Source organism: Pinus tabuliformis, chromosome 5_1 (genome assembly GCF_031772625.1).
Source record: "Pinus tabuliformis cultivar Carrire ecotype Pingquan chromosome 5_1, CPIR1, whole genome shotgun sequence".
In the NCBI taxonomy this organism is placed as follows: Eukaryota; Viridiplantae; Streptophyta; class Pinopsida; order Pinales; family Pinaceae; genus Pinus; species Pinus tabuliformis.
Window position 1 is genome coordinate 589,974,803 of NC_142305.1, and position 72,089 is coordinate 590,046,891.

General features: G+C 38.2%; 1 protein-coding gene across 1 annotated transcript; it reads left to right on the forward strand.

Annotated features, from left to right (window-relative positions):
• Window positions 1-1,076: 1,076 nt before the first annotated feature.
• On the forward strand, window positions 1,077-37,113 carry LOC149166249 (uncharacterized). Its single transcript, XM_089430115.1, is given in 3 exon segments — window positions 1,077-1,825; window positions 32,461-33,562; window positions 36,069-37,113. Coding segments are annotated over 3 exon segments (2,871 nt in total). The 5' UTR covers window positions 1,077-1,101.
• The last annotated feature ends 34,976 nt before the right edge of the window (window positions 37,114-72,089 follow it).

Here is a 72,089-nt window from a genome sequence, read left to right on the forward strand (position 1 = left end):
TTGAGAGAAAAGTTTAAAGGTTGTGATGAGGTTTCAAAATATGAGAAAAGAGTTGTAGAGATGATTGAGAAATTATGATTTGATATCATTATTATTTGTAAATGAAAAGCATATTTTTGAAATTGAGTTTGATAATTGAATTATGGAGAATTTAATTTAGAGGATTTGGATTGATCGAAGAAAAAATATTTTAAAAGTAATGAAAAAGTTATAAAAGATGATAAACAAAATAAAAAAACATCAATCAAATTTCAAAGTCTATATAGTTTGAATGGTGACAAAAGGGTTTGATTTAGAATTCAAGGTCAATTTCCTAAAAAGATAAAACATAAGTGAAAATGAGGTCCAATTTTGAGAATTAAAATCAATTATTAAAAGTTTAGAAAATAGTTATGTATGAATAGGTCAATGTAAAATTTATAAAAGGAAAATTTGAATTGAAACAAATTTAAAAAACGAGATTGGACAAGTAGGAGGAAAATTGAATTTTAAAGATATTAGAAAAGTTGCTGATTAGAGATCAAGACCCATGTCAAAATTAGGACCGTTCACAACAAATTTGATGGATGAAGGCCGAGATTGGACAAGTGGGAGGAAAATTGAATTTTAAAGATATCAGAAAAGGGGATCAAAGACCGATACACCGACAGACAGGTGGTGGTACGTAGTGAGTGGGGTCCCCACAGAATGAAGTAGGTGGGGAAAACACGGACTTTCGTCGAAGCAGAGGACGAGAACTGGAGGAGGCTGCACCCCTTAAACATGCATTGCTAAGTTTTCGATATATTTGGTATTCGGAAATGCAACGCACCAGTCAACATTCACGGTCGTATCAAACCTTTCAGCATTTTAGTCTACTTTTTTCTTATGGATAATTCCGCTGATTGGACGCATCGCCGCGTGATGCTCTTTGCCCTGATTCACTGCATCTGGTTGGAATTTTATGTTAAGTGGACTGTCGGTAATTAAATCCACTTAGCGGTCTAAAGCTGGTCTTACCTACAGTGAAGCCTTGCTTTTAGTGGTGACTCTGTTTCTATTTCCATATCAATGATGTAATTACATGAGCCCGAGAGGTGAGAGAACCATCACCCACACAAAATGACTACAATGACGAAATCAGGCAGGCAATATGGATCTTTGCGGCAAGAGAGGTGGATTATAGCGGGTGTTTTGCAAAAGGGTACACTGAGTTTTGCCATTAGGATTTTCAATTGTTGCATACTTGTTTTGTGTATTCTCTCGTTTGTTTTTGGCGTAGTCAATGGCTGTTTGAAGCAGGAGATGCAGTCTCTCTTGGTTTTTAAAGGCGGTTTACAAGATCCTGCCGGGCGTTTGGCTTCTTGGAATGTTTCTTTCAGCTGTTGCCTCTGGAATGGTATCTCCTGCAACAGTCTGGCCGGCCGTGTCGTTGCTATGGATTTGCATGAAAAGAGATTGAATGGTGTCTTGCGTCCAGCAGTACTGTTCAAGTTGAGGGCTTTGAAGTACTTGGATATTAGCTCCAACAATTTTACTGGCCTACCTATTCCTGCAGAACTGGGTCTTTTGAAAAACTTGAGATATCTCAACCTATCCACAGCAGGATTTGCAGGCTCCATTCCATGGCAACTCGGAAATTTGTCTACCTTGGAAGTACTTGATCTCTCTTCCTCAGCTTCAATGTTGACAAGTCCCAGCTTATCATGGCTCACAAATCTGACGGCCTTGAAGGATCTCTCTCTCGACGGAGTCGATCTCTCAGCAACGTCGTCCACATGGGGACAATCAGTAAGTCGTCTTTCTCACCTCAGAAACCTCACAATGTCAAATTGTGGACTTACAGGTTCAATTCCCTCTTCCCTGCAGAATCTTACATACCTTGAAATTCTCCATCTAGATGGAAATACATTCCAGTCTGAATTCCCTAGTTGGTTGGCGACTATGACTAGTTTGGTTTGTCTAAATGAGCTTTTGATTATGTTGAAAATGGGGATACCTATTATTCCTCTTTTTGTGTTGTCAATCCTTCTGATATTGAGTGCCATGAAATGGATGGACCAGCTTTGTGCATAATGGAAGAGAAGAAAACATTTGACTCTCAAAACTGTTAAGAGAGGTCGCGCTACGATTCCAATACAATTATGAAATGGAAAGAGGGTCTTCCTGAAGCTTCAAGAATACACATTCTTGAACGAGCGACCTATCATGGGTAAGACATTCAACTATCCCTCATAGTCTTAGTTAACGCATTCAACTCTTTCCCCATAATCTTGGTTAAGGCATTCATCTCTTTCCCTCATAATCTTAGTTTCTAATTTCTTTTGAGAGTGATAAGCATATCTTAATTTTGTCGCATTCTCTCGTAATTTTCCTGTGTCAAGAATCATATGCTCTTGTAATTCTCATACATCAATAATTGTATCAAACGCAAGGAGGTAACTTTGAGGAAAGATGGATAGTGATTCACACATGCCTAATCTTGTTTAGACATCCTTGAATTAATTTTATATTTCCATGTTTGATCCGAATTTAAACAGGAATGCAACAAAATACAGAGATAACCATATACACAAAGATGCAGCGGAAATAACTGAAACAGAGTTTTTTCATGCATCATGTACAATCAAAAAATGCTGCAACAGTTTCTTTTTGATCCTGTACACTCATAAAATGCTGAAACAGGTTTACTTTTTGATCCTGTACATGCTGATACAGTATTTTTGTGACTGTTTATATGTTCAGTGAAGGAGGCCACATACAGGTGGGCAGCGTTCATTATGTCATACACACAATATGCTGAAACAGAGTTTTTTCATGCATCCTGTACAATCATAAAATGCTGCAACAGTTTTCTTTTTTGATCCTATACTCTCATAAATTGCTGAAACAGGTTTACTTTTTGATCCTGTACATGCTGATACAGTATATTTGTGACTGTTTAGATGTTCAGTGAAGGAGGCCACATAGTCATGAAGAAGTTTTCTGTATGGCTTCAGAGAATCAGAACTTTTAATTTCGCTTACTAGCGACAGTTTGCAGATTCCTCTGTTTTTGTTTTTTACTCTTGGTTTGTAAGCTGGAGGTTGACTACGGGTCCCTCTTTCTCTCTGCTCTTCCGAAATATGTAACTTTTTATACCATTAATAAAAAGTTTCGATTATTTTCTCCGGAAAAAAAAAATACTGAAATATGCTTACAAACAGAAATGGAAATAAATCAGTTAGGGCGATAGTAGCTTATCTCTGAGAAAAGATGTGGTGGCTACATGTCTCTGAACTGTGTTAAATGAGGCTCGAAGGCCTATTTATTGTTGAGAAACAATGGAAAACCGTAAACATCCAAAAACCTAACCCTAGAAGATGAAACGCCAAACTGTGGGCCCCATTTCGGTAAATTGGTACATCAACTTCCTGGGGTCGTGACTTTGGCATACGATCTCCATTTGACGCGCACAGTATCTCGTTAGAAAGATCTATCCGAGAACTACAACTTTGGGAAGAACAACATGCTCCATGGACCATGTTTCTCCAAATGTTCCCAAAAAATGTCGTTTAGGGCCTCAAAACAGCTCCGGAAGTTCAAGACCCAAAAAACTGCTAAAAATAGTAAACTGTGCTACAGTTAAGGGAACTAAAAAGCTGAAAGAAACAATGGTGGGGGTCCAAGTGGACTTGGCAGGTGGCCACCAATATCCACCTAGATCATTCCTCCCACCTTAGGAAGCAATGGTCCCCATTGCGCCGAGTTCCTCCTTGAGATGAGGAAACTTCTGTTGAATTTGGTCCCTGGTGAGCCACTTGCCCTAGTGAAGGAGTTGACCTGCTTTGACAACTCGATACAATTGGAGATTCAACTGGCGAGTGTGCTTGATCTGTGTGTCCATGATCCAATCAGTTGCAGCTTGTTCCATGCAATCTAGATTTAACTCTGTGGGTGTGTGCTGTTCTGCAATGTCAGATGTTTCTAGCAATGGTGGAAAGTATGGCCAAAGGCGGTCCACATTGAACATTGGGTGCAAGCCAAGGAATGGGGGAATGCTGAGCTCAAATGCATTATCTCCCACAACCTTGGTAATGGTGTAAGGACCTATTGAAGCCCCGAAAATCGGGTCTACAACAAGGGGGATACCCGCTCGGTCCGGACCTTGGTTGGCAGCTCCTTTTCCGTTTGGTATAGCGGGTCCGACTGGGGATATGGGACCAGTTTCCCAATTTAAGTGTGTGAGTGAGAAAGATTGATATTTCTGTTTCTAACAATTTCTAAATGGAATACTTCTACTCTAATTCTAATCTAATAATAAGGAAATTATTATTCTAATAAACAGAAATATGTAAATCTATACTAACCCAGGGTGTAATCTTTCTTTTATGCGATCTAAAATGATTTCAGACAACAACTGGTAATAAAGATCATTCGGCTGCTATGAGAAAAGAATTCAATAAATATGAACTACTTCGTATAAAAAGTTAGACGAAACAGTTGTGAAAGGCATATCGCATAGTAAGCTACTCATACACTAAGCATAAATAAATAGCTATCACCGTACAAAAGTGCCAAATGATAACTCAGGCATTCATACATCAATATATAAATAACTGAACTGAAAATCACTCTAACACAAGCGCAGAAATAGTTAAGAGATAGAAATACCATTTATAACTAGTCCTACTCATGAGCTTCAAGCGATAACGATTTATTTCTTCTTAATCAAATATCCACTAAGAGTACAAAAGTGTAACATCAGTAGTAGATATCAAATGCAAACATCAATAAATCCTGTTCCATTCATTCATCAAAACCTCCTCAGAGGGTACAGAAGTGCATGTTCAGGGGATAAGTTTTTGATAAATTTCAGGACCCTTCTCTAAATGCATGAGAAGGGTTTAAATACTACTAACTAAATCTAAAAATAAATTATTACAAAAATGTAGGATGCGGTTTAAATGACCGTCCTCTTTTCAGGAAAATAAAACAAAATTAAAGCTAAAATTGAAACTAAAATTAAACTACTTCTGTATCTGGTCCTTGAAATCGCACGTATGCAGCATCTGTTTGAGAAGAGTTGGCTGGCCGACTTTCGATTTTAGCTGAGCTGAGAAAACAGAATCGACAAGAGATGGCGCCATCTTTTCGGCCAAATTGATGATACACTTAACAGTCATCCACTGGCTATGTGGCTTTACCAAGTAAGCCCATATGCAAATCAAACAGAATGGGTGGAAGGTACCCTAGTAGATCAAGACAGCACCAGAGTAGACGTAGAGAATGCTCTAATTGATTTAGAAAAGCAGCTTGATGAAAACTCTTTTTTGCAGGTATCAGAAGGACCAAAAAGAACCATGAGTACCCCTCCAGCCATGCAGACTCCTCAGAATTAGGAGAAGATCCCAAAAAGAAACAGAGAAGGGGTTTCCACTTCAGGAATGGCCACCTTCGATTTGTAGCAGGAATCAAACAAGAGGCAAAGGCTAAATCCAGTGTCTGAGCAGGAATATACTGAAGACTTAGAGGAGGTCACAAATACAAAAGCAGAGTGAAGTAGGCCTGCCACTCCATCTGGAGGCATGCAAGAGCCTTCCACATCTTAGACTTTGATGTTGGAAAGGCAGCTTAGTGTTGAAGTGTCATCCTTTATAATGCCTGGTGACAAAGATCAAGATATCAAGGAGAGATACAAAGAAATCAAAGCCAAAAATGAGAGGCTTAAGGCCTAAACATATGCACAATACCTAAAGCTGACTCCTACCAATCAAACAAGGATAATGTCAGCCTTTGACATTAAAGAGGGAATGCTGCAGATGACCTTTGTTAAGCCTACAACCCAGTAGCCAAAGACAGCATCAGATTTAAAAAGGGTATATTTTGAAGTGTTGGCAAGGGATATTCATCCCATAGACCAGATTGAACTACACAAACAGGTTGGAGAGATGATATACTCCACCCTGACAGGTAAAGCCATAGCTGCCCATCAGTTACAAAACTCTCTAAACAACATCTCAGCACAATTCCAGTCTGAGAAGGCCTCCTCACAGGCCAAAGATACAAGGATCAAGTCCTTAGAGGATTTAGTGATTGAATTGGGACACGATCCCAAGGATATAAAAGCTACAGAGCAGCTTATTAAGAAGAAAAATGATGATATTGCTACACTTAAGAGGCAATTGAAAATACCCCAGCTGCAACATCCTCAAACTCTAGAAGTCATAGAGAATCAAACCAAACATGAGGAGTTGATGGACTTGGTCTTGAAGCTGAATGATCAACTAAAGGAGACAGAAAAGGAGTTGGACGCTTTAATTCAACTGAAGCAAAGTGACATGGCCACAACTTCCAAGGATGTCATCCCAACAGTATCCACAGCAGTTCCTTCTACACTGGCAACATCACTGGCACCCACTGCTCCACCTGCCACAACATTGCCAGTAACAGCAGAATCTACAACAACAACGGATGCACAAGGAGAGAAAGCAGTAGAACTAGTCAAAGCCATGGAAGAGATGTCTATTCAGGCTACTGAAATGAACACGTTAAGAGAAAAGGTTGCAAGTTTGGAAATAGACTGCAAACTTGCCCAACTGAAACAGAAAGAAGAAGCACAAAAAGCCCAGAGAATGGGTGAGAGGATCAAAGTCTTAGAGAAAGACTTAACACTGGAGAAACCCCTTGGGAAAACCAAGGAAATGTTGTGGACCAATATCATTGACTCTGTCAATGATATTTGGCCATCAATCCAAGTTATTTTTGAACAAACAGAGTTAGTGAAGGTAGCTAGAGAAGCTATCCAGAAAGTAAAGGAGGAATTGGGAGATAAGCCTGAGGATGCAAATAGACTCATCCACTTCCTCAACAGCAAGAACAGATACGAGCTCCATGAGCTAAATATAGAAGATAGAACTGCCACCATTTTGAAAATAAGGAAGGTCCTTTCCAAAAGGAACCATATGCTCAACTTAGAAGAAAAATGCCACAATATGCAGGTAGCCATTGATAGATTCATGGCTAAATTCCATATTTTGAGGGAAAAGGGTCTGCCCAGTCCTATGGTTATAAATGACAAACTCATGACACAGTTGGACTACGATAATAGACTCAGATAGTTGGCTAAGGAACAAGCCAGCTCTTCATCCATAAAAGCCCTGCCAACAGGCAAAGTGTTATATGACACATATGAAAACTTGTTTTTTCTAGAACATGAGGTCAAACATTTATTCCTCACCAAGGCCAATTTTGCCAAATATATTGAAGATTATGAGATCTATAGGAGGATGATGAATGTGAAATTACCAGATGCAGAATGGTGGGAGACTATGACTAATTTACTGTGAAGAATTTATAGCTAAAAGTTGTAACCACACAGTAAAAATGAAGGCAGTCAGGTAAAATAGGTGAAAACAGGGCAGCATGGTCAAAGAGTATCAAGTGAAAGATGAAAGTAAAGAAGACTCCAGCGTGAAACACTACAACAACAAGCCAGCATAAAAGGCTACACTTCAACAATAAAGACCATCACAACCATAATAAAAGGGACAGCATAAAACCGTTCATTAGCTGTCTCTATATTCTTGCAAGAAGATATTTGTATTTCCTAGATTAAATCTCAAGTTGTTTTGAGATATTTTGTAATAATTTTTTGTATAAATACTTCACAAATCGAAGTATGTAGGGTGGATTCTTAGACATTTCTATAGTTTTATGCATCAAATATTGTAAGATATTGTATCACTGTTGGGACCAGCAAGCTAGATTAATGAATAAAGCAAAGACATTTCACTGGATTCATGTGTAGTGCGAAATACAAACAAGTATATTCTTTTGTGTTTTCATTTTTCTTTAAAAGTTTTTCCATAATCTTAAATGTATCTGAATTCTAAATGCTATAATATGGAATGATATCTCAGAACTTGCTTCACTACACTCTGTTTTAACTATTATGCATTTTTTATGTTTTCTGCTAAATTATCTAAGTGAAGGAATTCTTGATTATTCCTTAGTTCAGGTAGTTTCCCTCTGGTCTACAGTAAAGGATTCTTAATTGCCCTTTTCTCATGATCATCCTCTGTTCCTCATTTTAATCCTAGTTTGAGAATTCTTAATTGCTCCCTCACCCTGATTAAGACCATTTCACCCATTCCTATCTAAAGACCTGTATTTCCCTCTGCTAGCTTGCCCTTTGAACACTCCCTTTAATGAGCTAATCCCAGTTCTGCTGCCCTTATTTGACTCCATAGCCCAATAGCCAGAGACATCATTCTATCTATCTGTTCAAGGATTCCACCATCCAACCTCCAATACAAATCCAAACCCCATCGAACTTTAAAAACTAGCCTAAAATCCCAGCGAACAAAGCTAAAACATATAGAGAAAGCCCTCTCTGAGTCATAGGTTGGCTAGAGCCTATACCTAAAATATTGGTTTGTGGTTACCTCAGTCTTTTCCTTCTTCTGATAAATTCTAGGGGAAAATTCTGAGTGATAACACAATCACTATGTTAGAAGGAAACATTAAATAATTAATTAATTTATATAAAAATCCCATGTGTTAGGGGGTGGTGACTTCCTTTGAGTTTATTATCAAGATATATTTTATGCAAAGTTGGTGGGATTTTTCGTAAGAGGGAAGGAACCTCTTTGATAAAGAGAGGAACAAAATTAAGAGGAGGTTTTTGGGTTTAGAGACAGGAGATGGAAGAGAAAGAGAGTCGCGAGAGATTGTGGAGAAACTAGTCTGAGGGACAAGCCCGGGGATCTGGATTTAACTGATAGTTTAGAAACTTGAGCACTCATCTTGGATTTTTGGGCACGGGGGCCAGAAGTCTTTGATCTCGAAGTTCTTTGGCTTTGGGCAATAGAAAGGTTGATCTTAGATAGGTAGGGAGGAATCAATTGGTTTGATAACAATTATAGAGAACTCTGATTTTTCATAAAGCAACGTCAACTAGGGATCGACATCAAACGAGAGAACTAGGTATGTACTTATATTTAATTTATTAAATTTATGAAAAATGTTATTTCCCTATTTGAAATGTAATTTTAGGACCATTACACATGGTAGCAGAGCCAATTTTTAACTCTTTTGGACCTTATAGGCCCATAATTTTTCTCTTGAAAACCCTAAAACCTTTGAAATCGAGGTTTGCAAAGACACTGCTCTGACTAGGAAATTTCACTATTTATTTTTGCATTAAAAATCTCAATATTTGCAACAAACATGTAAATATGCTTCTTCCTTCCAATGTCGTCAGATGTAAAATCTCCCTGAGCCTTCTATGCTAGAATAACAATCGTTGTTTGAATACCCCATTTTACGGTTTTAGTTTCGAGGGGGAAAATTGTACTCGACATTTACTATACCTTATGCATCCTCCTTATATGCTATTTATGATACTAATCAATCAAAATTGGCATATGCATTGACCTCAACTCATAACCACGATAACCCTATTGTATTTGTGAATCCCACATGGTCTTGATGTAGGAAAGACATTTGCTATTCACCTCTCCTGCAACCTAATTTCCTATGGACTGTGACTCGACACTATCAAAACAACTTCTGTGCATATATTAATTTCCTCTAACAATTACACCAAGAACAGTTGTTGTCTAAATGAGCTTTTGATTATGCTGAAAATGGGGATACCTATTATTCCCCTCTTTGTGTTATCAATCCTTTTGATATTGAGTGCCATGAAATGGATGGACCAATTTTATTCATAATGGAAGAGAAGAAAACATTTGACTCTCAAAATTGTTAAGAGAGGCCGCGCTACGATTCCAATACAATTCCGAAATGGAGGGAGGGTCTTCCTGAAGTTTCAAGAATATACATTCTTGAACGAGTGACCTATCATGGGTAAGACATTCAACTATCCCTCATAGTCTTAGTTAAGGCATTCAACTCTTTCCCCATAATCTTGGCTAAGGAATTCATCTCTTTCCCTCATAATCTTAGTTTCTGATTTATTTTGAGAGTGATAAGCATATCTTAATTTTGTCGTATTCTCTCATCATTTTCATGTGTCAAGAATCATATGCTCTCGTAATTCTCATACATCAATAATTGTATCAAATGCAGGGAGGTAACTTTCAGGAAAGATGGATAGTGATTCACACATGCCTAATCTTGTTTAGACATCCTCAAATTAATTTTATATTTCTCAAATTAATTTTATATTTCCATGTTGAACCTAGCACATGCTAGATCCTTTACAATGGCAACCATTGCAACTTTCTCATATTCTAACCATGCTAAGAACAAATCTACAACTACCTTCATTCTTGAAAAAAAAAAAAAAAATCAATCTAGAGTTGTCAAAGAGAGGCCAGAACTTTACCTCCAAGACTCTCTCTCTCTCTCTCTCTCTCTCTCTCTCTCTCTATCTCTATTTCTCAATATTTGTGTTATTAAATTATTTAATTTTTTGTATTGTTAACACATAACACAATGGTTTTCCCCTATTCTCTTGGTAGTTTCTACATCTTCATGTGCATATGGCTCACCGATTCCCATCGTGTTAGGAATACACCATTCTATACTCCTTTGTGGTTAATTCGTGGTTATTTTTATTGACGTAGAGATCTTCATATATTTTTGTTACTTCTCTCAACCTATGTGCGATAATATTTTTCATCACAATAATTTTCATCCAAGAAATTTATGTTGTTTATGCTCGGGCATGTGATAGCCATCTCTCGGCCAACTATCTACCCATGAAAGAAATTTTCATTATTTATTTTGCCTCCACATCCGCATAGACGTTCCCCGACCATCTCTCTAGTTCTCGTGGCCTGGGACCAATTCTTGTTTATTAAACTGTGAGTTTTTCATTAAGACGCACTACCTTTAAGAAATTTGTTATGCTCACAAAAGTCAATAAGTGAGTCGAATATTAATGTCAAAAGAAAGAGAAGCCATCATATATATTATTATTGAATTATATAGATATATATACACAAACACACACACACACGAGGTTCTTGTAATAAACAAAAATACAAAGTTTTGGCTCCAGTTGTTAATTTTCCACTTTTTTATGTTGTTACAATTGCTTTTAGCCGAATTCTTAACTTAAATTAGCAATCAAATCAATTTTCCAGTAACCAATATAAATTGTAGATAGAACAATAAATTCATTAGAGAATATAATATAATCAAGAGCAATAACAAAAGACACCGGAATTGGTCAAAGATCAGGGAAAAACTCCATAAGGGGGAAACCCTTTCAAATTCTTCTTCTTATTAGATTGTCATAAAATTTTCAACAATAATGATCTAATTCACCAATCAAGAGTCAAGGTTAATCCTTTGACTATCCAAAAAAACGAACCAAACAATATCCAAGAGATGAGCCAAATAGTCAAATAAGATCAAAGTCAAAGTCTCCAAAATTGATCCAAGTTTGCAATCAACAATTAAAATATGCAGTCAATAGTCAACAATACTTTAGGTCATAGTCGTAGGGACCCAGTGACCATCAGTACAGTTGTAGCCCTCCAACCATAGGGAGCGCCTATCAAGTGAGCGGTTGTCACTGATATTTCCTTGTTCCAACCCTGCAGTTCCATAACAAATTCTTATTTTTGCACATGTGATCTCGAACCCTACAATTTCAGACCCATACTAACCAATTTCAGACCTGTACGAACCTGTTGATGCCTCGAAAATCGCTGCAACAACATCGGGGATAACCACCCGGTCCGGACCTTAGTACAACTCCTTTTCCGTTTGGAATAGTGGCTCCGACTGGGGATAATGGGACCAGTTTCCCAAAAGTAGATAAACGGGATGAATGGATGATTTATAAAACTAAGCTAGCGATGGGTGAATAACTAAATCTATTGACAAGAATAAAAAGAACTATAACCTATCCCGGGAATCTATTGAGCTTTAGAGTGTAGCGTTTGATGGTCTATGTCTAAAGACAGGCATATAGATGACTCCATTTGTCAGACATAGATGTTAATTCATTCAAGATTGCTGTGCATAAATAGTTAAGCAGAGCGATTAAAGCGATATTACCACACTTATCATTTATATTATCGACATATACATGATTAAAAGGAAAGCATTTCATAAAACATCCAATAGTGGAAGAAATATAGATCTGCTGTTACAGCGCATGCATATAATCAACAATAGCAAGGATAATCAAATAACGATTCACATAACAGGAATGGATTCAGACATAGATAAAAATACCATATGAGCTGCTTTGACACTCCCGATATCAATCGCTACTTGTAATTCTTCCTTCAATGCAGAAACATTTCCATACAAAGACAATAGTGCACAATCGCATAAAAAGCTTCCTTATCGAATTAAGAATAACTGGTCCAGTTTCATAAAAGAATATGACTGAAGCACAATAGTGCAAACTTCAGTCTTTTAGTCTGGTACAAAACTTTACGACCCTTTCCAAAACAATGAAAGGGTCTATAAATACTAAATTAATCTAAATATCTACTAAACTGAAATCCTACTAAATTGGTATCAATAAATCTTGATCCTATTCTCCTCAGCGATCTGGCAATCGGCGGCATGATTCATCAAGTAGGCTGCTTGCCTTTAAATCTTAGCTGACTTATCGCAAGCATTGGCTCTACTTCAGGAGGTTTGTTGAGGCGCGAACTGAGCTGTGCGGCATAGGTGGCATCTTGAATATCGGGAATTATATACCCGATCGCATCTGTTAGGCACTTAAGGGCGGCTCTCTGTGTGTGCGGCTTAATCAGGAAAAGCCAATATGCATCGAAGGTTAAACTGTTAATCCCGGCGATTAATCTCCCCTTTTCCTCTAAATCAGGATAACATGATTGCTCCAACATGTTTGTTGTTGTCATCTTTCCTGGTGTACATTGGGAAATCATATTTGCTAAGTAGAGAGTGTTGTTAACTAGATCAACTAGATTGCTGGAAGTTGATTTACATCTTGAAGCCGCCCTCTCCGCTTTCATCACCTGAGTGTGCCATTCTGTGAAGAGTATATCTTTATGTGTTTCTAGGATCCTGGGCAAATTTGCTGCTTTCCCTTGATCAGAATCTTGCCAGTCAAGATATGTGGTTATGATCTCTTCGGCTTGGTCTAACTCATTCCTGGCCTTCTCTACCTGCTGATTTATGGATGTCGTTAGCTCACACAATGGCTCTGCCTGAGCGATTTGTTGACACAGAATCCTAATCTGGGATATTAATGCAGTGTTTATTTGCACTGCTTCTGCTCTGAATTCATCCACTTGTGGAGCGCCCTTTATTATTTCGAGCTGCGATGACAATTGAGCGATTTGCTCATCTTTTGTTTTCATCATTTGCTCGTTTGCTGCCCTCAATTGTGCCAATGCCTCCGATAATTCCTTCTGTTTCTGGATCGCACTTTGGTCGATCCTTTGCTTTTCTGCCTGCAATTGCTGAGTCAATTGACTGTTCACTTGCTGTTGTGTCAACAATTGCTGCTCTGCCTACTCTGCCTTCTGCTTTGTCTCAGCCAACTCTGCCTGTAATGCGAAAATTTCTTGGTCCTTAGTTTTCAGTAAAATTCTTACCTCCGATGCCTTATCGATTGTTGCTGCCGAATAGGCTCCTGCATACTGCGATAGTTTTGTCAGGTCATCGGAGGGGTCGAATTCCTCCTTCCAAACCACGCTGCCCGTAACAGTTTGTTCTGGGAAAAGGGAAGGTTGATCAATCCTCCTTCTTTTCCTTTGTCGTTTTACCACTGCTTTATGCCTCGGGCTGTAGAAAACATCCAGGGGAGGAATATCTTCTACCTGAAGAATGATTTGGTCGGAGGGGTCCTTTGGTATTACTTCAACATCCTTAGAAATGGGTGGGCCGCTGGTTCCACTTAGAACCTGAGGTGAAGTGATGTCCTGTGTGTCGTTTGGCTTGGAAGTGTCTGTATCCTTGGAACATTCCAACCCACTGATGATGGAATCAAACTGTTTCCATTCCTGGATCAATATAGGGTCAACATGAGCATCACTGGTGGTTTGTTTTTCCTTTTCAGCTTGAGATTCCTTGCGTGCTTCTTCCTGCTGTTTCTTCAGTTGCTCCTCTTGTTCTTTCCTCTGTCTTTCCTCTTGCGCTCTCTGCTGCTTTTCTTCCTGTTCTTTCCTCTGCCTTTCCTCCTGTTCCTTTTTATGATCTTTTGTTATAACAGGAGGTTCCCTTGACTGTCGCCGACCAGGCTCGCTTGATGATGTCGCTGGGGTTGTTGCTAATAAATCTAGAGGCAGAGTTTGCAACCTCTGTTCTCTAAGTTTATTAAATTCAGTCAACCCTTCATCCTTATACTTTGCTAGGGCGAATTGCCTAACCTGGCTTATTGACTCAGCTGAGGAGAACAGGTCATCAAAGATATCTTCCTTATGATCAAATCTTGTCAGTTTGGCCTGTTCTAGTGCATTATAGGCAACTTTCTTTGGATCATAGTGCCTATTTGGGATAGTCGCCAGAGTTAAGGATTGAATTTTCGTGGCTTCCTTTTCTGCATGTTTGAGATCATGCAGAGTATAGACACCACACCTCAAGGGAAAAGAGGGCCAGCCCCTCTTCTTTTCTTTCTTGAGAGTCTGAGTAACACTCTCAGCCGTAATCTGGTAAGCAATTTCTCTAGCCAACAGTTTATCTGGTATATACAAAGGGAGAACATGTGGGTTGGCTTGGCTGCCGAAAACTCTTATGTAGGTAAATCTCTCCTCTCCAAACCAACTCCCTACCGATGTTAAATCAAACGAAGCTTGGTAGGAAATCTTGGGAATGGGTTTATCAAAAATAGAATAATAAATAGGCACCATAAAGCCATTACAGACTTGGTACAAATGTTGCTTGTAAAAAGACTTCCACAATTTCTGGTGATATATATGAATGGGCGAGGGGTCTTGTGCAGTCCACCTCCAGCCAAGTACGAGGAATTCAGAGTTAAAACAGAGGGTATTTAGAATATAGGCACTGTAGTAAAATGGGGGAATTACCCTTTCAGAAATACGGGTCTTGCTTCTAAACTCAAGCACAACCTGTGCTAATTTGTCAGAAAGAATAGTGGCCCAATCCATAATTATACTGTTCACTGCCGCTTCCATTAGAGGAACCATTTCTATGGTAAAATTAGCAGAGTCATGCAATCCCCATAATCTACACATCATTATTCCCGCATAGCAATAAGGAGAAGCCAGAGAATCAACCGAGTACTTACCGGAAGATTCGTGTTTGTGTTTGGCTAGATTTTGTCTCCAATCCCGGATGGGTTCGGATTCAACTTCATTATCACTTGCAAACTTCTCCAGGAACGCCTTGTTATATATCTTCTCTGGCTTGGGCAAATGATACATTTGCCTTAGATCATCTGCCTTGAATGACCCAAAAATTCTCCCGTCTCTGGTGCTGAAAGTTCTATCTAAAATTGGGATTTCTTCAATCGCCCACCTCACGACATCTGTGTATGGGAGAATTTGCTCCCTGGCCGCTATCCTGTGAAGGAAAGAGTCGGTTAAATCCTTGAGAGTATTCTCAAACTTTCGAAGTAAATCCACGCTAGCTTCTGTTACTGTCTTTACTGGTTCTTCGGCTTCAATCAGGTTGTATGTGCCTTGCCAAGTAACTCTGGTGAGACCCGTACATGTAGTATCAGATATCAAGCCCTTCTTTTTGTCCACGGCAGCTTGTCCTGCAGCTGGTGTAGCGGAAGTGCCCGTGGTCTTCTTGGATTTCTTCCCCATCTTGCTTGAGCTTCCTTCTATGGATGAATTCTGCACAGCGGCGAAAATAACGTAACACAGAGATATGCTAATGAAAATCCAATATGGGAACGATATATTAATCAAAGTGTGCTGAGAGATTAACTCTTAAAAATGGCTGCGGATACAATCCATGGGAAGATCTTACTGTTACATTAAATGACCGTTTAAGACCTGTCACCCCTTAAATGCTCATTACACCATTATTCGGCTGAATGGCCCGCTTAAGCGTGCTATGGATATTTTGGCGGTTGAGTGCAGGTGATTGATTATTTAAGAGATCAAACTTTAAATATGAATGGATCATAATATCCCTCCATTTAACGGCTTTTTCGAAATCCGCGCTATATCGCAATCGGGCATCGGGAACACTTTAAATCTTTATGTCGACAATTTTGAAACGTCGATCGCCGATAGCGAAATCGCATCGCATCGGAATGAAGGGGTATGACAATGTGCATAGATAGTGTCTCGCCGATTGCCTATTGCCGATTGCCGATATCGCATCGCATCGGGGGTAGAATCAGGGCGCCTTATTATTATACATGGGATTATGCCGATTGCCGATTGCGAAATCGCATCGGACCGGGGTGAATGACTTAAGGTGCTTAGCCTGCATATAAAGTATCGACGATATCTTATCGTCGATTGCGCATCGGCGGGATCCCATATGTCACTTATTTGTGTTTTCTATGTCATTGCGATATGCGATCTTGCGATCGCTTTATCGCAATGACAAAAGATTGTTATATTTGATTCAATATGGGTTATTCAAAAGGTTTTATATAATGCCTTCATTTGGTTTGCGGACCTTTTACAAATAAAGCAATATTGATACCAATTGACTTCTAAAGGGACCCATTTCATATAATATTTTGTAAATATAAATGATATGAAATGGGGGGTTGTTGTAGGGCACAACAGAACCAAACAAAAGAAGAGAGAGAAGAAGATGCTTGATAATGATATCCAAATGAGGATGACTCGTCTTGCATTTATATGCTTCCAAGGGGTGCCCAATTTCTCTTTAAAGTCGAACTAAAATTTTGTGCACATGTGGTTTTTCACATTAAAAATACATTTTTCCTTAACCAAATTGTCTTCCAAGGGCCAAGAGGGGTCTTTCTTGATGAGGAAGGTTGTCCAAAGGAGGGATTTCATCCTTAAGCTACCAAATTAATACTTCCTCTCAGAAAGAGAAAAATTGCCGACTGCAACATGTGTCCCATCTAAAATATCTTGTTACCCTCAAGCCAAATGTCATCTTTGCTCATGTCTTCTCATATGTTGAACACTCTCAAATCTAAAAGAAGAAGAATTGGAAATTATAGGGGAGCTAAAGTTACTACCCTTTATCCAATAATCGTCATAGGGGAGTATCAACTTAACCTACATCATAGGGAGCCCAAATCAACCCTCTATCACTAGGCAATATTGACTTACCAGAAGGGCTAGGATCACACTATGTCCTATTGACTTGGGACAATAGGCGAGATCTACTCAAGGAATACACTATGTCATATCGTCTAGTGACAATAGGAAAGATCGATTTGAGGATCACATTGTGTCCTATTACTTGTTGATCCTCCATCGAGACCCTTAAGAGTCAATTTGTAGAACACCTGCATCCAAGACTTAAGCAAGATCGAATTACCACATGGGTAAGTATACACACCCTATCTCAAGTCACCTCAACCCATTGTCCAGATGGGGAGGTCTAATCCCAACAAGTTTAACTTGTGGGTAGGATGCCAACTTAGGTATTCAAAGTGACAATAGGCGAGATCAACTTATGACAAGGGTAAGGATACACACCCTATTATATTTTCCAGAGTTCCCTCAACCCCATGAGACTTTACTTCTACATTCCCACCCTAGGAGCTCAATATGGGGGAAGAGCATGCTCAGTGTTCTTGATCAGTTGGTACCATTACCTAAGAGGGTCACATCCATCAGTCCAAGTTTCTCTATGAAGACCAAGAACTTCCCTTTCGGTGAAGCCTTGGTGAGTATATTTTCTATCTTCTCATCAGTCGAAATATGATAGGCTTATTGCAATATGCTTGGACATATCTCAATATGCTTGGATTTATCATGAAATACACGATTCTCTGTCAATCAAATCCCACTCTTGTTGTCTCGATATATGATTGTTGTATCTAAAACCCGATCAAACAACTCTCCAAAGATCTTTCTCAACCAAACTACCTCGCAACAGCCATGCTAGCAACAATGTACTCTACCTCGGTCATGCTTAATGATACATAATTTTGTTTCCTTCTCATCCAAGATATCATCATAGATCCCAAGCTAAAGCAATGCCCTGATGTGCTCTTCCTATCAATAACATTTCCAGCCCAGTCCACATTAGTGTAACTGTTAAGTTGTACATATTTGGCAGTATATCTCTGACCAAGTTTAATCGTCCTAAGTAAATATCCTAGACCTTGCTTGGCAACAACCCGGTGTGCATGAAGGGGATTAGTAATGAATTGACTCAGAGTGTTCACTGCAAAGCATATATTTGGATGGGTGTTGACAAGAAACACCAATTCCCCAATAAATTTTCGATACTCATAATGATTTTCCAAATCAAGTCCAACAACCTCTCTCGATATTTTCTTGAAGTTCATCTCCATTGGTGTAGTCAAAGACTTGCATTCTACCACTCCAAATCTTTCCAACAACTTCACAACATATTTTCCTTGAGAAAGGAAAATATCTCTCGGTCTATATCGCACCTCTAGCCATAGAAAGTAATTCATCATACCAAGATCCTTCATTTCAAATTCAGAGGCTAGCTCCCTCTTACTCTCGAGTATCAGGGGAAAATTACTAGTCAAGAATAATTCGTCAACATATAAAACAAAAATCAAAGGCATACATTGGATCACTTTGAAGTAGAGGTTCAGTTCGACAATGCTTCTCATGAATCCAAGATTCACTAGGTAACTATCAATAAGTGCATACTAGGCTCTGGGAGGTTGCTTCAAGCCATATAATGCTTTCTTCAACCTGCAAACATGATTCTTCTTGTCCTTGACTTCAAAACCCTAAGGCTTCTCAACATATACTTATTCATGTAGTATGGCATGAAGAAATGTTGTATTTACATCCATCTAGTGAAGAGTTTGTCCCTGACTAGCAACAAGGACAATGATCGATATAATTGTAGTGTAGTGGGCAACGACAACAAATATGTCATCATAATATTCTCCCTCTTTCTAGGAGAAACCTAAGGCCATGAACCTTTCTTTGTGCTTCTCAATGCTTCCATCAAATCCATGATTTATCTTGTATAACCATTTTGAATTTATGATAGACTTTCCTTTAGGTCTTGGAATGATATCCCATACATTATTCTTCATAATCTATTCATACTCTTTGGAAATGAAATCCTTCCAAACCTACTCTTTCATTGCTTCTTCAAAAGAAGGTGATTCAACTTGTATGATGGAGATCATTGTTGCAATGTATCTGTGGTAACCACATGGCTTATTGCTTTCCTTGAAGGACCTTTTTGCATAAACATATCTTGTTAAATAATGAATCCATATAGGTGAGTATAGCTTTAAATAGAGGAGGAATGACCTGTTATAGAGTTTTATGAACCCAATGTTTCGGACTACCAAGCGATTCCATCATCAGGGGATGCGACAATAGATATTCTAGAGATATTCATGACGTATCCATGAGCTATATTTTAAGTTATATATATAGGTAGGAGTTAGTCTAAATCATTTTCGCTTTGGATAATCTTAATTTCTCGAATTTTGATGCGCTATCCATCATGTCCCTTCCATGGTAGGACTTGATGTTGTTAAATAATGAATCCATATAGGTTAGGATAGTTTTAAATAGAGGAGGAATGACCTGTTACAGAGTTTTATGAACATAGAAACATATCTTTCAACATCCTGTAATGTATCTCAAAGCGACAATGGTCTCTTCCTGGTAGGGGGATCACTTGGAGGAGGATAAAAGGGGTCCATAGGCTTCATAGGATCATCATCAACCTCTTTTTCTGGATTAGGCATAGAGGTACCTTCTAGTATGTCCATATCATCACTTTTCTTCTTAGGAAGAGGTAAACGAAGGCCTATTGCTTTTCCAAGGGCAACATCTTCATCGAAATTACATCCCTGTTAAACTAGATCTTCCTTTCACCACATGTATATATTTTAAATCCTTTAGGGTTTTCACAATTTCCAAAAAATATACCTTTCTTTCCAATGGCTTCCATCTTGTTCCTCATTCCCTTCAACACATGGAAATATGTGCGGCAACCAAATATCCTGAGATGTTTAATGTTGGGTTTCACACATGTGAATACTTCTTCGAGAGTTTTGTTATTCAAAGCTTGATCAAGAACCCTATTTTGTACATAGACCGTTGTATTTGTAGCTTCACCCCAAAGGAATTCAACAAATGTTGATCATTCAACATAGCTTGGGAAACTTCCATGATGAACCAATTCTTTCTTTCAGCCACTCCATTTTGTTTGGGGTTATACGGTACAATATTTTCTTTCTTAGTTCCATCCTGCTTGAAAAATTTAATGAACTCATTTGACGTATATTCTTCACCATTGTCGAAACTAAAGACCTTGATATTCTTTCTGATTTGATTCTCTATTATTTCCTTTAATTCCTTGAACAAATCGAAAGCCTCATCCTTATGCTTCATGTATTATATCCATGTCTTCCTACAGAATTCATCAATAAAGATTATGTAGTAAACATGTCCACCAATAGAGTGCATTGTCATGGCTTTGCATATGTTAGAGTGAATGAGTTGAAGACTACCATCAGTATTGGTCTTGCGAGAGGGGAAGGATCCCATTTTCTTCTTTCCACTAGCGCATCCTGTACATACTCCATCATGACTAGCTTAAACATCAAGCATCCTAGAGACTAACTTCTTCAATTTTGGTAATATTTCATAATGTATATGTGTGAGCCTTCAGTGCCATAGCTCACTTTGATGATTGGTGTTGTGGACCATTTTGAGCAGAGGTCTTCCACTGAATCTATAGAGTCCTTCAATTATATATCTATTGTAGTGGCTATAGCACCCTCCAAAATTTTGGCTTGTACTCAAATTTCGAAGCCTATTGTGGATCATGTGATCAATTGTTCTTTAGTCACTTACTGGTAAGCTGATGATCTCAAGCTCCCCTTTCTAATCTTAAGAGTCGTTCACACTTTTATATTTCTAGAGTATGTATCATCTTTGGGGATGGGAATTATCGGTTGCTATGCAAAGGGAAGTTTGTTTTTCTTCAAGGGGAAATCTACCCAGCCTTCCTTAGCATTAGAAACTCCACAGTGGTTTCCTCTAGTGTCATTCCCTTAGTCGAAACCCACTATCTCCAGAAACTGTGCAGTTTTGTCCCTCAGCTACCCAGTTTACCTTGCATCCTGAAATTGTGCAGATGTGTCCTCTGAGGACCTCATCCCGTAGTAGTGCCTTGCATCCCAAAGCTACACAGTTTTTTCCCTAGCTTCTCAGTCTACCTTGCATCTTGAAACTGCGCAAATGTGTCCTCCCAAGGCCTCATCTAGCGGCATTCACTGCCCACTGAAACTGCACAGATTTGTCTCTCATTGATCACAAGAAGGATGACATGCTATAGGACTCTTAAGGAGTTGAGGAGGAATATAAGAAGACCAAGGCACCCAAGATATGATAGAATATCGAGACCGCATGAAGACTCCATCTAATACATAACCCTTTGGACGGTAGGTATGGAAAACAAAGAACATCTTTTGAAATACACATCTTAGTGTAGCTTGAAGGAATACTTATCATTTTCATATCATTCTATCTTTGATGAAATGCATGGTTGCAAGCACTGAAAAGAATTCCATGTGTTTCCACTACATGTCTTGCTCCCTTTCACTTGTTGGATCGATTGTCATCTTTTGACATGTTTGGTTGTTATGTCTTGTTTGTGAGTCATTCTGGTGACCACGAAGGTTGGTATTTGCATATACAGGTTTTCCTAGCCATGTGAACACCTATTGCACTCATACACAAAGTTGTAAGCATTGTCATGCAAGTGTTGTAATGGTTGCCCAAAGGTCTATCCCAAGTGTCACACTTGTCACTTTCATCTCTAGACATTCCCATAGAGGGTCATGCTTCGATCTATTGTTCTAGTGGTTAGTGTTGTCATGCTTTCGAAGTATGCTAAGTGTCTGATCACAATGTCCAAGTTCTCACAAGTTCAATTGCCTCTCGAACTTAGCTATTTTCCTGTAAATCTCTCTGACTGAAAAACCCCACTTCACCAGACCCCAAGTAAGCTGCACTACGTAGTCTCATCCCTCATTGGTGCTACTCTACTGCCTGGATCTGTATAGTGCTTGAGGTTGTCCTCTAGGTCAGTTTCACTACGCAATCCCAGAGGTGAGAAGCCTGTCTTTCTTCCTAGAACTGCACAAAAACTACCTCGAGGCCCGACCTGGATTGCGCACTTTGCAAGATTAGTCATCAAGCCTCCTTTCCACTTGTTGGAACCCCACATTACACAAAGAACTGAGCCTGCACTGCTCCCATAAACTGCATAGAGGTGTCCTCCCAGTGACCTCCCTCAGCCGAGACTCACTGCTCTCAAAAACTGTGCAAAAATGTCCTCTGGTCTCTCTGTTGTCCTACCTTGTCTTCCCTCTGGAAACTGCATAGAGGTGTCCCTCAGGGTCCCACCTTGTACTGTCACTAGTGACCTCAACTGCGCAATCCTGCCTCCCAGTGATGACTATACAGTTTTTCCTGATAGTGTAGACTGTGCCCCAAAGTTCCTCAACCAAGGCTGAACTGCGCTCTCCAAAGTCTCAGTGGCTAGTGCGTCTCCCTGTCACTTGGAACTATGCATTGCACAGTGGTTGGGCCCTCTTCCCAGCCTATCATCTGTCCCGAGCCTAGATCATGGAAAACAATGCACGCATCTTAGACAAGGAGGTTTTTTATTTGATGTCACCCTATCATGAGTGAATTGCAGGAACAGGTACACTGATGGATCATGGCAAGATGACAAATGAGATGAAGAAGGAGCGAACATGCTAGAAGACTTACTTGCATTTGGATGGACGAGAGAAGCTCAAGTGAAAGGAACACATGCACACAACCATATTGCAAGAGCAAGACCATTGAAGACCCCACAACATCAGGCCATGCAGAGGAGAAGACAAAGCATACCCAAGAATACATACATCACTTAACAGTGTAGCATCTTGACATGGCCACCACAACTAGCCAATACATGTCATCAGTGTCATGTCAAGTTGCGTCATGAGTTTTCAAGGCCACATCACTATTATGGTCCATATCTATTGTAATTGAATGTAATTTAAAGTGGATGTCCATTGGACACACACATGAAGATGAAGAGTCATGTCAGCTGAAAAGTCATAGGAAGTTGAATGGTCATGAGGGTAGTCCAAGAGTCACAAGGGTCAAGCATCACCCTTGGCTATATATACCCCTCCCATTGTATGAGGAAGGACTTTTCACCTTGGCTCCTCCCACATAGCCTTGAGAGTAGACAGTCATTTCTTTGAGGAGCAAGGAGTGGCTCCAATGTCCCACTACTGGGACTAGTGATGTATGGTGTATAGATGTGTCTTAGGAATTTTTCTTAATTCAGAAGCCTATTAAGGCCAACACGTTTTCATGCATGTTTTGTAGATGTTTGTAAGACTATTCTTTCGGAATTTGTAATGCATGTTTGTTTCACCTGTACTAAGATAGTTGAACTAATTTGATTGTTTTAATACTTAAATTTTGTTAGGAATGTGTTGTATTGGTTATCACCGTTGTCTCATCCATGTGGACTACTCTGCAGGATACTAGACAAACCATCCTTGTGTATTGGTTATCACGTTGTCACATCCTTGTGGACTACTCTGCAGGATACTCGACATAACATCTTTGTGTTTTGGTTACAATGACCGTCGCATCCATGTGGACTACTCCACTGGGTGGTGTATGTGTTGTCCCTTGCACTTCGGTTTTAACGACTGCTACATCCGCTGTGGACTATTCCGTTCGATGTCGGACATACCTTTCTAGTTCGCGTGTTTCTCTTCCTAGGTGGTACTATTACCTCTCACTTAGAGGCTCACTTTACTCTCCCCCTTTGCAGTAATGAGACACAATTTACATTAAGCACTCACCAGGCACACTTACCTTGTTGTTTGAAGATACCAGCGCAATGCTCTCATGTGCTAACAACTTGAGCCAAGGCATATCTCTAAGTATATGACAACGTGCCCTTATACTGGATGGGACTCCTACACCAAATGGTGTGAGGTATTGTTGGGACTTCATACCAGGGAGATCCCCTTAATGTTAGCGGCTCCAGCATCGTAAAAAATATCCCTAGGTAAAAGCATCCCTCATGTGAGATTCCATAGGCCAATTGAGGACTTTTCCTTTTATGAAAGTTACTCTCATACCTTTTTCTTCCAAGGTAGAAATAGATACCAGGTTATTTTTTAATCCTAGAACATACATCACATCATGAAGAAGAACAGATTCACCAGATTCCAAATGAAATTTGTCAGAACCAAAACCCTTCACAGGATGAGTAGTTTTGTCTCCAAGAATTATTTTCAAATTTGTCTCCCTCTCAACTAGGTTTGAGAGGACTTCTCGATATCTAGAGAAATGACTAGATGCCCCACTATCTACCAACCAACCATCATACGAATCCCGACGAGAAGCATTAGAGAGAGAGGAAATGAGAATATATTCAAATTGATTAACAACTTCATTATTTTCATCCCTGGAGTTCATTGACCTCTTTTGAGGATGATGGCCTTCTTCTTCATCATCCTATGTATATATTTTTCTTCTATCATCCCTTCTTCTTCTATCATCTCTTCTTATTTGATAATATCCTCTTATTCGATTATTGAACATGTTATTGTTAACGACTCAGCTATTGTTGTAGTTGGATCTTGAATTATTTCTCTTTTCTCAGCGATCTCGAGCATAGTGACCATGCTTGTGGCAGTTAAAGCATTCAATTCTACTTCCTCTTATCTTGGAGTCCTTTGAATCAGGGGGAGACCTTATTGAACCAGATGGTCTTCCTCTGCCTTTCTTTTTCTTATCTTGAGCAACAAATGCGGAGGGCTCTCCTTCTTCATGCTTGTGAATTATTCCTCTAGAAATCATCCTAGGTCAGCCCCCAGAGCCCGGATGTTTAGGGATATGATGCAAGTCATGGGAGGAGATCGTTGGGCTGTCGTGCTCTAAGGGCCCCAGAGGAGGAAATATCTGCAGTTGGTACATCAACAAGGAAACAGTCCATTGGGGAGGCGGATGGGATATTGCTATTTCTTCCCCAAAAATGCCTGCTACCTCGGTTTTGCTTCCGTAAAATAGTTATATTGCGAGCCGAGGTAGGGCTGATGTGTGGGGAGGTAGATGACTTTGGCTTATGGATGGTGAGGGAGTGCAGGTCTAAGGTCTTTCTTTGTAGAAGGAAGTCCAAATCACTTCCAATAGAGTTCGTAGGGGATGCAGTAGGTGAGTTAGGAGGAGTAATACTTAGGCAGGGTCCTTTGTCCTTGGATTGACGACGGGGTGGGATAGGAGTAGGTGAGGGTACATATGCGATATGTGAAGTGGATGGAATATTGTGATAGGGATGTGTAGTAGGAAAAGGAGCAGGTATTTCCTGACAGGGGGTAGGTTCCAAAGGCGTAGAATAATTAAAGTGAGCTGGACCTCCCAGTAATGGCAAAACCGACTTTTCAGAGAAATTTGGGGAGGATGTAACAGAAATTGGAGATGTTGCCAGAGAACCGAAAGTGAGAGGGTGGTGAGAATTTTTCTTTTGAGGACTACTTGGATGTGTCGTTTTCTGATATTGTGACGCCAGCCTTTGACCTATGCTTGGACGTTCCCTATCAAAATTAGACAGCGTGGAGGCGTTGTAACATTTCTGTCCATGTAGGTGGCCTCCAAGACATAGAGGACATTGCTTGCGCAGGTGTCCTGTTTGGTGACAAAAAGAACAACGAAAGGGTACCCCCCAGTAATCCAATCTCTAGTGTAGATTAATGTCTTCCCAATGTAGTTTGATGTGGTCAGGAAACCCGCCATGATATTACTTCTCAATGAGGATCCATGCTACTCTCTTGTCCTGTGCACCAAGACATCTCGGGTCCACATAGACAAATTTCCCAATGGCATTTTCTATGTCTGTTAGAGCCTGTTTTGTCCACAGTTCAATCGGAAGGCTGGGCAATTTAACCCAGATTAATTTGTTGATGGGGGTATTATGCAGGGGGTTATAACCAATATACCAATTATGCAGGGCTAGAAAGCATTTTCCATGGACCCATGGGATGGATCTGATTGTCTCAAGATCATCTTGACTGAGAAAGTGGAAACTATACCAGCTTTTCATAAGTCTAACTATCGTAGGCAGGTAGCCGAGCATAGATTTCCACTTCCTTCCTAACCAATTTCTCATCTCAGAATCCTCCATAGCTGGGAAATACCATCGGCCAACAAGAACCGGCTTCTGTAGGCTATCTATGTGGTCAACCAGGGTGGAACTGTCAAGAGCTATAATCGAGGGTGGTGGAGTGGTTTTTATAGAACAATGTTTGTGACTTCATTCTCGTAAGGCTTGTTCGCCACCCTGCAGTGAATGTTGGGATAAGTCGACCGCTGGCATATGGATATCTCTAAGAGTAGTAGACCATGCATCCAATGATCGTGGTCCCATGTGGAGCGTTTCCGCATCCATGGTGGCACGTATTTAAGTTGAGGTGGCAAACATGTCGGAGTTTGCGTCCATCCAAAGTGTATAAAGTGGGGGAGTGACGGCTTATGGGGTGTCAATCTGTCAGGATGGAGATGGGTGTTAGGTCAAAAATTAATGGGGGCGGGTGTGAAAGATCCAAGTGCAGATAGTTAATCTTGGGAAAGTCAATCCTCGTGAATGAGGTGATAGAGTACGTGTGCGAGTATTAATTTCGCATGCCACGGGGGGAATGGAAAAAACGCCCTCATTTGTACAAACCAGAACGGGAAACATAAAGAATGTACTGACAGAGGGAATATGGCCTGATTTGGAATGTGTGAGGTCAGAGATGTGTATGGGGAGGCGTACTAGTGGCGTTGAGCAATTATGAGGTGCGGTGTCCGTAGACACGCGTTCCACCTACACTTACGGGAAGTTGTCCGTTGATCCCCTGAGGTGTTGTTCCGATCACCGGAAAAGCCAGGACCAAACCAGAGCGAAAACCATAGAGGCCAATACAAATATTTCACTGTGGAATTGCTAAGTATGACTCAGATATTATAGTGGCTTGTATGAGGTGGATATAGTTTGGAAAAAACGTAGATGTGGTTGCATAAAATCCTCCACAGACACAGAAAACCAATCAATCACACAATACTATGAAAATATCTTAAAATTCAAAAATTAGAAGCTAGGAATGGAATTTATAAAATAATTCAACAACAAAAACATCCCTTGCATTTACACCAAAAACTACTTATCTGGAAACTACCAGTTTATCTGAAATTTGAAGCCAAAATGGATGAGGGATGGATATCCAGCAGGTAGATATTGCATAGAGGAAGTTTTTTATGGCGTTAGAACAAGAAGGCATGGGTGAATTATGAAAAACAAAAGCGTAGTCATAGAGCCAGAAGAAATCAATTTCATGTCTGTTCGCCCATTTTGCATAAGAAGAGCGGAAATTTAGGCATACCTGTTAGAAGTCCCGAGTCCAATTGTGATTGCAGCGAAGCATGTTGTAGCCACCCATAGCATCACCCAAAAGTAATAGAATAAAACTGTAATTGTCTTTAGGGCGATTGTGAAGGAGGAATAATAAACAAAATGTTGGGTCACCAACTGATGAGGAGGCAATTTTAAATACCAAGTCCTCGCAGAGGACACTGTAAGCCCAGTGGCTAGGCAGAAATCAAAAACGCCTTCCTTACATCCTCGCCACCCGAGCCTTTAAAAGCGAACACTGGTAACTTTTAGAGATGGACACAGAGACTCTGTGTCCTTGGGTAGTACTAAGCAAGCCTTTTACCTACAAGCCCACAAGAAAATGAAGATATTGTTGTGGCTGCCGTGGTTAGATTGATGGATTGAAGAAGGGATTGAGAGAATGGGGTTTCTGAAGGCTTGAAAATGTAGAGGACGAAGATCATCTTAGCAATACACTTGAAATAGAAGTGCAAAGCTGGGAATCGGTACTTCAGTTATTTTGGATGGCTTCGCCACTGAAATCACATCTGACCAGGTGCTCTAACTATGCATTTTCTTCACGTTGGGTGAACTATCTTCGTCCCGACATTATACGCGGAAATATTTCCCCCGACGAGAAGGACCTCATTATTCGCCTTCACCGTCTTCTTCCATGTTGAGCCTCCTTGCTTATAATCACAAAGGGCGGTTTGAGTCCCGCTGGAGAAATAATAAAAACTAGAGAACCATGGGCACTGTCAACTTAAATTGAACCCATAAACCAAAAAATTTCATACAATATTAAATTATCGTGTTATAACGCGAACCGAATTGTATTGACAAATTTATGATTTTTTTCAACCAATAACGCGAACCAAATTGTATTGACGAATTTCCAAATTTTTTCGGCCAATATGGCGAAACTGGGTAAGTATGGTTCATATACAAGGGAATATACCATACATGGTACATCCATTTTATAGTTAAAATTTTACAAAGTCGGTTGTTGTTATTATTTTGGTTATTTTATTTTTAATCAATAATGTTGTAAAAGAAAATATTTAATATTATTTAAATTGGATATTGAATTTAAAATATAGAGAGATTGACACGGTATTTTTTAGTTTAAGAATATATTTTATTGAGGGGTATTTATGGTGAATAATTTGAATGTAAAAAAAAAAAAAAAAAAAAAATTCAAACATATTTTATATATTTTTAAAAATTATTTTTAAATAGTCAAGAATTTAATAATAATAATAATAATAATCTAATTTTAATTTTATCACCAATTCAAATACCAAATTAGTGTATGACATTTTTTTGTTTGTGAAACAAGGGACCTACCTCTGCACAACTATTTGATTACTAAAGTGTATAAAGACATACTACTTTACTCCCTCTATATTTGAACCTATGACCTCTTAGAAGGAATAATATTATTGAAAACATAATTTCTATAAAGAATTTAATATATTAAAATAGTTCAATTGAGATAAAATGAAGGTAACAAAATATTTAATTTGTTTTTGAAATATTATTAAAAATTATATATATAGATGAGTAGATTCATTTTAATCTTGGATTTCTTAAGCATTGAGAGGAATCAAGTCTCTTAAATTATAAATTTACTTTAAAGTGTAAAACTTGAAAAAATGTTTACATAGAATCGATCGATCTTGGCACTTGATATATATGGAATTATATATAATGAATTGCACATATATTTCTTTTCTTTTCATTTTGAACAATACACTAATCAAATATTTTAACCATAAAATTTTATTGTCAATATATGTATGTGAATTGGAACTATCTCCAATGTTTGAGAAAAATGACTACTATCTTCCTCACTCAAATTCAAATCTGGCATATAAATTATAAAAAAAATGCATAAATCACTCCAAAACTCAACAAAATTAACAAAAGCAATTTTACAAATCACAAGTTTTAAAACTTGAGTTTGTCTTTGAATGGCTTCTCATAAATTAAATTTATAAAAATAGATTTTTTGATTTCTTTTGTTACTAACATTTTATAAGAAAATATACAAAAACACATTATCTAGATATTATTTTATTTATACAGGAAAATGCGAGAGAGGTTTCATCATTTTGATATCTCCACTTGGTTATTTGGGTTCTTTATTCATTATTCAATTTCTTTGTTCAACTATATTAGTTGTAACCTTGATTGGAAAACTTTTTTTTAACTATTATTTTTTTCTACTCACTTGCCACTTAGGGTTTCAATTTTTAACTATTATTTTTTTCTACTTCCTTTACTTTAATCGTCAAAGTTTCTTTTTAACCTTCAATTCTTTTTTAGTAATTATAAATTACTTACATGTTAATGTACAAACAAAAACCACATGGTTTAATGATTAAATAAATAATTTAATCAGACTAAATCTATTTTGTTGTTTTAAATTACACTATATTATAAAATAAATTATAATTTACTTGTACGTTAATGTACAAACAAAACTACATAATTTAATGATTAAATAAATAATTTAATCTTTTATTATTTCAAATTAGATTTTAAATGATTAAATAAATAATTTGATCAAACTAAATCCATTTGGTTATTTCAAATTAGATTATATTATAAAATAATTGGGCCATTTTGCTATGTTCGATGGCAAGATTAAAAGATAAACTAACTGCAAGTTGGGAATCTTAATTTGATGATTGAGAATAATCTTAAAATTAAGACATAAATTTATATGGTGGATATTTGACTTTTTGAAGTGAAGCTTGATTATAATCAAATATCAAAATATTTCACTTATTTGAAGTTTTACATTTGAGAGAAAAGTTTAAAGGTTGTGATGAGGTTTCAAAATATGAGAAAAGAGTTGTAGAGATGATTGAGAAATTATGATTTGATATCATTATTATTTGTAAATGAAAAGCATATTTTTGAAATTGAGTTTGATAATTGAATTATGGAGAATTTAATTTAGAGGATTTGGATTGATCGAAGAAAAAATATTTTAAAAGTAATGAAAAAGTTATAAAAGATGATAAACAAAATAAAAAAACATCAATCAAATTTCAAAGTCTATATAGTTTGAATGGTGACAAAAGGGTTTGATTTAGAATTCAAGGTCAATTTCCTAAAAAGATAAAACATAAGTGAAAATGAGGTCCAATTTTGAGAATTAAAATCAATTATTAAAAGTTTAGAAAATAGTTCTGTATGAATAGGTCAATGTAAAATTTATAAAAGGAAAATTTGAATTGAAACAAATTTAAAAAACGAGATTGGACAAGTAGGAGGAAAATTGAATTTTAAAGATATTAGAAAAGTTGCTGATTAGAGATCAAGACCCATGTCAAAATTAGGACCGTTCACAACAAATTTGATGGATGAAGGCCGAGATTGGACAAGTGGGAGGAAAATTGAATTTTAAAGATATCAGAAAAGGCGAGTCCTATTTCCAATCCTATAACATATTTATGACACTCTGACATGCGCCGGAAATAACCTTTTATAACATCGCGTCCGGATAATTATAGAAAAAAAGAAAAAGCTGCGCGTTATAAACGGCTATCTCCCGAACATGTCAGGCGTCATAAATATGTTATGGGGTTGGAAATAGCTCTTGCCATCAGAAAAGGGGATCAAAGACCGATACACCGACAGACAGGTGGTGGTACGTAGTGAGTGGGGTCCCCACAGAATGAAGTAGGTGGGGAAAACACGGACTTTCGTCGAAGCAGAGGACGAGAACTGGAGGAGGCTGCACCCCTTAAACATGCATGGCTAAGTTTTCGATATATTTGGTTTTCGGAAATGCAACGCACCAGTCAACATTCACGGTCGTATCAAACCTTTCAGCATTTTAGTCTACGTTTTTTCTTATGGATAATTCTGCTGATTGGACGCATCGCCGCGTGATGCTCTTTGCCCTGATTCGCATCGCGGTGTCGTGTAATGAAATTATACAACACCTTTCACTCACGATGCACAGAAGGTGGAGCCCAACATATTCGTCGCGTCAACCTGTCAAAATATACAGGGCCACTCATTTAATGCCCATTGGCCGGCTCATCACGAAACAGTTTGTTTGCGACTAGATATTAACCAATGTTTCTAGAAGAACCAATTCACTGCATCTGGTTGGAATTTTATGTTAAGTGGACTGTCGGTAATTAAATCCACTTAGCGGTCTAAAGCTGGTCTTACCTACAGTGAAGCCTTGCTTTTAGTGGTGACTCTGTTTCTATTTCCATATCAATGATGTAATTACATGAGCCCGAGAGGTGAGAGAACCATCACCCACACAAAATGACTACAATGACGAAATCAGGCAGGCAATATGGATCTTTGCGGCAAGAGAGGTGGATTATAGCGGGTGTTTTGCAAAAGGGTACACTGAGTTTTGCCATTAGGATTTTCAATTGTTGCATACTTGTTTTGTGTATTCTCTCGTTTGTTTTTGGCGTAGTCAATGGCTGTTTGAAGCAGGAGATGCAGTCTCTCTTGGTTTTTAAAGGCGGTTTACAAGATCCTGCCGGGCGTTTGGCTTCTTGGAATGTTTCTTTCAGCTGTTGCCTCTGGAATGGTATCTCCTGCAACAGTCTGGCCGGCCGTGTCGTTGCTATGGATTTGCATGAAAAGAGATTGAATGGTGTCTTGCGTCCAGCAGTACTGTTCAAGTTGAGGGCTTTGAAGTACTTGGATATTAGCTCCAACAATTTTACTGGCCTACCTATTCCTGCAGAACTGGGTCTTTTGAAAAACTTGAGATATCTCAACCTATCCACAGCAGGATTTGCAGGCTCCATTCCATGGCAACTCGAAATTTGTCTACCTTGGAAGTACTTGATCTCTCTTCCTCAGCTTCAATGTTGACAAGTCCCAGCTTATCATGGCTCACAAATCTGACGGCCTTGAAGGATCTCTCTCTCGACGGAGTCGATCTCTCAGCAACGTCGTCCACATGGGGACAATTAGTAAGTCGTCTTTCTCACCTCAGAAACCTCACAATGTCAAATTGTGGACTTACAGGTTCAATTCCCTCTTCCCTGCAGAATCTTACATACCTTGAAATTCTCCATCTAGATGGAAATACATTCCAGTCTGAATTCCCTAGTTGGTTGGCGACTATGACTAGTTTGGTTTCTCTGCAGATGACCAATGCAAGTCTAAATGGGTCTCTTCCGTTTGAACTTTCTCAGCTGCCTCGCCTAAGTAGGATTTCGTTGGGATATAATAAATTATCTGCCAATGTTTCCCATATTTTTCAGGGCCAATGGAAGAACCTGACTTATTTCCAGATGCCAAACAACAGTTTGTATGGCCTTATACCAGCTTCCATAGGAAATTTATCATCTCTGGCTTTCCTACAACTGCACAGTAACAATATGAGGGGAACGATTCCGGATTCACTGGGCCTCCTACGCTCGCTCACCGTACTAGACCTGGGCTACAACCAATTGACGGGACCTATCCCATTATCTCTAGGATCGTTGCCTGAACTGATTAATATCAGTCTTACTAAAAATGCTTTGAGTGGAGCAGTCTCAGAGTCACACTTCCGCGGCCTGAAGAATCTAAAGTATCTCGACATCTCTGATAACAGGTTAATCTTCAATATCACCCCCAACTGGACTCCTCCTTTCCAGTTAGATGTGTTGAGATTATCTCAGTGTAAAATAGAGGGACCTCTTCCTCCTTTTGTGAAAACTCAACGTTCTTTGACGACATTGGATCTGTCCAATAACACCCTCAAGGGACAAATCCCCCCATGGCTGTGGAACCTTACTAGGCTTAAGAAGCTAATCCTTTCGCACAATAAATTGGAAGGGCCAATACCATCTCAGCTGTATACGTGCACCTTTTTGAAGCAGGTAGAGCTACGGGACAATCAGTTGCATGGAAATCTTCCAAATCCCCCGCGCAGTTATGCTTCAGGCTTCCCTTGGGCACTTGATCTGTCAATTAATAACATTACAGGGCCAATCCCCTCAGAAATCTGCACGATGCTTCATACTTCAAGATTCTTATCTTTGGCGTCAAATAAGCTCAAGGGGCAGATTCCTCCTTGCATTTGTGAGCAATCAGTGTATCTAGAGGCTCTGGATCTTTCAGACAATAAGCTCTATGGGAAGTTGCAATTAAAACAGAAAACTGACACAATTTCATTGATTAATTTGCTCAATTACATCACTCTTATATAGGAAACTCACAACTAATTCTGGCAACCAATTCCTAACTAATTCATAACTAATTATGTTCAACCAATTCACAACTAATTCTATTTTTGCATTATTCTCACATCCTCCCTTAATGGAGAAATGGATTTTCTACCATACCTAACTGACTTCTAGAACTTGTACTTTGAACATCTGCTGTATTCTCTAGATTGATCTAACTACTGCATTAACAGAGGGTAGTTGGAATTAATACCTTTCTACCACTCCCCCTTAATTCCAACTATATAACAAATATATACTATAGCACGATATACAAGAAACTATATTCTTAATCATGACGACGTAAACTTTAACTTGCCTGCTGGTCTAAGTCTCAGCTAGGCTTACAACAAAACATTTCATTTTTGCCTTCTTATTAAAAGGTCCATGCTTGTTCCTTTTCCATTGCTGGTGCAGTTTCATCTTCACCTTTTTGGGTTTCCTTATGAAATTCCTTTGCTCCTTGCTTACATACTTAACGTCAACAACCTCTTTTGGATTGAGAGGCAATGCAAGATCTCGAACGAGGTAAGTTAATTCATGTTCTCCCCACTTTCCATGAGGAACCAACGAAGGATTCACCAAAATGCAGTCATCTTTGAAAGTAGATCCAATAAAACTTCTAACAACCGGGCAAGTTTTAATCTCAGTGATTTCTTCAACAGCATGATCCTCAACAACATGAGTGATTTCTTCAGGGACATGATCTTCAACAACATGAAACTCTTTGTCAATGGACTCAAAAACACTGCTAATCCCAAATGGGTTCATGAGAAAATGATCATTAAAAAGATCATTGTCTAAAATAATAGACATATCAGTTAGCTTTATCACCTGTCACAAACGGTGCTCACTAACAGCACTCTCTTGAACAAGACCCACTTACACGATTTTTGCAACAAAACAAAGAAGAAAAAAAAAAAACCGGGCCGACTGAAAAAGAATATGACCACGGCACAACAGTTTCTGCAAAGAACACAACAGTTTCTGCAAAGAATCACAGATGGTATCTATTGGAAGTTTCGTTAATGAAACCACGGCAACACACAACGGCACAACGGTTTCTACACGCTCAACGGTTTCAGCAAAGAATTACCTCCACTGACCAAAGACCTCCACGCACAACGGCACAAGCACAACGGTTTCTGCAACAAAGTTCTGGACGCACTCACACTTCACGTCGGGTTTACCACTAACACGCGCCAGCAAAGTTCTGGACGCACTCACGATCCACGGCAGAGTGGAATGGTTGCAACGGGCCTCGACAGCACCAGCACAAGACGCTTCTCGACGAACAGCACCTCACAAAGTTCTGGACGCACTCGAACGGTTCTTGATACGCACAACAACAACTGCTACCCGAGTTCTTGACAGGGGTCTTGGCAGCACATACGCACAACAGCAACTGCTACCCGAGTTCTTGACAAGGGTCTTGGCAGCACACCAGCAAGTGGATTCTGGACAGGGCGTTCTTGACAGCGTTCTGGACAACGACAGACAGCACTAGCAACGTTCTCACGGCAGATCTCGCTTCTGGCAGATTCTCGACAGCTTCTCAACAGCGCCAACAACAAAAAACCATAACTTTAGCATGTGTTCAATACAGCGGCCTCACACGCCAATACAGTTAAGCTCACGAATGCAACGCTTCTCAGACTTCTCGACGGTGCTCGACAGCACACCACTGCGACACTGCACCGGCCTCCTCGTCGATCATACCAAGGGTTTTCACCTCTGCACCGCTGACACAGCAACTCACTAGAATCAAATGCTCCGAGGGTCTTCACCGCAGACAGACCAGCATATCTTTGACAGTTAAATACCACCACGGCTCCAAGGGTCTTCACCGCAGACAGACCAGCATATCTTTGACAGTTAAATACCACCACGGGTCTGTGGCTCTTCACCGCACACGATACAATAATTCGCAGCCCGTATTCTCCAACCAATTTCAGTTGGCCGAAATCAACTGCTCGACTCCCGTGGACAAGATTCTGGTCACAACACCGAAATCAACTGCTCGACGAGTCTCCCGTGGACAAGATTCTGATCACAACAGGAAATGTTCTTCGTACCGACGCGTTTCCTCCAGATTGTGAAGAGGACCGGTTTTGCTGGGCTCCACGCAGGTGGCACAAACAAGTTCACTCTTCAACAGCAGATCCGGCGTCACGCAAACACCACTCGACCTTCCTCACCTGCGCTCTCACCCCAGCTCAAACCCTGAGCTCTGATACCAAACTAAAACAGAAAACTGACACAATTTCATTGATTAATTTGCTCAATTACATCACCCTTATATAGGAAACTCACAACTAATTCTGGCAACCAATTCCTAACTAATTCATAACTAATTCTGTTCAACTAATTCACAACTAATTCTATTTCTGCATTATTCTCACAGTTGCTTCCCAATTTCAGTAATTGCTCTTCCCTCAAGGTATTAAACATAGCAAGTAATAATTTGGAGGGAGAGATACCGGTGGAACTGGGAAAACTGAAGAAACTTCAGGTGTTGCACATCAACAACAACAAGTTAAGTAGGAACGTTCCCTCGTCCCTGCGAGATTGCAAAATGTTGGAAGTTTTGGATTTGAGTGGAAACAATATATCGGGCAAAGTGCCTGACTGGATTGCGGATCTCTCGAAGCTCCGCATACTAGTTTTCAGATCAAATAACTTGGAAGGTGAGATACCATTTCAGATTGGGTACCTTCAGAAACTCCAAATTCTTGACCTTGCGAAAAACCGTCTGTCCGGCTCGATACCACAGTGCCTCTCAAACTTAGCAACGTTGAGGAATAAAGCTTTGACAGGTTCGCGGTCTGATGAATTTAGGTACGGTATTTACTACAAGGAAGAAATTAACCTGGTGGTAAAGGGCTGGGAATGGACGTATAAATACATCCTCTATATTTTCACTTCTCTGGATCTCTCGGCCAACAACCTAAGTGGTGACATCCCCAAGGGCATGGGGTATCTGAAGGGTTTACATTCATTGAATCTCTCGCATAATCAGCTTACGGGATTCATTCCGCAGGAACTTGGCGAAATAATAAATTTAGAAGCTTTAGATATGTCATGCAACCGGTTATCCGGAAGAATACCTGAAACATTTGTAGCCCTGAACTCCCTGGGCTATTTAAACCTATCCAATAATAATCTGTCCGGTAGGACTCCAGCAGTACGTCATTTGGACACTTTTGGGGCATCTTCATTCTGGGGTAATCCGGATCTTTGTGGATTCCCACTTCAGAAATACTGCAGCGACCCTACTTCTCCGAGTGAAGAAGGAGAGGATGAGGACGGTGAGCAAAGTCTGAATTGGTGGGATTCATGGGAAGGTGGAATGGGAATGGGATGTGTGATTGTCTAGGGAAGTGTGACGGGAGCGATGGTTTTAAGTAGACGATCAAGGACAAGATACTGCCAGTTCGTAGATAGCATTGTGAACTTCTTCCTGTAAACATTTGTATCTGTATTACTTAAGTGGGAATATATTACTGAATATAAAATACAGAGAAATTTGAAATGGGTTGTATCTGTATTACTTAAGTGGGAATATATTACTGAATATAAAATACAAAGAAATTTGAAATGGGTATTTTTTTTTTTTATAGCTTTTATTAGGTACTTTATTTGAAGTGGATGAAGATTAAACATAGTGTATCTTTTAGCTTTAAGAATATTAGGTATTTTATTGCAAAGTATCATGTGGAAGAGGTTTGATTTTGAAGTCAAACATGGTTGTAATCCAATTCCAAAAAAAATCAGTTATGTGAAGTCTTACATTGAGGAGAAATGTTTGAAGGTTGTCATGAGTTTTAAGACATGAAAAAGTTAATAGTTATGGGAAAGGAGGCCACTTGAGAAATCAATAGGGATATTTTTTAAATTCGTTTTGATCATTGAATAAGAATAATTGGTTAATGGATAATTGAAGAAAAAAGATCTTGTTTTGTCGAGGAACCACATTTCTTTTCAATAAAAATGTAAAAGTTATTAAATAGGATAAATAAAACACAATTTGAAAGTCTACACAGTTTGAATGGCACAATTAAATTTGAAAGTCTATACAGTTTGAATGGCACAAGATTTGAGCCAAAGACTTCCACAAGATTTGAACCCAAGACTTCCAATTTGGTGAGACATCATTTCCACAACTATTGCCAATTGAGCTACCCCAAGTGGACAAAAGGGCGCTAATTTTGAAAATTAAATATTAGAAAAGATTTTTTTTTATAATTTGGCAAAGTAAAAAATATAAAAGGAAAAGTTAAAAATGAAGTAAAAGGAATTCAAACAAACTTTAAAAATGACAAGACAAGTAGGAGGAAAATTGAATTTCAAATATATTAAGAAAGGGGTTGATTAGAGATTAGGGGCAATATCAAAATTAAGTCTTGTTCAAACAATTTTTTTAATGACTCATCTCGAATTATAGGGAGAATACAATTATTAGCATGTGTAAGATGCATGCAAATGATAGCTACATCGCATGCACTGCACTGGTATACATACTAATTAATTACGAAGTATATTTAAGTAAAAAATGGGTGAATTAAATACAAATATTAAATATTGTGTTAATGAAAACATCGTATATTATTAATAATAAAAAATAATGTCGGTGTAGAAAAATATTGTTTTAATAATATTGTAAATAGTATATAAATATAATGTTTAAAATACGATTAATAAATACATTATAATATTTGATTAGAAGTTAGAGACAAAACATCATAATAATAAAAGAAATATAAAAAAAATAAAATCACATAAATAAAAGTTATAGTTTCAATAAACAAATCCAAACCTTATATTTTTCTATAGCATAAAAACATTTAAGGTCCCAAGGCCACCCAAGGAACCTTATTGAGCATTCCAAGAAATCTTAATGAAGCATTGATCCCTTCCCAATCAGTGCAATCACTATGTCAGAAGGAAACGTTAAATAGTTAATTAATTTATATAAAAATCCCATGTGTTAAGGAGTGGTGACTTCCTTTGAGTTTATTATCAAGAGATATTTTATGCTAAGTTGGTGGGATTTTTCGTGAGAGGGAAGGAACCTCTTTGATAAAGAGAGAGGAACAAAATTAAGAGGAGGTTTTTGGGTTTAGAGACAGGAGATGGAAGAGAAAGAGAGTCGCGAGAGATTGTGGTGAAACTAGTCTGAGGGACGAGCCCGAGGATCTAAATTTAATTGATAGTTTAGAAACTTGAGCACTCATCTTGGATTTTTGGGCACAAGGGCCAGAAGTCTTTGATCTCGAAGTCCTTTGGATTTGGGCAATAGAAAGGTTGATCTTAGATAGGTAGGGAGGAATCAATTGGTTTGATAACAATTGTAGAGGACTCTGATTTCCCACAAAGCAACGTCAACTAGGGATCGACATCAAACAAGAGAACTAGGTATGTACTTATATTTAATTTATTAAATCTATGAAAAAATTTATTTCCCTAATTGAAATGTAATTTTAGGACCATTACACATGGTAGTAGAGCCAATTTTTAACTCTTTTGGACTTTATAGGCCCATAATTTTTTTCTTGAAAACCCTAAAACCTTTGAAATCAAAATTTGCAAAGACACTGCTTTGACTAGGAAATTTCACTATTTTTTTATTGCATTAAAAGTCTCAATATCTGCAACAAACACGTAAATATGCTTCTTCCTTCCAATGTCATCAGATGTAAAATCTCCCTGAGCCTTCTATGCTAGAATAACAATCGTTGTTTGAATACCCCATTTTACGGTTTTGGTTTTGAGGGGGAAAACTATACTCGACATTTGCTATACCTTATGCATCCTCCTTATATGCTATTTATGATACCAATCAATCAAAATTGGCATATGCATTGACCTCAACTCGTAACCACGATAACCCTATTGTATTTGTGAATCCCACATGGTTTTGATGTAGGAAAGACATTTGCTATTCACTTCTCCTGCAACCTAATTTCCCATGGACTGTGACTTGACACTATTGAAACAACTTCTGTGCATATAGTAATTTCCTCTGAGAATTACACCAAGAACAATTTTGTCTAAATGAGCTTTTGATTATGTTGAAAATGGGGATACCTATTATTCCTCTTTTTGTGTTGTCAATCCTTCTGATATTGAGTGCCATGAAATGGATGGACCAACTTTGTGCATAATGGAAGAGAAGAAAACATTTGACTCTCAAAACTGTTAAGAGAGGTCGCGCTACGATTCCAATACACTTACGAAATGGAAAGAGGGTCTTCCTGAAGCTTCAAGAATACACATTCTTGAACGAGCGACCTATCATGGGTAAGACATTCAACTATCCCTCATAGTCTTAGTTAACGCATTCAACTCTTTCCCCATAATCTTGGTTAAGGCATTCATCTCTTTCCCTCATAATCTTAGTTTCTAATTTCTTTTGAGAGTGATAAGCATATCTTAATTTTGTCGCATTCTCTCGTAATTTTCCTGTGTCAAGAATCATATGCTCTTGTAATTCTCATACATCAATAATTGTATCAAACGCAAGGAGGTAACTTTGAGGAAAGATGGATAGTGATTCACACATGCCTAATCTTGTTTAGACATCCTTGAATTAATTTTATATTTCCATGTTTGATCCGAATTTAAACAGGAATGCAACAAAATACAGAGATAACCATATACACAAAGATGCAGCGGAAATAATACTTCATTTCATTAATGTAAAATACTGAAATATGCTTACAAACAGAAATGGAAATAAATCAATAGCTAGGCGATAGTAGCTTATCTCTGAGAAAAGATGTGGTGGCTACATGTCTCTGCACTGTGTTAAATGAGGCTCGAAGGCCTATTTATTGTTGAGAAACAATGGAAAACTGTAAACATCCAAAAACCTAACCCTAGAAGATGAAACGCCAAACTGTGGGCCCCATTTGGGTAAATTGGTACATCAACTTCCTGGGGTTGTAACTTTGGCATACGATCTCCATTTGACACGCACAGTATCTCGTTAGAAAGATCTATCCGAGAACTACAACTTTGGAAGAACAACATGCTCCATGGACCATGTTTCTCCCAATGTTCCCAAAAAATGTCGTTTAGGGCCTCAAAACGGCTCTAGAAGTTCAAGACCCAAAAAACTGCTAAAAATAGTAAACTGTGCTATAGTTAAGGGAACTAAAAAGCTGAAAGAAACAATGGTGGGGGTCCAAGTGGACTTGGCAGGTGGCCACCAATATCCACCTAGATCATTCCTCCCCCCTTAGGAAGCAATGGTCCCCATTGTGCCGAGTTCCTCCTTGAGATGAGGAAACTTCTGTTGAATTTGGTCCCTGGTGAGCCACTTGCCCTAGTGAAGGAGTTGACCTGCTTTGACAACTCGATACAATTGGAGATTCAACTGGCGATTGTGCTTGATCTGTGTGTCCATGATCCAATCAATTGCAGCTTGTTCCATGCAATCTAGATTTAACTCTGTGGGTGTGTGCTGTTCTGCAATGTCAGATGTGTCTAGCAATGGTGGAAAGTATGGCCAAAGGCGGTCCACATTGAACATTGGGTGCAAGCCAAGGAATGGGGGAATGTTGAGCTCAAATGCATTATCTCCCACAACCTTGGTAATGGTGTAAGGACCTATAGAAGCCCCGAAAATCGGGTCTACAACAAGGGGGATACCCGCCCGGTCCGGACCTTGGTTGGCAGCTCCTTTTCCGTTTGGTATAGCGGGTCCGATTGGGGATATGGGACCTGTTTCCCAATTTAAGTGTGTGAGTAAGAAAGATTGATATTTCTGTTTCTAACAGTTTTTAAATGGAATACTTCTACTCTAATTCTAATCTAATAATAAGGAAATTATTATTCTAATAAACAGAAATATGTAAATCTATACTAACCCAGGGTGTAATCTTTCTTTTATGCGATCTAAAATGATTTCAGACAACAACTGGTAATAAAGAGCATTCAGCTGCTATGAGAAAAGAATTCAATAAAGATGAACTACTTCGTATAAAAAGTTAGACGAAACAGTTGTGAAAGGCATATCGCATAGTAAGCTACTCATACACTAAGCATAAATAAATAGCTATCACCGTACAAAAGTGCCAAATGATAACTCAGGCATTCATACATCAATATATAAATAACTGAACTGAAAATCACTCTAACACAAGGGCAGAAATAGTGAAGAGATAGAAATACCATTTATAACTAGTCCTACTCATGAGCTTCAAGCGATAACGATTTATTTCTTCTTAATCAAATATCCACTAAGAGTACAAAAGTGTAACATCAGTAGTAGATATCAAATGCAAACATCAATAAATCCTGTTCCATTCATTCATCAAAACCTCCTCAGAGGGTACAGAAGTGCATGTTCTGGGGATAAGTTTTTGATAAATTTCAGGACCCTTCTCTAAATGCATGAGAAGGGTTTAAATACTACTAACTAAATCTAAAAATAAATTATTACAAAAATGTAGGATGCGGTTTAAATGACCGTCCTCTTTTCAGGAAAATAAAACAAAATTAAAGCTAAAATTGAAACTAAAATTAAACTACTTCTGTATCTGGTCCTTGAAATCGCACGTATGCAGCATCTGTTTGAGAAGAGTTGGCTGGCTGACTTGATTTTAGCTGAGCTGAGAAAACAGAATCGACAAGAGATGGCGCCATCTTTTCGGCCGAATTAATGATACACTTAACAGTCATCCACTGGCTATGTGGCTTTACCAAGTAAGCCCATATGCAAATCAAACAGAATGGGTGGAAGGTACCCTAGTAGATCAAGACAGCACCAGAGTAGACGTAGAGAATGCTCTAATTGATTTAGAAAAGCAGCTTGATGACAACTCTTTTTTGCAGGTACCAGAAGGACCAAAAGAAACATGAGTACCCCTCCAGCCATGCAGACTCCTCAGAATTAGGAGAAGATCCAAAAAGAAACAAAGAAGGGGTTTCCACTTCAGGAATGGCCACCTTCGATTTGTAGCAGGAATCAAACAAGAGGCAAAGGCTAAATCCAGTGTCTGAGCAGGAATATACTGAAGACTTAGCGGAGGTCACAAATACAAAAGCAGAGAGAAGTAGGCCTGCCACTCCATCTGGAGGCATGCAAGAGCCTTCCACATCTCAGACTTAGATGTTGGAAAGGCAGCTTAGTGTTGAAGTGTCATCCTTTAGAATGCCTGGTGACAAAGATCAAGATATCAAGGAGAGATACAAAGAAATCAAAGCCAAAAATGAGAGGCTTAAGGCCCAAACATATGCACAATACCTAAAGCTGACTCCTACCAATCAAACAAGGATAATGTCAGCCTTTGACATTAAAGAGGGAAAGCTGCAGATAACCTTTGTTAAGCCTACAACCCAGTAGCCAAAGACAGCATCAGATTTTAAAAGGGTAGATTTTGAAGTGTTGGCAAGGGATATTCATCCCATAGACCAGATTGAACTACACAAACAGGTTGGAGAGATGATATACTCCACCCTGACAGGTAAAGCCATAGCTGCCCATCAGCTACAAAACTCTCTAAACAACATCTCAGCACAATTCCAGTTAGAGAAGGCCTCCTCACAGGCCAAGGATACAAGGATCAAGTCCTTAGAGGACTTAGTGATTGAATTGGGACACGATCCCAAGGATATAAAAGCTACAGAGCAGCTTATTAAGAAGAAAAATGATGATATTGCTACACTTAAGAGGCAATTGAAAATACCCTAGCTGTAACATCCTCAAACTCTAGAAGTCATAGAGAATCAAACCAGACATGAGGAGTTGATGGACTTGGTCTTGAAGCTGAATGATCAACTAAAGGAGACAGAAAAGGAGTTGGACGCTTTAATTCAACTGAAGCAAAGTGACATGGCCATAACTTCCAAGGATGCCATCCCAACAATATCCACAGCAGTTCCTTCTACACTGGCAGCATCACTGGCACCCACTGCTCCACCTGCCACAACATTGCCAGTAACAACAGAATCTACAACAACAACAGGTGCACAAGGAGAGAAAGCAATAGAACTAGTCAAAGCCATGGAAGAGATGTCTATTCAGGCTACTGAAATGAACAGGTTAAGAGAAAAGGTTGCAAGTTTGGAAATAGACTACAAACTTGCCCAACTGAAGCAGAAAGAAGAAGCACAAAAAGCCTAGAGAATGGGTGAGAGGATCAAAGTCTTAGAGAAAGACTTAACACTGGAGAAACCCCTTGGGAAAACCAAGGAAATGTTGTGGGCCAATATCATTGACTCTGTCAATGATATTTGGCCATCAATCCAAGTTATTTTTGAACAAACAGAGTTAGTGAAGGTAGCTAGAGAAGCTATCCAGAAAGTAAAGGAGGAATTGGGAGATAAGCCTGAGGATGCAAATAGACTCATCCACTTCGTCAACAACAAGAATAGATACGAGCTCCATGAGCTAAATATAGAAGATAGAACTGCCACCGTTTTGGAAATAAGGAAGGTCCTTTCCAAAAGGAACCATATGCTCAACTTAGAAGAAAAATGCCACAATATGCAGGTAGCCATTGATAGATTCATGGCTAAACTCCATATTTTTAGGGAAAAGGGTCTGCCCAGTCCTATGGTTATAAATGACAAACTAATGACACAGTTGGACTACGATAATAGACTCAGATAGTTGGCTAAGGAACAAGCCAGCTCTTCATCCATAAAAGCCCTGCCAACAGGCAAAGTGTTATATGACACATTTGAAAACTTGTTTTTTCTGGAACATGAGGTCAAACATTTATTCCTCACCAAGGCCAATTTTGCCAAATATATTGAAGATTATGAGATCTATAGGAGGATGATGAATGTGAAATTACCAGATGCAGAATGGTGGGAGACTATGACTAATTTACTGTGAAGAATTTATAGCTAAAAGTTGTAACCACACAGTAAAAATGAAGGCAGTCAGGTAAAATAGGTGAAAACAGGGCAGCATGGTCAAAGAGTATCAGAGTCAAAGAGTATCAAGTGAAAGATGAAAGTAAAGAAGACTCCAGCGTGAAACACTACAACAACAAGCCAGCATAAAAGGCTACACTTCAACAATAAAGACCATCACAACCATAATAAAAGGGACAGCATAAAACCATTCATTAGCTGTCTCTATATTCTTGCAAGAAGATATTTGTATTTCCTAGATTAAATCTCAAGTTGTTTTGAGATATTTTGTAATAATTTTTTGTATAAATACTTCACAAATCGAAGTATGTAGGGTGGATTCTTAGACATTTCTATAGTTTTCTGCATCAAATATTGTAAGATATTGTATCACTGTTGGGACCAGCAAGCTAGATTAATGAATAAAGCAAAGACATTTCACTGGATTCATGTGTAGTGCGAAATACAAACAAGTATATTCTTTTGTGTTTTCATTTTTCTTTAAAAGTTTTTCCATAATCTTAAATGTATCTGAAATCTAAATGCTATAATATGGAATGATATCTCAGAACTTGCTTCACTACACTCTGTTTTAACTATTATGCATTTTTTATGTTTTCTGCTAAATTATCTAAGTGAAGGAATTCTTGATTATTCCTTAGTTCAGGTAGTTTCCCTCTGGTCTATAATAAAGGATTTTTAGCTGCCCTTTTCTCATGATCATCCTCTGTTCCCCATTTTAATCCTAGTTTGAGAATTCTTAATTGCTCCCTCACCTGATTAAGACCATTTCACCCATTCCTATCTAAAGACCTGTATTTCCCTCTGCTAGCTTGCCCTTTGAACACTCCCTTTAATGAGCTAATCCCAGTTTTGTTGCCCTTATTTGACTCCATCCAACTTCCAATACAAATCCAAACCCACCGAACTTTAAAAACTATCCTAAAATCCCAGCGAACAAAGCTAAAACATATAGAGAAAGCCCTCTCTGAATCATAGGTTGGCTAGAGCCTATACCTAAAATATTGGTTTGTGGTTACCTCAGTCTTTTCCTTCTTCTGATAAATTCTAGGGAAAAATTCTGAGTGATAACACAATCACTATGTTAGAAGGAAACATTAAATAATTAATTAATTTATATAAAAATCCCATGTGTTAGGGGGTGGTGACTTCCTTTGAGTTTATTATCAAGATATATTTTATGCAAAGTTGGTGGGATTTTTCGTGAGAGGGAAGGAACCTCTTTGATAAAGAGAGGAACAAACTTAAGAGGAGGTTTTTGGGTTTAGAGACAGGAGATGGAAGAGAAAGAGAGTCGCGAGAGATTGTGGAGAAACTAGTCTGAGGGACAAGCCCAGGGATCTGGATTTAACTGATAGTTTAGAAACTTGAGCACTCATCTTGGATTTTTGGGCACGAGGGCCAGAAGTCTTTGATCTCGAAGTTCTTTGGCTTTGGGCAATAGAAAGGTTGATCTTAGATAGGTAGGGAGGAATCAATTGGTTTGATAACAATTATAGAGAACTCTGATTTTTCATAAAGCAACGTCAACTAGGGATCGACATCAAACGAGAGAACTAGGTATGTACTTATATTTAATTTATTAAATTTATGAAAAATGTTATTTCCCTATTTGAAATGTAATTTTAGGACCATTACACATGGTAGCAGAGCCAATTTTTAACTCTTTTGGACCTTATAGGCCCATAATTTTTCTCTTGAAAACCCTAAAACCTTTGAAATCGAGGTTTGCAAAGACACTGCTCTGACTAGGAAATTTCACTATTTATTTTTGCATTAAAAATCTCAATATTTGCAACAAACATGTAAATATGCTTCTTCCTTCCAATGTCGTCAGATGTAAAATCTCCCTGAGCCTTCTATGCTAGAATAACAATCGTTGTTTGAATACCCCATTTTACGGTTTTAGTTTCGAGGGGGGAATTGTACTCGACATTTACTATACCTTATGCATCCTCCTTATATGCTATTTATGATACTAATCAATCAAAATTGGCATATGCATTGACCTCAACTCGTAACCACGATAACCCTATTCTATTTGTGAATCCCACATGGTCTTGATGTAGGAAAGACATTTGCTATTCACCTCTCCTGCAACCTAATTTCCTATGGACTGTGACTCGACACTATCGAAACAACTTCTGTGCATATAGTAATTTCCTCTAACAATTACACCAAGAACAGTTGTTGTCTAAATGAGCTTTTGATTATGCTGAAAATGGGGATACCTATTATTCCCCTCTTTGTGTTATCAATCCTTCTGATATTGAGTGCCATGAAATGGATGGACCAATTTTATTCATAATGGAAGAGAAGAAAACATTTGACTCTCAAAATTGTTAAGAGAGGCCGCGCTACGATTCCAATACAATTCCGAAATGGAGGGAGGGTCTTCCTGAAGTTTCAAGAATATACATTCTTGAACGAGTGACCTATCATGGGTAAGACATTCAACTATCCCTCATAGTCTTAGTTAAGGCATTCAACTCTTTCCCCATAATCTTGGCTAAGGAATTCATCTCTTTCCCTCATAATCTTAGTTTCTGATTTATTTGAGAGTGATAAGCATATCTTAATTTCGTCGTATTCTCTCATCATTTTCATGTGTCAAGAATCATATGCTCTCGTAATTCTCATACATCAATAATTGTATCAAATGCAGGGAGGTAACTTTCACGAAAGATGGATAGTGATTCACACATGCCTAATCTTGTTTAGACATCCTCGAATTAATTTTATATTTCTCAAATTAATTTTATATTTCCATGTTGAACCTAGCACATGCTAGATCCTCTACAATGGCAACCATTGCAACTTTCTCATATTCTAACCATGCTAAGAACAAATCTACAACTACCTTCATTCTTGAAAATAAAAAAAAATCAATCTAGAGTTATCAAAGAGAGGCCAGAACTTTACCAACAAGACTCTCTCTCTCTCTCTCTCTCTCTCTCTCTCTCTCTCTCTCAATATTTGTGTTATTAAATTATTTAATTTTTTGTATTGTTAACACATAACACAATGGTTTTCCCCTATTCTCTTGGTAGTTTCTACATCTTCATGTGCATATGGCTCACCGATTCCCATCGTGTTAGGAATACACCATTCTATACTCCTTTGTGGTTAATTCGTGGTTATTTTTATTGACGTAGAGATCTTCATATATTTTTGTTACTTCTCTCAACCTATGTGCGATAATATTTTTCATCACAGTAATTTTCATCCAAGAAATTTATGTTGTTTATGCTCGGGCATGTGATAGCCATCTCTCGGCCAACTATCTACCCATGAAAGAAATTTTCATTATTTATTTTGCCTCCACATCCGCATAGACGTTCCCCAACCATCTCTCTAGTTCTCGTGGCCTGGGACCAATTCTTGTTTCTTAAACTGTGAGTTTTTCATTAAGACGCACTACCTTTAAGAAATTTGTTATGCTCACAAAAGTCAATAAGTGAGTCGAATATTAATGTCAAAAGAAAGAGAAGCCATCATATATATTATTATTGAATTATATAGATATATATACACAAACACACACACACACGAGGTTCTTGTAATAAACAAAAATACAAAGTTTTGGCTCCAGTTGTTAATTTTCCACTTTTTTATGTTGTTACAATTGCTTTTAGCCGAATTCTTAACTGAAATTAGCAATCAAATCAATTTTCCAGTAACCAATATAAATTGTAGATAGAACAATAAATTCATTAGAGAATATAATATAATCAAGAGCAATAACAAAAGACACCGGAATTGGTCAAAGATCAGGGAAAAACTCCATAAGGGGGAAACCCTTTCAAATTCTTCTTCTTATTAGATTGTCATAAAATTTTCAACAATAATGATCTAATTCACCAATCAAGAGTCAAGGTTAATCCTTTGACTATCCAAAAAAACGAACCAAACAATATCCAAGAGATGAGCCAAATAGTCAAATAAGATCAAAGTCAAAGTCTCCAAAATTGATCCAAGTTTGCAATCAACAGTTAAAATATGCAGTCAATAGTCAACAATACTTTAGGTCATAGTCGTAGGGACCCAATGACCATCAGTACAATTGTAGCCCTCCAACCATAGGGAGCGCCTATCAAGTGAGCGGTTGTCACTGATATTTCCTTGTTCCAACCCTGTAGTTCCATAACAAATTCTTATTTTTGCACATGTGATCTCGAACCCTACAATTTCAAATCCATACTAACCAATTTCAGACCTGTACGAACCAAACAAAAGAAGAGAGAGAAGAAGATGCTTTATAATGATATCCAAATGAGGATGACTCATCTTGTATTTATATGCTTCCAAGGGGTGCCCAATTTCTCTTTAAAGTCAAACTAAAATTTTGTGCACATGTGGTTTTTCACATTAAAAATACATTTTTCCTTAACCAAATTGTCTTCCAATGGCCAAGAGGGGTCTTTCTTGATGAGGAAGGTTGTCCAAAGGAGGGAATTCATCCTTAAGCTACCAAATTAACACTTCCTCTCAGAAAGAGAAAAATTGCCGACTGCAACATGTGTCCCATCTAAAATATCTTGTCACCCTCAAGCCAAATGTCATCTTTGCTCATGTCTTCTCATATGTTGAACACTCTCAAATCTAAAAGAAGAAGAATTGGACATTATAGGGGAGCTAAAGTTACTACTTTTTATCCAATAATCGTCATAGGGGAGTATCAACTTAACCTACATCATAGGGAGCCCAAATCAACCCTCTATCACTAGGCAATATTGACTTACCAGAAGGGCTAGGATCACACTATGTCCTATTGACTTGGGACAATAGGCGAGATCTACTCAAGGAATACACTATGTCATATCGTCTAGTGACAATAGGAAAGATCGATTTGAGGATCACATTGTGTCCTATTACTTGTTGATCCTCCATCGAGACCCTTAAGAGTCAATTTGTAGAACACCTGCATCCAAGACTTAAGCAAGATCGAATTACCACATGGGTAAGTATACACACCCTATCTCAAGTCACCTTAACCCATTGTCCGGATGGGGAGGTCTAATCCCAACAAGTTTAACTTGTGGGTAGGATGCCAAGTTAGGTATTCAAAGTGACAATAGGCGAGATCAACTTATGACAAGGGTAAGGATACACACCCTATTATATTTTCCAGAGTTCCCTCAACCCCATGAGACTTTACTTCTACATTCCCACCCTAGGAGCTCAATATGGGGAAAGAGCATGCTCAGTGTTCTTGATCAGTTGGTACCATTACCTAAGAGGGTCACATCCATCAGTCCAAGTTTCTCTATGAAGACCAAGAACTTCCCTTTCGGTGAAGCCTTGGTGAGTATATTTTCTATCTTCTCATCAGTCGAAATATGATAGGCTTATTGCAATATGCTTGGACATATCTCAATATGCTTGGATTTATCATGAAATACACGATTATCTGTCAATCAAATACCACTCTTGTTGTCTCGATATATGATTGTTGTATCTAAAACCCGATTAAACAACTCTCCAAAGATCTTTCTCAACCAAACTGCCTTGCAACAGCCATGCTAGCAACAATGTACTCTACCTCGGTCATGCTTAATGATACATAATTTTGTTTCCTTCTCATCCAAGATATCATCATAGATCCCAAGCTAAAGCAATGCCCTGATGTGCTCTTCCTATCAATAACATTTCCAGCCCAGTCAACATTAGTGTAACTGTTAAGTTGTACATATTTGGCAGTATATCTCTGACCAAGTTTAATCGTCCTAAGTAAATATCCTAGACCTTGCTTGGCAACAACCCAGTGTGCATGAAGGGGATTAGTAATGAATTGACTCAGAGTGTTCACTGCAAAGCATATATTTGGATGGGTGTTGACAAGAAACACCAATTCCCCAATAAATTTTCGATACTCATAATGATTTTCCAAATCAAGTCCAACAACCTCTCTCGATATTTTCTTGAAGTTCATCTCCATTGGTGTAGTCAAAGACTTGCATTCTACCACTCCAAATCTTTCAACAACTTCACAACATATTTTCCTTGAGAAAGGAAAATATCACTCGGTCTATATCGCACCTCTAGTCATAGAAAGTAATGCATCATACCAAGATCCTTCATTTCAAATTCATAGGCTAGCTCCCTCTTACTCTCGAGTATCAGGGAAAATTACTAGTCAAGAATAATTCGTCAACATATAAAACAAAAATCAAAGGCATACATTGGATCACTTTGAAGTAGAGGTTCAGTTCGACAATGCTTCTCATGAATCCAAGATTCACTAGGTAACTATCAATAAGTGCATACTAGGCTCTGGGAGGTTGCTTCAAGCCATATAATGCTTTCTTCAACCTGCAAACATGATTCTTCTTGTCCTTGACTTCAAAACCCTAAGGCTTCTCAACATATACTTATTCATGTAGTATGGCATGAAGAAATGTTGTATTTACATCCATCTAGTGAAGAGTTTGTCCCTGACTAGCAACAAGGACAATGATCGATATAATTGTAGTGTAGTGGGAAACGACAACAAATATGTCATCATAATATTCTCCCTCTTTCTAGGAGAAACCTAAGGCCATGAACCTTTCTTTGTGCTTCTCAATGCTTCCATCAAATCCATGATTTATCTTGTATAACCATTTTGAATTTATGATAGACTTTCCTTTAGGTCTTGGAATGATATCCCATACATTATTCTTCATAATCTATTCATACTCTTTGGACATGAAATCCTTCCAAACCTACTCTTTCATTGCTTCTTCAAAAGAAGGTGATTCAACTTGTATGATGGAGATCATTGTTGCAATGTATCTGTGGTAACCACATGGCTTATTGCTTTCCTTGAAGGACCTTTTTGCATAAACATATCTTGTTAAATAATGAATCCATATAGGTGAGTATAGCTTTAAATAGAGGAGGAATGACATGTTATAGAGTTTTATGAACCCAATGTTTCGGACTACCAAGTGAGTCCATCATCAGGGGATGCGACAATAGATATTCTAGAGATATTTTGGCTCCCAATAAAGTTATTTGATTATGGAAAAAGAACCATCAATAGATGAACAACTTGATATCTAAGAGCAGAAAGTAAATATGCAAGTTAAAGAAATGACAGTAAGGAAAATCAAAACTGCAAAACAATGAAGGTCAGCAACATAGACAAGATGATCACGCATGCCACTAGTTATGAAAAGAAAAGAAGGAAAACTGTCCCGGGATTGGCTAAGAAACCTGCATAACACACTGATCAATCATGAACATAAAAGTGCAGAAATGTAAATCAACAGAAATCAAAGTGTATGTACAGCTAATATACATGTTGAAAAGAAATAAAAACGCAGCAATTTAAAAGACATCTGTACAGATAATATACATGAAACAAGAAAAAGAAATGCAGGAAATCAAAGGTTACTGTACAGGGCTTCAGCAAACAGGGGCCCTCTGCCTACTTCAGCCGGTTCAAGGAGCAGTTATACGCTTAAATGCAAAACAGTCTTCTCATGTATTGAACATCAAATGTAAAGTACAGTGGGGAGCTCAAAATTACATACAAAACGATTAACTCTACAACGTTCAAGGACGCTTTATTTATAAGGAGAAAGCAAACTACTTTAACGAGATCTATGCTATTCAACCAGCTGTTTAAAAACACGTGAATCCTCTACGTCCCCGAATCTAGGTAACTGTCATCGTGTTCATTAAATCCAGAGAGTATGGCTGTTGGATTCGTGCTTCTAGATTGTCTCCGTGGCTGAGGATGATGCCACCTAGCTTCACGTGCCCAAAAACAGAACAACGCAGAGCCGTGCCACCGCTGAACACTTCTGTTGACCGGTATTTGCCTCCTCGTTGACCGCGGGCTTTTATGGCTGTTCTAGGTGATCTGGAGGGACACGTCCCATGTCCTTGACTCCTGGAACTTTCCCATGTGGCTCATCTTCTCGGAGGACACCTGTAACATATCATTTAATAAAATAGCTGCGGAATCCTGTGCTGGCTGCAGAAACCTGGATCAGCTGCGGAAACTTGTGTTGGCTGCGAAACGCAGCACTCTGAACCAAAATTCTAAACCAAACAATAGTCATTAGCGTAGTTAGAAAACCATGTAAAAAGTCCTAAAATACAATGATTTAATCAACTTGGTGGATGAAATGAGTGGGAAAAGGAGGAAATGAATGGGAAAAGAAGGCTGAGAGGGTGTGTAAAGAGGTACAGGTTCAAGGCTCTACATACCCCCACTGTGAAGGTGTTGCATGTCCTCATGCAACCAAAACTTAGTTCTTTTCCTCAATCCATGTGCTCTGATGCTTCTGCAAGAACATCCAGCCTTCTTCTCTTTCTCCTTGATGCCAAAATGGTCCTTGGTTTCTTGACTAGACACCTGAACTTCAATTAATCAATGCCCTGCTCAGCTTCTTACACTTTTTCTTCAACTTTCTATTCTTCTTCTGCCACAGTCCTAAGTGAAGCATGGTATTGTCATGGACAATCTTGTCCACTTTACTTTGCTCTTTTAATGCTTCGTTTTCTTGTTTAATATGCCTATTTAGGACTTCCAACTCAAACACTTCCTATTTTAAAGACTGTACTTGTTCATCCAGTGGAAATATGGTGCTTGGTCCTACAACTGATTGCTCCAAGGACTCTAGGTAGTTGCATACCTGCTGCTGGTCAGGGTCTACTTCAGGTGTTTTTCTCGGCCTGAACTCAAATTCTGGTGAAGGAGGACTGTTTTCTCTTCCCTGCTGAAAGGGCTTTCCTCACGTGGAGGACTTGGCTCAATGATTGGCTGAGTTGGAGATTTCTCAAGTGTCTCTTTATCCAAATCAATAAAATGAGACTGTTTTTCTTTGGTTTTATTCCCCTTCCCTTTTAGCCTAGTGCTCCTTCTCAGGTATGAACTAGTGCTTTTCTCTTGTGCAACTTGTTTTCCTCTTTGCTTTTTCTGGGTTATGGCAGCAACTTGGAGATCTATTAACCTCTCTAGTAGAGGTTGATAATCTTCTTCTACGGATTGTTCAGGGGATGGATAGGTTTCTTGAATAGTTATTTTACCTTTGTCCTTTTTCTGCTTTTTGTTTATAGCTCCCTCCTCTTCTTCCTCCTGAACAGTTTCCTGAGTGTCTACTGTAGGAAGGTCCTGGGCTGTAACATTTCTTTCTTTCCTCCTACTTCCTTTTGGGATTTTTGGGGAACTGCTGGCAGAGGCTTTAGTCACTTCTTGGAAGTGCTGATCAAAAACTTTTCCCAAGTATCGTTATTATTTTTCAATTGATCTTCAATGCGAATTCTGATGAGCCCGTGATGGTAAAGGTGGGATTCAATATGGCCTACATTTTTCTGAACAGTAGAGCTCATTTTCTTCAGGCTTGCTAACAGAAAGTAAGGTAAATTAAGGGCATGGCCTTCCATAAAATTCATCATAATCCTTGCATGATACATGTACATGGTGCCAAAACGACCCTCGCATGTAATAAACTTCTGAACAAGTAATAACAGCGTAGACCATTCTTCTTTGATTACATGCACAGGAATTCCTTTAGTAAATATAGAAGTATCCATACCTGGGTTTTTGAGCATGACTTTCCATCCTTGATCATCCAGACCTCTGTTTTTAAACCATCTGTCTCCCTCTTGTGGTAAACTGGTTGCTGCTGCTATTGTGGCCTCTGTTATTGTAAATTTCAAGTCCCCTACCTCCACTACGTGTCCATTAAAGGACCGAGCAAAGGTTTTAGTGACTTCCTTATTATAACCTCTGAACTTTTGAATAAATTTCAGCCACTTTGCTTTCTTCAATGACTCCTTCGTCTGCGGATACCCCTCTAGGTATTTTGGGCCCTCAGGTTCAGCTCTGAGTAACTTTCCCATTCTCGGCTTTCAACCCCGGCTGAAAATTTTACTGTGTCTGGACGTTCAAGGGAAAAACGAGCTGATTCGGGATTCTTAAGGTAAGTGGAGTGGCCGTAATCGAAATGCAAAGCGTATGCAGTGACTGTAATCAGGGTTTAGAGCAAAGCTATGGAGGTTGCAGCGGAAATGGAGAGTAGGAAATAGTATGAGTACGAGGGAGTAAAGGATAAATAACAGAAACGAGTTCAATGCATGCGGGAGTGGAGTGATAATGGCAGAATAACGGCTGAGTCCTTTTGGGATTGGATGACTTACGCCACGTCTCAACGTTGGCTGCGAAAATTATGGTGGAGGAGAGTCGTAGTACAGTAGGTCACGTCTCAAAGTACGGCCAATAAATGGAAGAGCAGTCCATAAATTGAGAATGATCATGCGACCGTTAGAAATGAATAAGGTGTTATGGAATGACATCGTGGAAGAGGAGTGATATGGATCTTGCCGTATCAAATCATGGTATTTAGTGGAATTTCCATGATCTAATAACTATGCATACAATGACATTAAATTGTTATTTGGTAGAGATTTTGATCATACCTTTGGAAGTTTGCCATTTGTTGATTAAGGCTTTTGACCCATTATTGCTCCTTGATCTTGCAGATGCCTCATATCTTTGCTGCCTTTGGTGATGATGATGCTAACCTTTGACTGTGATTTTTTTGAAAACAGAGTGCTGCTGGCTGTAGAGACAGAGTGATGCTGGCTGCAGAAATCGTTTCTGGCTGCGGAAACTGGTGCTAGCTGCGAAAACGGTTTCCAGCTGCGGAAACTAAGACAACACCCCTTTAACTACACAAAGATAGTTAGAAAAAGAACTAACTGAATGAAAATAGTCCTGAAGGGGACTTTTATTGATGGAATGAAATGAAATGAGTGAAATGAGATGGAAATGAAATGGAGTGAAGTGGAATGGAGATGAAAATGAGATGGAGGTGAAGTGGAATGACAAGTGAGGTGAAGATGAAAAGAAAGAGAGATTTTTTTTTTTGGAAAATATAGAGTGTCAGGTACCCCTGATTTTCACTCTACATTTTCTGTATAAGACTGCCAATCTATGATTGGTTTTCAGGCTTATACAAAAGATATATATATATATATATATATTTTTTTTTTTTTAACTGAAAGAAACAAAGACTAGGCTGATGGAGGAGAAGGACTCTTCCCCACCAGCCTCATTGCAGAATTTTCTTGAAACATTTTGACAAAGTCCTCTTTTGAGAGTGGCTTATGATAAATTTTCAATCGGTGGCCATTCACAATGAGAGGAGTTTGAAACTCATCAATAGTCTTGACTCGAACTGCTCCATTGCTAAAGACTTCATCAATCTCATATGGTCCAAGCCAATGAGTCTGAAATTTCCCTTTGAAGTCTTTAAACTTGGAATCAAACAGTAACGCCCAATCTCCCTTTTGAAACTTTTTCTCTTTGATATATCTGTCATGCCACTTAGTTCTTTGGTGCTGAACTAGATCAGTCCTTAAAATTGCATCTTGTCTTATTTCATCTAGCTCATTCAGCTGCTCCATTCTGTGCTTTTGGGCTTCTGATAGATTCATCCCCAACTGAACTGCCATCTTGAAGGTCTTGACTTGAAACTCAATGGGGAGCAGGACTTCTTTCCCATAAACAAGTTCATAGGGAGAATGTCCTGTTGTGTTCCTCCATGTAGTTCTATAGGCCCATAAGGCTTCAGGAAGCCTTTCTGCCCAATCTCTTCTGTGGAGATGAACAGTTTTGGTGATGATGCTCTCAAGAACTTTGTTTGTAGATTCCACTTGACCATTTGCTTGCGGATGGTATGGAGTAGATTTTTTGTGCTTGATTTTGTATTCTTCCATCAGCTTCTCCATCAAGTTAGATGTAAATTGACTTCCCTGATCTGTCACAATTTCTCTTGGGACACCAAAACGAGTAAAAATATCCTCAAAAAGAAATTGAACAACCGAATTTTCAGTGGCAGAAGGCAATGCCTTGGCTTCTACCCATTTAGTAACATAATCAGTGCAAACCAATATATACTTCTTTTGTCTAGATGGTGGATTAATAGGTCCAATAAAATCTAAAGCCCATTTTTCAAAGGGTTCAATGAGTACCTGTGGCTGTAATGGCATTTCATTTGAAAGAGTTGGTCTCCCAACTCTTTGGCAGCTGTCACACCTTCTAACATATTGTTTTGCATCTTTGAAGAGAGAAGGCCAATAATATCCTAAAGAAAGGATTTTATAGGCCGTCCTCTTGTCAGCAAAGTGTCCACCGCACGGTTCATCATGACATGCCTTAAGGATGTCAGGCATTTCATCTTCCCGAACACATCTTCTGATCACACAATCTAGTCCTGTTTTGAACAATTCATTAGAAATCCATGAATAATTTGAACTCTCCTGAATAATTTTCCTTTTCTCATTAGGAAATAAGTGTGGAGGTAGCTTCCCTGTAACCAAATAGTTAGCAATATTTGCATACCAAGGAGTTTTAGTAGTTACTGCAAACAAATATTCATCTGGAAACTTATCCTCTACAGGAGAATCTTCGTTAGTATTTTGGATTCTAGACAAGAAATCAGCTACTGTATTTTGTTTCCCTGGTCTATCTAACACAGTAATATTGAATTCTTGTAAACGTAAAAGCCATCTTGTAACTCTGCCATTAGTAACAGGTTTGTTCATGAGATATCTAATTGCAGAATGATCGGTATGGACAAAAGTTTCATAGCCAGTTATATAGTGTCTAAACTTGTTGATTGCATGAACAACGGCTAAGAACTCTTTTTCAGTCACAGTATAATTTAACTCAGTAGGAGTCAAATTTTTACTGGTGTAGTAAATGGCATAAGGAACTAAATCCTTTTGACCCAACACAGCTCCTAGAGCTGTATCTGAAGCATCTGTAGAAATATGGAAAGGAAGTTTCCAATTTGGCCCTCTCAAAATGGGTGCTTTAGATATTCTTGTTTTCAAAGTTTCAAATGCAGATTGACAGTCAGGATCCCAATTGAATTCACAGTCTTTTGTAAGTAATTTGAAGAGCGGAGATGCTATCTTGGTGAAGTTTTCAATAAATCTTCTATAATATCCAGTAAATCCAAGAAAACTTCTAACATCTTTTTGACAATTTGGAATAGGTAACTTGGAGATGACTTCAACTTTTGATCTATCAACTTTAATTCCATTTCCTGAAATATGATGTCCTAAAACAATCCCTTCAGTAAACATCATAAAACATTTTTCATGACTTAATGAAAGATTTGTTTCTTTACATCTTATAAGGACTTTTTCCAAATTTTCTAATGCCTCTTCAAATGAATTACCATAAACTGTAAAATCATCCATATAGACCTCTACACAATCATGAATTAGATCAGAAAAGATTCCTAGTACTGCCCTTGGAAATGTTGCGGGTGCATTACATAATCCAAAAGGAAGTACTCGGTAAGCAAAAGTTCCCCATGGACAGGTAAATGTGGTCTTGTCCTGATCTTCAAGTGCTACCTGAATCTGATTGTAACCACTAAAACCATCCAAAAATGAGAAATACTTTTTGCCTGCTAAAGTATCTAATACTTGATCAATAAAGGGCAAAGGAAAGTGATCCTTCAAAGTTGCTTTGTTCAATTCCCTGTAATCAATGCAAACCCTCCATTTACCATTCTTTTTAGGTACTATAACCAAAGGAGAAACCCACCGGCTATCTGAAATGGGGTAAATGAAGTTTACATTAAGTAACTTTTGGAGCTCTTCTTTCACTATCTCCCTAAGGTTTGGATTCATCCTTCTTTGAGGTTGTCTGATTGGTCTACTGTTTTTTTCAATGTAGATGTGATGAATGCAAGTCTTAGGATCAATACCTTTCATATCAGTATACTCCCATGCAAATGCAGTAGAATGTTTTTGCAAGATTTTGGTTAGCTCCCCCTGTTGTGATTTTTCCAAGTTTCTGTTGATATTCAATGTTTTTCCTGGAAAAATCTCAATGGCAGAACTACCAAACTCTTCCATAGAGAAAAGAGACATTTGTCTAGATGATAGACACTCAATGTCAGAATCCAACTGAAATTGTGTGTGGTCATATTCTGAAGATGGTTCAAAGTTTTCTAATGTGTTCAGAATTTGACTATCTTCACTAATCTCAGAAATGGTAAAGATAGGTTGTATAGTATCTTCATCATCAACCCACTCATTATCTCCTATTTCTGTAATTGCTTTTGCTGGAGGATACAGATTGAACTTCTTTGTCGAATTACCATCAGAAATATACATATCCCCAGACCTACAACTTATGAAAGCATCAGCTGTGGCTAGCCAAGGTCTTCCTAAAATAAGAGGATGTCCTCCTAGATTACTCTTGGGAGTTAAAATCATGAAATCCACTGGATATTCCCAAGAGTCTAAGGAGACTGGAATGTCTTCTAATACACCATCTGGTTTAATAATTGATCGATCTGCAAGTTGCAATAAGGTAGGTGTAAAAAGAAGATTAGGAAGTTTTAGCTGTTCCATAGTCTGTCTACTCATGATGTTGATAGCAGCCCCTAAATCAATCAAAGTATTTGGTATTTCTACCCCATTGATATGTGTTTTGACAATTGGACTACCGGGATCTACATATTTCTGCATAGTAATTTTTCCCATCATGATAGTTGCAATTTTCCCTACCAGGTGGATTCTTCTGGTATCTCTCGGTTTCCTTCCTGGTCTTTTAAGACTCAACTCCTTTATTGTTTTTGCTAGAATAGGAATCTCTTTAATGGCTTGTAACAAGGGAATCTTGATACAGACATTCTTCAATTCATCTAGAAAATTATATTTAGGTAACCAACTTTGTTTTTCCACTCCTTTGTCAATTTGTAATCTTTCAGGAAAAGGAGGTGTGGATAAAGATGCAGGTTGCTCAACTATGGGAGTTGTGGGGGTTAATTCTTTTTCTTTTTCTTTGTGAGTGTTTGGGTTTTGAAGAGATGCTTCAGAACCCTTATTGGCTTCAAGAGACTCTTCCTCAAAAATGCTTTGCTTTTGAGCATTTATAGAAGGTTTATCTAGGACTCTGCCTGATCTGAGTTGTACTTCATTGAGAGGAACAATCATATAGGTAGGAAATTGTTGACCTTCCATCATGTAAGCATTTTGAGGGTTTTTATTATTGGGGTTTGGCAATGGCTGAGAAGGAAGTTGATTTGACTTCTGTTGGAATGGAAGCAAGAGTTGAGAATTTGGATTCTGTTGAGAAGGTTGTTGTTGTTGTTGTGGAAATGGCAATGATAGTTGTGGATTTTGATTTGGAAGTTGTGGAGCTTGTTGGTTTTGAAAAGATGGAGGATATTGGTAAAATTGAGCAAATCTCCCATAAGGATTTTGCATACCTTGTACCCATGATTGAAAAGGATTTTGAGGTTGGGACCAAGGTTGTTGCCAAGGATTCCAATTTGGTGGGGGTTGAAAATTCATAGAGTTGCTAAACCCTTGATTTTGTTGCCCCTGCCAAGGTCTCCTTGCAACAAAATAGAGAGATTCGATTGTATTTGGATCTTCTTGAAACACAGCTTTGAGCCCAGGAATTGAAGGACAATCCTTGGTCTCATGATTCTCTGAACAAATTACACATGTTTCTACAACTTTTGCATCCAAGGGACATTCCCTTAGAGCATGTTTCTTCCTACATTTTGGGCAAAAGATGGCCAAAGCCTCAGCTTCTGCTTTTTGTTTATTGTGAATCTTAAGGGTGTCTAGTTGTTCACTAAGACTCCCTAAGATGTCAGTTTTGAATTCATCAAGCATGTTGCCAATCTCAGCCCTACTTACTGATCCAGTTGCAAATTTGTTTGCTCTGATGAGAGAAGGATCTCTAGGCCCTTTTTGAGTTTTAGATTTCCCCCTTGAGAGATGGACACATAGCTCTGCTATATCATTGAGTGAAAGTTGAGATATATCTCCCTTCCCCATCATGTTCAAAATATCTATCCATTCATCTCTAATGGCTTTTAATAGAAGGGCTTTCAAGGTCTCCTCATATAAGTTACTCATTTTTGCTCTTTTCAGGTTGTATTGAAATCTTTCAAGTAAATCCTCCAAGTTTTCATCTTCTCTTTGCACCATTTTGAATACCTCATCCTTGTGATTGGTGGGCATACAATAGTCCAGGTACCTATCCAAAAATGTTTGTTTCATATCATTCCAAGACCTAATGGATTGAGTGAGTAATCCCATGAACCATTTCAAGGCTACTCCTTTCAATGTTGAAGGAAACAGTTTGAGTTTTTGAGAGTCTTCCAGATAATCATAAGTTCGACACACGACTTCAAACTCAAATAGAAATGTTTCAGGGTCCTCATTCCTTAACCCATGGAAGTTTGGGAGGACAGATGGTGAGATGTTTTTCATGGTGGCTCGGGAGTCCTCATCGACTATAGGAAATCCAAATGAGTTATATCCATCCCTATTTCCCCCAATGTTACCTCTACCTCCTCCATTGTTTCCTCCTCCTCCTCCTCTACCTCTACCTCTACCAAATCCAGTTGCTCCTTCCTCTGTCATAGTAGTTTCCCTAGAGACTTCAGAGTCTTCTGGTTCTTCTACAAAGGGTGAACGAGAAGGAATTTCTCCCTCTTCTTCTTCAGATGATTCTACTTCTTCAATTACAATTTGTCTTTCTGTAGAAGGAAGGAAAGGATCTCTTTTAATTCAAATTCGATGGAAGGTGTGGGAGAGTCGACTCCTGCCTCTTGAATTCCAGGAATCTTAGGGCTAGGAGTATAAGTTGGAGATGATGGAGGTGTCTCTTGTCTATTCCTTGAAGTAGATGGACTTGTAAAAATCGAACTCTTGGCTCTAGCTAAAAATCTTCCCCTAGAATCTCTTGCTCTATGCATGTCATTTTTTTTTTTTTTTCTTCAAGTCGGGCTAATAATTCTCTTTCTGATCTTCCAGGTCACTCTAGGTGCAAGAAGAGAGCATACTCAAGAAACTATTAAACCAATAACTTTCTCTTTTCTGATCCTCCAGATCACTCTAGGTGCAAGAGGAGAGCATACTTTGAGAGGTTATCAATTTTCCTTCCTTGAAATTTTCTTAAATTTTTTTTTTTAGAAATTGGCTACCTAATTTCACTTCCCCGGCAACGGCGCCAAAATGTTTGGTCAATTTAGTGATGTCTAAATTGCAACTTTTAAATGTCAACCTGGGGCTCGTAAGCGGATGAAGTGAGGTGTACTATATGTACTTAGGTAACCGTTTTCTTAGTCTTTTGTCGTTTTTAGTTTTTTTAAGTTTGTTTTCGAATGTATCTTTCCTACTGTGATGTGATGGAAATGTAATAAAGCAAGTGAAATGTGGATGATTATGGTGATCTCTAAATGATTTCTCAAAACTTAAAAAGTATTCTACAAGAAAGCTTGAACAACAACTGCAATAAAATCAACTCTTAAAGGAAAATAAAGACATCAAATAAAGGACTAATGACATCGGCCCAGTATCTCTGCTGCTGAATGAAAATGAAAATGAAATCTATATTAAATCCAACTAAAAGTAAGAACAACTATCTCACACTATTTCAACTCTTCAACTTAATCTTCTCTATGAAAAGATATCATGAAATGTTAAGCAATGTGAAATCTAAGTGAAACTACATAAAAGAGACTAGTCACAATACTTTAACTTTCTTTTAACCTTTTGCCTTTCAGCTGAATTTATCATGTAAGAAACAATTATGAATAAGTCAAGTAATGTGAGTTCTAAAGCAAACTAAATCAAGCTATACTAAGTGATATTTTGGCTCCCAATAAAGTTATTTGATTATGGAAAAAGAACCATCAATAGATGAACAACTTGATATCTAAGAGCAGAAAGTAAATATGCAAGTTAAAGAAATGACAGTAAGGAAAATCAAAACTGCAAAACAATGAAGGTCAGCGACATAGACAAGATGATCACGCATGCCACTAGTTATGAAAAGAAAAGAAGGAAAACTGTCCCGGGCTTGGCTAAGAAACCTGCATAACACACTGATCAGTCATGAACATAAAAGTGCAGAAATGTAAATCAACAGAAATCAAAGTGTATGTACAACTAATATACATGTTGAAAAGAAATAAAAACGCAGCAATTTAAAAGACATCTGTACAGCTAATATACATGAAACAAGAAAAAGAAATGCAGGAAATTAAAGGTTACTATACAGGGCTTCAGCAAATAGGGGCCCTCTGCCTACTTCAGCCAGTTCAAGGAGCAGTTATACGCTTAAATGCAAAACAGTCTTCTCATGTATTGAACATCAAATGTAAAGTACAGTGGGGAGCTCAAAATTACATACAAAACGATTAACTCTACAGCGTTCAAGGACGCTTTATTTATAAGGAGAAAGCAAACTACTTTAACGAGATCTATGCTATTCAACCAGCTGTTTAAAAACACGTGAATCCTCTGCGTCCCCGGATCTAGGTAACTATCATCGTGTTCATTAAATCCGGAGAGTATGGATGTTGGATTCGTGCTTCTAGATTGTCTCCGTGGCTGAGGATGATGCCACCTAGCTTCACGTGCCCAAAAACAGAGCAACGCAGAGCCGTGCCACCGATGAACACTTCTATTGACTGGTATTTGCCTCCTCATTGACTGCGGGCTTTTATGGCTGTTCTGGGTGATCCGAAGGGACACGTCCCATGTCCTTGACTCCTGGAACTTGCCCATGTGGCTCATCTTCTTGGAGGACACCTGTAACATATCATTTAATAAAACAGTTGCGGAATCCTGTGCTGGCTGCAGAAACCTGGATCAGCTGCGGAAACCTGTGTTGGCTGCGGAAACGCAGCACTCTGAACCAAAATTCTAAACCAAACAACAGTCATTAGCGTAGTTAGAAAACCATGTAAAAAGTCCTAAAATACAATGATTTAATCAACTTGGTGGATGAAATGAGTGGGAAAAGGAGGAAATGAATGGGAAAAGAAGGCTGAGAGGGTGTGTAAGGAGGTACAGGTTCAAGGCTCTACACATACATCACTTAACAGTGTAGCATCTTTACATGGCCACCACAACTAGCCAATACATGTCATCAATGTTATGTCAAGTTGCGTCATGAGTTTTCAAGGCCACATCACTATTATGGTCCATATCTATTGTAATTGAATGTAATTTAAAGTGGATGTCCAATGGACACACACATGAAGATGAAGAGTCATGTCAGCTGAAAAGTCATAGGAAGTTGAATGGTCATGAGGGTAGTCCAAGAGTCACAAGGGTCAAGCATCACCCTTGGCTATATATACCCCTCCCAATGTATGAGGAAGGACTTTTCACCTTGGCTCCTCCCACATAGCCTTGAGAGTAGACAGTCATTTCTTTGAGGAGCAAGGAGTGGCTCCAATGTCCCACCACTGGGACTAGTGATGTATGGTGTACAGATGTGTCTTAGGAATTTTTCTTAATTCAGAAGCCTATTAAGGCCAACACGTTTTCATGCATGTTTTGTAGATGTTTGTAAGACTATTCTTTCGGAATTTGTAATGCATGTTTGTTTCAGCTGTACTAAGATAGTTGAACTAATTTGATTGTTTTAATACTTAAATTTTGTTAGGAATGTGTTGTATTGGTTATCACCGTTGTCTCATCCATGTGGACTACTCTGCAGGATACTAGACAAACCATCCTTGTGTATTGGTTATCACGTTGTCACATCCTTGTGGACTACTCTGCAGGATACTCGACATACCATCTTTGTGTTTTGGTTACAATGACCGTCGCATCCATGTGGACTACTCCACTGGGTGGTGTATGTGTTGTCCCCTGCACTTCGGTTTTAACGACTGCTACATCCGCTGTGGACTATTCCGTTCGATGTCGAACATACATTTCTAGTTCGCGTGTTTCTCTTCCTAGGTGGTACTATTACCTCTCATTTAGAGGCTCACTTTACTCTCCCCCTTTGCAGTAATGAGACACAATTTACATTAAGCACTCACCAGGCACACTTACCTTGTTGTTTGAAGATACCAGCGCAATGCTCTCATGTGCTAACAACTTGAGCCAAGGCATATCTCTAAGTATATGACAATGTGCCTTTATACTGGATGGGACTCCTACACCAAATGGTGTGAGGTATTGTTGGGACTTCATACCAGGGAGATCCCCTTAATGTTAGCGGCTCCAGCATCGTAAAAAATATCCCTAGGTAAAAGCATCCCTCATGTGAGATTCCATAGGCCAATTGAGGACTTTTCCTTTTATGAAAGTTACTCTCATACCTTTTTCTTCCAAGGTAGAAATAGATACCAGGTTATTTTTTAATCCTAGAACATACATCACATCATGAAGAAGAACAGATTCACCAGATTCCAAATGAAATTTGTCAGAACCAAAACCCTTCACAGGATGAGTAGTTTTGTCTCCAAGAATTATTTTCAAATTTGTCTCCCTCTCAACTAGGTTTGAGAGGACTTCTCGATATCTAGAGAAATGACTAGATGCCCCACTATCTACCAACCAACCATCATACGAATCCCGACGAGAAGCATTAGAGAGAGAGGAAATGAGAATATATTCAAATTGATTAACAACTTCATTATTTTCATCCCTGGAGTTCATTGACCTCTTTTGAGGATGATGGCCTTCTTCTTCATCATCCTATGTATATATTTTTCTTCTATCATCCCTTCTTCTTCTATCATCTCTTCTTATTTGATAATATCCTCTTATTCGATTATTGAACATGTTATTGTTAACGACTCAGCTATTGTTGTAGTCGGATCTTGAATTATTTCTCTTTTCTCAGCAATCTCGAGCATAGTGACCATGCTTGTGGCAGTTAAAGCATTCAATTCTACTTCCTCTTATCTTGGAGTCCTTTGAATCAGGGGGAGACCTTATTGAACCAGATGGTCTTCCTCTTCCTTTCTTTTTCTTATCTTGAGCAACAAATGCGGAGGGCTCTCCTTCTTCATGCTTGTGAATTATTCCTCTAGAAATCATCCTAGGTCAGCCCCCAGACCCCGGATGTTTAGGGATATGATGCAAGTCATGGGAGGAGATCGTTGGGCTGTCATGCTCTAAGGGCCCCAGAGGAGGAAATATCTGCAGTTGGTACATCAACAAGGAAACAGTCCATTGGGGAGGCGGATGGGATATTGCTATTTCTTCCCCAAAAATGCCTGCTACCTCGGTTTTGCTTCCGTCAAATAGTTATATTGCGAGCCGAGGTAGGGTTGATGTGTGGGGAGGTAGATGACTTTGGCTTATGGATGGTGAGGGAGTGCAGGTCTAAGGTCTTTCTTTGTAGAAGGAAGTCCAAATCACTTCCAATAGAGTTCGTAGGGGATGCAGTAGGTGAGTTAGGAGGAGTAATACGTAGGCAGGGTCCTTTGTCCTTGGATTGACGACGGGGTGGGATAGGAGTAGGTGAGGGTACATATGCGATATGTGAAGTGGATGGAATATTGTGATAGGGATGTGTAGTAGGAAAAGGAGCAGGTATTTCCTAACAAGGGGTAGGTTCCAAAGGCGTAGAATAATTAAAGTGAGCTGGACCTCCCAGTAATGGCAAAACCGACTTTTCAGAGAAATTTGGGGAGGATGTAACAGAAATTAGAGATGTTGCCAGAGAACCGAAAGTGAGAGGGTGGTGAGAATTTTTCTTTTGAGGACTACTTGGATGTGTCGTTTTCTGATATTGTGACGCCAGCCTTTGACCTATGCTTGGACGTTCCCTATCAAAATTAGACAACGTGGAGGCGTTGTAACATTTCTGTCCATGTAGGTGGCCTCCAAGACATAGAGGACATTGCTTGCGCAGGTGTCCTGTTTGGTGACAAAAAGAACAACGAAAGGGTACCCCCCAGTAATCCAATCTCTAGTGTAGATTAATGTCTTCCCAATGTAGTTTGATGTGGTCAGGAAACCCGCCATGATATTACTTCTCAATGAGGATCCATGCTACTCTCTTGTCCTGTGCACCAAGACATCTCGGGTCCACATAGACAAATTTCCCAATGGCATTTTCTATGTCTGTTAGAGCCTGTTTTGTCCACAGTTCAATCGGAAGGCTGGGCAATTTAACCCAGATTAATTTGTTGATGGGGGTATTATGCAGGGGGTTATAACCAATATACCAATTATGCAGGGCTAGAAAGCATTTTCCATGGACCCATGGGATGGATCTGATTGTCTCAAGATCATCTTGACTGAGAAAGTGGAAACTATACCAGCTTTTCATAAGTCTAACTATCGTAGGCAGGTAGCCGAGCATAGATTTCCACTTCCTTCCTAACCAATTTCTCATCTCAGAATCCTCCATAGCTGGGAAATACCATCGGCCAACAAGAACCGGCTTCTGTAGGCTATCTATGTGGTCAACCAGGGTGGAACTGTCAAGAGCTATAATCGGGGGTGGTGGAGTGGTTTTTATAGAACAATGTTTGTGACTTCATTCTCGTAAGGCTTGTTCGCCACCCTGCAGTGAATGTTGGGATAAGTCGACCGCTGGCATATGGATATCTCTAAGAGTAGTAGACCATGCATCCAATGATCGTGGTCGTGGTCCCATGTGGAGCGTTTCCGCATCCATGGTGGCACGTATTTAAGTTGAGGTGGCAAACATGTCGGAGTTTGCGTCCATCCAAAGTGTATAAAGTGGGGGAGTGACGGCTTATGGGGTGTCAGTCTGTCAGGATGGAGATGGGTGTTAGGTCAAAAATTAATGGGGGCGGGTGTGAAAGATCCAAGTGCAGATAGTTAATCTTGGGAAAGTCAATCCTCGTGAACGAGGTGATAGAGTACGTGTGCGAGTATTAATTTCGCATGCCATAGGGGGAATGGAAAAAACGCCGTCATTTGTACAAACCAGAACGGGAAACATAAAGAATGTACTGACAGAGGGAATATGGCCTGATTTGGAATGTGTGAGGTCAAAGATGTGTATGGGGAGGCGTACTAGTGGCGTTGAGCAATTATGAGGTGCGGTGTCCGTAGACACGCGTTCCACCTACACTTACGGGAAGTTGTCCGTTGATCCCCTGAGGTGTTGTTCCGATCACCGGAAAAACCAGGACCAAACCAGAGCGAAAACCATAGAGGCCAATACAAATATTTCACTGTGGAATTGCTAAGTATGACTCAGATATTACAGTGGCTTGTATGAGGTGGATATTTAGTTTAAAAAACGTAGATGTGGTTGCATAAAATCCTCCACAGACACAGAAAACCAATCAATCACACAATACTATGAAAATATCTTAAAATTCAAAAATTAGAAGCTAGGAATGGAATTTATAAAATAATTCAACAACAAAAACATCCCTTGCATTTACACCAAAAACTACTTATCTGGAAACTACCAGTTTATCTGAAATTTGAAGCCAAAATGGATGAGGGATGGATATCCAGCAGGTAGATATTGCATAGAGGAAGTTTTTTATGGCGTTAGAACAAGAAGGCATGGGTGAATTATGAAAAACAAAAGCGTAGTCATAGAGCCAGAAGAAATCAATTTCATGTCTGTTCGCCCATTTTGCATAAGAAGAGCGGAAATTTAGGCATACCTGTTAGAAGTCCCGAGTCCAATTGTGATTGCAGCGAAGCATGTTGTAGCCACCCATAGCATCACCCAAAAGTAATAGAATAAAACTGTAATTGTCTTTAGGGCGATTGTGAAGGAGGAATAATAAACAAAATGTTGGGTCACCAACTGATGAGGAGGCAATTTTAAATACCAAGTCCTCGCAGAGGACACTGTAAGCCCAGTGGCTAGGCAGAAATCAAAAACGCCTTCCTTACATCCTCGCCACTCGAGCCTTTAAAAGCGAACACTGGTAACTTTTAGAGATGGACACAGAGACTCTGTGTCCTTGGGTAGTACTAAGCAAGCCTTTTACCTACAAGCCCACAAGAAAATGAAGATATTGTTGTGGCTGCCGTGGTTAGATTGATGGATTGAAGAAGGGATTGAGAGAATGGGGTTTCTGAAGGCTTGAAAATGTAGAGGACGAAGATCATCTTAGCAATACACTTGAAATAGAAGTGCAAAGCTGGGAATCGGTACTTCAGTTATTTTGGATGGCTTCGCCACTGAAATCACATCTGACCAGGTGCTCTAACTATGCATTTTCTTCACGTTGGGTGAACTATCTTCGTCCCGACATTATACGCGGAAATATTTCCCCCGACGAGAAGGACCTCATTATTCGCCTTCACCGTCTTCTTCCATGTTGAGCCTCCTTGCTTATAATCACAAAGGGCGGTTTGAGTCCCGCTGGAGAAATAATAAAAACTAGAGAACCATGGGCACTGTCAACTTAAATTGAACCCATAAACCAAAAAATTTCATACAATATTAAATTATCGTGTTATAACGCGAACCGAATTGTATTGACAAATTTATGATTTTTTTCAACCAATAACGCGAACCAAATTGTATTGACGAATTTCCAAATTTTTTCGGCCAATATGGCGAAACTGGGTAAGTATGGTTCATATACAAGGGAATATACCATACATGGTACATCCATTTTATAGTTAAAATTTTACAAAGTCGGTTGTTGTTATTATTTTGGTTATTTTATTTTTAATCAATAATGTTGTAAAAGAAAATATTTAATATTATTTAAATTGGATATTGAATTTAAAATATAGAGAGATTGACACGGTATTTTTTAGTTTAAGAATATATTTTATTGAGGGGTATTTATGGTGAATAATTTGAATGTAAAAAAAAAAAAAAAAAAAAAAAATTCAAACATATTTTATATATTTTTAAATAGTCAAGAATTTATAATAATAATAATAATAATCTAATTTTAATTTTATCACCAATTCAAATACCAAATTAGTGTATGACATTTTTTTGTTTGTGAAACAAGGGACCTACCTCTGCACAACTATTTGATTACTAAAGTGTATAAAGACATACTACTTTACTCCCTCTATATTTGAACCTATGACCTCTTAGAAGGAATAATATTATTGAAAAAATAATTTCTATAAAGAATTTAATATATTAAAATAGTTCAATTGAGATAAAATGAAGGTAACAAAATATTTAATTTGTTTTTGAAATATTATTAAAAATTATATATATAGATGAGTAGATTCATTTTAATCTTGGATTTCTTAAGCATTGAGAGGAATCAAGTCTCTTAAATTATAAATTTACTTTAAAGTGTAAAACTTGAAAAAATGTTTACATAGAATCGATCGATCTTGGCACTTGATATATATGGAATTATATATAATGAATTGCACATATATTTCTTTTCTTTTCATTTTGAACAATACACTAATCAAATATTTTAACCATAAAATTTTATTGTCAATATATGTATGTGAATTGGAACTATCTCCAATGTTTGAGAAAAATGACTACTATCTTCCTCACTCAAATTCAAATCTGGCATATAAATTATAAAAAAAATGCATAAATCACTCCAAAACTCAACAAAATTAACAAAAGCAATTTTACAAATCACAAGTTTTAAAACTTGAGTTTGTCTTTGAATGGCTTCTCATAAATTAAATTATAAAAATAGATTTTTTGATTTCTTTTGTTACTAACATTTTATAAGAAAATATACAAAAACACATTATCTAGATATTATTTTATTTATACAGGAAAATGCGAGAGAGGTTTCATCATTTTGATATCTCCACTTGGTTATTTGGGTTCTTTATTCATTATTCAATTTCTTTGTTCAACTATATTGGTTGTAACCTTGATTGGAAAACTTTTTTTTAACTATTATTTTTTTCTACTCACTTGCCACTTAGGGTTTCAATTTTTAACTATTATTTTTTTCTACTTCCTTTACTTTAATCGTCAAAGTTTCTTTTTAACCTTCAATTCTTTTTTAGTAATTATAAATTACTTACATGTTAATGTACAAACAAAAACCACATGGTTTAATGATTAAATAAATAATTTAATCAGACTAAATCTATTTTGTTGTTTTAAATTACACTATATTATAAAATAAATTATAATTTACTTGTACGTTAATGTACAAACAAAACTACATAATTTAATGATTAAATAAATAATTTAATCTTTTATTATTTCAAATTAGATTTTAAATGATTAAATAAATAATTTGATCAAACTAAATCCATTTGGTTATTTCAAATTAGATTATATTATAAAATAATTGGGCCATTTTGCTATGTTCGATGGCAAGATTAAAAGATAAACTAACTGCAAGTTGGGAATCTTAATTTGATGATTGAGAATAATCTTAAAATTAAGACATAAATTTATATGGTGGATATTTGACTTTTTGAAGTGAAGCTTGATTATAATCAAATATCAAAATATTTCACTTATTTGAAGTTTTACATTTGAGAGAAAAGTTTAAAGGTTGTGATGAGGTTTCAAAATATGAGAAAAGAGTTGTAGAGATGATTGAGAAATTATGATTTGATATCATTATTATTTGTAAATGAAAAGCATATTTTTGAAATTGAGTTTGATAATTGAATTATGGAGAATTTAATTTAGAGGATTTGGATTGATCGAAGAAAAAATATTTTAAAAGTAATGAAAAAGTTATAAAAGATGATAAACAAAATAAAAAAACATCAATCAAATTTCAAAGTCTATATAGTTTGAATGGTGACAAAAGGGTTTCATTTAGAATTCAAGGTCCAAAAAGATAAAACATAAGTGAAAATGAGGTCCAATTTTGAGAATTAAAATCAATTATTAAAAGTTTAGAAAATAGTTCTGTATGAATAGGTCAATGTAAAATTTATAAAAGGAAAATTTGAATTGAAACAAATTTAAAAAACGAGATTGGACAAGTAGGAGGAAAATTGAATTTTAAAGATATTAGAAAAGTTGCTGATTAGAGATCAAGACCCATGTCAAAATTAGGACCGTTCACAACAAATTTGATGGATGAAGGCCGAGATTGGACAAGTGGGAGGAAAATTGAATTTTAAAGATATCAGAAAAGGCGAGTCCTATTTCCAATCCTATAACATATTTATGACACTCTGACATGCGCCGGAAATAACCTTTTATAACATCGCGTGGATAATTATAGAAAAAAAGAAAAAGCTGCGCGTTATAAACGGCTATCTCCCGAACATGTCAGGCGTCATAAATATGTTATGGGGTTGGAAATAGCTCTTGCCATCAGAAAAGGGGATCAAAGACCGATACACCGACAGACAGGTGGTGGTACGTAGTGAGTGGGGTCCCCACAGAATGAAGTAGGTGGGGAAAACACGGACTTTCGTCGAAGCAGAGGACGAGAACTGGAGGAGGCTGCACCCCTTAAACATGCATTGCTAAGTTTTCGATATATTTGGTATTCGGAAATGCAACGCACCAGTCAACATTCACGGTCGTATCAAACCTTTCAGCATTTTAGTCTACTTTTTTCTTATGGATAATTCCGCTGATTGGACACATCGCCGCGTGATGCTCTTTGCGCTGATTCGCATATCGGTGTTGTGTAATGAAATTATATAACACCTTTCACTCATGATGCACAGAAGGTGGAGCCCAACATATTCGTCGCGTCAACCTGTCAAAATATACAGGGCCACTCATTTAATGCCCATTGGCCGGCTGATCACGAAACAGTTTGTTTGCGACTAGATATTAACCAATGTTTCTAGAAGAACCAATTCACTGCATCTGGTTGGAATTTTATGTTAAGTGGACTGTCGGTAATTAAATCCACTTAGCGGTCTAAAGCTGGTCTT